Source organism: Sapajus apella, unplaced genomic scaffold, assembly GCF_009761245.1.
Source record: "Sapajus apella isolate SASKATOON/1434 unplaced genomic scaffold, GSC_monkey_1.0 scaffold41, whole genome shotgun sequence".
NCBI lineage: Eukaryota > Metazoa > Chordata > Mammalia > Primates > Cebidae > Sapajus > Sapajus apella.
Genome location: NW_022436981.1, coordinates 4,903,751 through 4,964,698, shown reverse-complemented (window position 1 = coordinate 4,964,698; position 60,948 = coordinate 4,903,751). Strand labels below are relative to the sequence as shown.

Sequence of the window (60,948 nt, the reverse complement as noted above, 5' to 3'; positions counted from 1 at the left end):
ATCTTTTCTTTTATTAAACTTCCAGAGCTGGCTTTTTGCTGATTGGGTATAGAAACTTAGTTGTTTTTGTTTTTCACTTGATCTATCTTGGAATTTCCTTGCCCCAGCTAGATTTTATCTCCTTAGGAACTATGAAAAGAAAGCGTATCAAAGATACTTCTTTAAAGTTCTCTGATACCTTCAGTTTGTTAATATGATAATGTACATAAATAGCATATAAAATATACTATTAAACTTAAAAGATCTGGGAAAGCTTTTGAACACCCCCACCCTTCAACACACACATGCACACCCATGCTTACACACAATACCAGATACAAAGAAGGTGCTAACTCAGTATTTATTAAATTTATTAAAGGCCTTCTCTTAGAATCACAGAGGAAAGCAAATGCTGTGAAGCATGGCTGCCTAGAAGAAACTTTATTTGAAATCTTTAACAAGATATTAAAAGAATAATGACACTACTGTGTCTAATGAAAAATGAGTGTTTGATTCTAACATATGAATTTCATTATACATATTTGATCTGAAATAGAAATGAAATTTTCTATATCTTATTCATTCTTTCATTGTTTTACTCATTAAATCTTTGTTGAGTGCCCACAATGTGCCAGCCATGTGTCTAGGCACTTGGGCTAGCATGGTCAATGAAGATGACATGTGCCTGCCCACATGGAGCTTACAGTCTATAGGAAAGACAGTCAATCAAACAAGTGATTTACAATGAAGTGTGATGAGTGTTGTCACAGGACACACTAGATACATTAAGAGCACATAGCAGGATAACAGAATTATGTGGGGCATAAACATGACAAGGGTTACACATGGGGCTGGGGGCCTTAGTCCTTGGAGGTCCTAACCAAAGCAAGGCTGATGTTAAAAAAAGCTGCCTTGAACTGCACTGACTATGGGAAAGGAGGCCCTGTATGGAGGCGGTACTTCTGCAGTCTGGCCAATGCCAGCAGGCAGGTCACTTCCTTGTCCTTTGGGAAAGGATGGTGATGATGGAGAAGATCAAGAAGATCACACCAGCCGTGCCTCCAATTGCCAGGCCCAGGATGCTGCTGTGCACCTTCATGGCCTGACAGTGTTCCCCCGTGTAGAAGAAAGCGTGTCCAGAGATGCACCTGAGAGAAAAGGATGTGAAAGGAGTGTGGGAACTACCCAGGCCTCAGGTTCCTCCTAGCAACCTGCATCACCACAGCAACAAAAATAGCAAATGCTCACTGAGCAGGTCTCCCTGGTGCCTGGTTTCATTTCAAATGCTGTATATGAATCAACTTATTTAACCCTGCAACAACCCTTCGAGGTGGAGGTCATTACTTGGACATTCTCATCATCTTCATCTTACAGGAAAGTTACAAAACTTGCTCAAGTTCACATTGTTAGTAAGCATTTCACACTTGAAATTTAATCCCAAGAGGTATGTCTCCAGATCCAGGATTCTCAGCCACCAAGGATTCAGGAGGAAGGTTTGAGACACTAAAGGAATACATTGCTTGACACTGGCTGAGAATGTAAGCTACAAAGGAGATTCCTGAGCTACAGTCTGACTTAGAGCATCAGTTATAGTTTGAAAACTTCTAGGTAATATCAAATAAAATGTTACTATAAGGTTATTGTACTGTCACTATCAGGAGGCTGCCCTGAAGTTCACATGAAATAATAGGGACATGGCACTTATCAAGGTATTTGACATATAAGGGCCAGCCCTTAGTTTTGTTCCTTAATGTTATCTAGTATAAAGATCAGCTGACAATCTTAGAACCAAAGCATATAAACGGCAGTGTCTCATCATACCTTTATAACAATTCCAGCCTTTGTTTCAAACATTCCTACTAGAAAGCCTACTCAGCAGAATTCTACAGGGCAGAGTGAAACAATCAGAAGTCAGCATCTTCTGGCCAGGTGCGGTGGCACATGCCTGTAATCCCAGCACTTTGGGAGGCCAAGGCAGGTGGATCACCTAAGGTCAGGAGTTCGAGACCAGCTTGGCCAACATGGCAAAAGTATCAAAAAAAATTAGCCAGGCATGGTGGCGGGTACCTGTAACCCCACCAACTCCAGAGGCTGAGGCAGGAGCATCGCCTGAACCTGGGAGGTGGAGGTTGCAGTGAGCCAAGATGGTGCCATTGCACTTCAGCCTGGGCAACAAGAGTGAAACTCCATCCCACACCAAGAAAAGGAAAAAGAAGTCAGTATTTTCTTTTACTAATCCTGAATGATTTTACCTTCCAAGGCCTCCTCTCCATCCTGGGAATTGACTTCTTAGAAATCAGTGAGTAATAGCAAGTTTATTCCATTTTTTTTCTGACCCAGTTCCCTCCAAACACAAGTTAGTGATATCCCCTAGTGTTACCTTAGAAAAACTTATTCTGCCAACTCTAAGCTGCAGGTTTCTAGGAGAGGAATAGTTTGGCCAAGTAGGGGCTGACATATAAGTGGCAACCCTGGCCTTCCTTAGCCTGAGAAGGATGATGCGCGTTAGGGGTACATATTGGAATCTGGCATCCAAGGGCCTGTCAGGCAAAGACATGCAGACCCATGGCTTTGGAGGCCATAAACAGGTGAGCCTTCCCTAATAAAAGGAACCAGAGGGCTTCCTGGAAGAGTGATTGATTCTATGGGTGGGGCAGGGAAAATAAAAGATGAGCCTAGAGTTTGCTATTGTGTTAGAAAGTCACGATGTGCTCATAAGGTCTGGTGTTGAAAAAGCACAGGAGTCAACCTGGAAGGGCTCCCAGAGGCCAAAGCTGGGACAACAGAAGCAACAGAATGAATAATGAAATTATTGTAACAGAGCCCACTGAAGAAAATACATGTTTATGATTCCTTAGTGATAGAAATAAATAATTGCATAAACAAATTAACGGGGTGAAGGGGCTATAATTCTTTACAGAACAATTCAAATGAATGAATGTGAAGGAAATAGGAAATTAACATTAGAAGATCCCAGTGGTGAGTATTGCAGGTAGGATGTGTCAATAGATGCTGAAATTAGTGTGAGAATTTGAGGAAAAGCAGGATGTCTCCATGATCTTGAAATATCTCTCCCAAGATATATATTAATTACAGAGGGAGAAATGGTAACTCTTCAGTGGTGAGGCCGGCAGATGTACTGCTGGCCAGACGATGAAGGTTTACATCACCAGTAATGACACGTATTGGCATCATGTACCTGCTCACATGATGCAGTGAGAAGGCATATCACATATTTACTAATCTGTAACCTTGATCTAATCACGAGAGAACAAGATAAACCCAAATTAATGAAAAATTTACCCCCAAAAAATCCCTGACCAGTAATCTTCAAAAGTGTCAAGGTAATGAAAGACAAGAAAGAACTGAGGAATTGTCCCAGATTGGAGGGGATTAGGACACAGAAGACACAAAAGCTAAATATAACGTGAGGTCCTGAACTGGATCCTAAAACAAAAAAGGACATTAGTGGGAAAACTGGGAAAAGGTGAATAAGGCCTGTAATTTACGCACTAGCATTGTGCCAATGTTCATTTCTTAGCTACACTAATTCTACTGTGTAATACGCTAACATTAGGGAAAGCTGAGTGGGTGAATGGTATAGAGAAAGTCTCTGTAGTATTTTTGCACCTGTAAGTCTAAAGTTATTTCAAAATAAAAGCTACAAAAAGAAAATAAAGTGGAAACTGAAAAGAACTAAGAACAAATATAAATTTTTGAGATTAGCAGAATCGTTCCTACATCTGCTACTGTTCAAATGGAACTGTTGCTTCTATCATCACCTACATCTTTTTATGAAGCAGTTTTTAGGGTTTTATACAAGCAAACATTATAAAAAGAACTATTAAATATAGCAAACTATGCTGCCAGACAGATGTAGATGCAAGCCCTAGCTTCAGTATTTTCCATCTGGGTACATTTTAGATAAATCACTTAATCTTCCTAAGCTTCAATTTCTTGATACACTAAATGGGGCCAAGGAGAGCCCTTACGTCACAGGTGGCAGTGAGAGTGAATTTAGATAATGCATGTAAGATGCTCAGGATGCATAGCAAGGGGTCAGAAATATCAGTTCTTATTACTATTATTGAAAATATAACTGTAATAATAGCACAGTGTAAATGACAGAGTATAGAATAATAATCTTTAGCAACATCTATAGTCAGTAAATATTTAACCTTCGTCCTGAGACCCACTGTTATGGAGTAGAAAGTCCGTAGGCTAAAAGCCATCTTGGATGTTATAGAAATTCCAGGAGTATCCAAGATGCTGTTGACAATGCCCCAAAGGAGGAAAAGGGATGAAAATCAAGAGACAAGGAGACCTGGGATGCCTCTGTCCTGGCAGCATAAGCCCATGAATCCAGGGCACACCTTCGTAGAGTCAAGGAAAACTGCACCCAGTTGACCATTTTAGGTAGCTTTTATCCTGCTCTGAAAACAGCACCCTTTACCAGGGGTAAGCATGTACACCACCCAGGTCGCTGGCTTGCCTGTCTCCCCAGCCACAGAACCTACCTGCAGCTCGCCATCCCCTTCTCATTCACACAGATGCCGTCATTTTGGCAAGGGTTTGGATCACATGGGTCTCTGAAGTACTGTGGCCAGTCGTGGTCCTCCAGGGGGCCCATGTTTTCCACAGACCGCTTCTGTCGGCTGGGCTGCCCCTGGCTCAGGCTGACAGGTAGGGCTTCTTCTATCACGGCCTTTCCCGAACCTTCTTTGGAGAACTGCTGTTCCTGGCCTTGGAGAATGAGGCCTTGGGGGCTCAGCCTTTTGCCTTTAATGGGAACTTCAGTCTGCTCGAGGTGGGTGATATCTATAGGAAATAGAGAGTCATAAGGAAGATCCAGGATTAGTAACTGACTACAGTTAACTCCCACTTCTGGTGAAAGTTCCCCAGCCTGCTTCTATCTCCTGTGGGCATCACCCTTAGTGACATAGAAAAGTGGCTTTTTTAAAATTTTAATATAATCAAGTCATATTTTTATTTATTGAATTTGCAGAATGCTGTGTAAAGTTAGCACGGACAGACTGATGGAAACGAAACTGAAATCAGTGAACTGTTACCTTTGATAAAATTATCAAAAAGATGACACTAAAATTTCAGTTTCTTTCAAGGACAGTTAAAAAAGATGTGAGTCCTTGGCCAGTTGAATAAAAGGAATTTTTTTTACAACACATTTTTGTGACCTCATCCCCACCCTCCATGAGTGCTTTGAAATCAGGATAAAATCAGTACAGCACCAAGAGCATAGGATTATTTACTCACGAAGACCAACAAAAGTACCTTCAAAGTCCACAAACATGATGAGGTCATCATTTTTCAGGAAACTCCTCCTTTTTAGCATTTGGTGTGAGATGAAACCACTCCAGCCCCAGGGGATGCTTCTAAAGCAATTACAGTCGGTATGATAGGTTCCCACCTTGGACGGCCTGTCCCAGATGACAGTGTCATTTATCGCTGCAAAGTTGTAGGTAACATAAAATCACATTATCTCTTTATATTTCACTTTCCAGTTTGTCTTTAATGAGGATATAGAGCTTTGTTCATCAGAAAAAAAAAAGTGTTGGAAAAAAATTAGGCTATTTTCTCTTTCCAGGAGAATTGCAATTCAGATTTGAAAGATGGGAGAGGCAGAGAATCACAGCTCTCAGTGATCAGTTGTCTGCTACTGAGTGACTTCCTTAATGAAGAAAGAGGGACAGCTATGGCTTCTTTCTTCTGAGGCCTAAGTTTTCTCTTTTGTAAAGAAAAAAACAGTTTGCTCATTTCTTTACTGATGTAAGTTTATTTCATGGACATAGTGGCATTCAGTACTATTTTAGGAGTAAGTACATTAGCTCTGCACAGAGCCTAGCAAGTTCCAGGTATCTGATGAATGATTAGCAGTATCTGCCTCCTCAATCACAATGAGCTCAGTGAGGCAGGGACCAGCTGATTCACTTGTATTCTAAGTACCTAGCACAGAATTTGGCACATGGTAAGCCCTGAATAGATGTTTGATGAGTGAATTTAGGAAAGGGAAGGAGGATATGATGGCATTGAACATCTTAACTTGGAACTCCAACACGACTATGTTAATGATATTCCCAAGGGGACCATGTGAGGGGAACGTTACTCTCTCTTGGACCACAGAATCACATCTGTGGGCCTTTCTGGGTTGGGGGCAGTTCTTATTTATGCTGACACCACCCACCTGGAGATGTGTGCAGCTTGGAGGTAGTGAACACCATGCTTGAGGACATCCTATTCCTGACGTCGGGCTCCTGGTCGAGGATGGTCATTATCACCTGTCTGTTTTCTACCGGCCACTCCAGGATAGCATCATTCTCCCCACTGCACAGGTGAAAAGAAAGCCCCAAGTAGCCAGAGCTGTCAGAGCTTGCTCTGCCATGGGGGTATAAAGTTAACCCAAAACCATATCCCTCTGAATTGTAGAATCGAGGGCTCTGCAGGTTGTCTCCTAGGCTGGTGTTCTCAAGAACTTGGGAGAAATTCCGGACTGTCCAGACCCCTGTGGGGCAGGGGGTTTCAGTCAGAGTGATGTCATCCAGGTAAATTCCCCCAGTTGAGTTCTGAGGGTCGCCTTTTGTGCCCTGGAAAAGGTAGCGAAACTTCCGTTCTTCTTTGAGCACCACATGGGCAATTTTCCAATTATGGTCATCATCTCCTGAGGACAGAGAATAATGTTGGTGAGAATTGTGGCCAACACATAATGAGTACTTATTATGAGTTTGGCACAGTGCCGTGTGCTTCCCATAAATGATCTCATTAAATCCTCACAACAGCCCTATAAAATAGGTACTATTGTAAACCAGTTAAGTAACTTTTTCAGAGTTACATATCTAATAAAGAAAAATAGTTTTATAAAATACTATTATTTATTTAAAATTCATATTCAAATCTTAACCATGAATTTGTTTTCCACTATCAGTATAATTCTACAGGTACTGCATTTCCTCCTCAGTTTTCTCGTTCAACTGCAACCCCTAATGTTAGCACCGAAAGCCCAAGTGTTAGGCTGAATCATATAAAATAGCCATTTTGTAAGCCAAATGTCAGAAAATAGTAACTCCATATGGTCCAACCTGTGACTCGTTGCCAGAGAGCCAGAAGGAATGCTGAAGAGCAGATAATAACCTGTAGGACAAACTGGATCTTCCCTACCTGAAACTGACTCCCTCTCCGACATCTAGACATTTTCCACTCCTTATATTATCTGAAAGTCCAACATGTAGGGGAGCTAAGTAATCCAAAGAGAGTAATTCACATTCTAATAAGGATTAGGTCTACTTGCTTTTTCTCTGAGCATGAGCTAAAAGTGGGACTTTTGAATTAAGGGCTGAGGAAAGATGCTGAGGAAAGATGCTGAGAAAGTTGCTCTAGAACATGGGATCCTGGGCTGAACAGCATAAAAAGCCAGACAGGAGCTTGGGGGTACTGGAGAGAGGAAACTGCGAAAGCTGATCAATTCAGAATTCCCTCCAAGAGATGCCTCTACACTGATATTTTGCACAGGATATTCCCTAGGGTTGGGCTTGAAGAGGAGAGGAAAAATGCTTCCAAGTGGAAGTCATGTTGGCTAAACTGAGTTCCTACAGATGAGTGTCTTTTTTCCTTTTTCTGTGTCCTTTAACCAGAAATCTACTTACAGAACTATACTTTCCTTGAAATGGAAAACACTTTTCATCTCCATTTGTTTTCAGGCCATTCTCTCTAAGGACAACTTCAAGGGACAAGTCTAACAATGTTCTGTTTCCTAGGGTGGAGCTGATTATGGCCTGTGTGGCTAGGTTACACGGGAACACAGGAGAGAGGTGGAGAAGGCACATGGCTACCTCTGTAACCTACAAATCTAAGTAGCTGCCATCTCCGGGGGAGAGCACTGCAGCCAAGTGAAAGACACATGGACTTGAAGGGTAATAGGTGCCAGAAAGTCTAGGAATAAGAACAGATATACAGAATTTGAACTATTTATCAAGCAGGGTTACAGATGATGGGAATTCTGTCAAGAAAATAGGATTCTGTTCTTGCTAATGAGTACCTGCTTTGTTTTTTCTTAATATAGGATGCCAAAGTGAGGTTGAGATGTGGGAATTTGGTACTGGAAAGAAGACCCAAGAGGCTATACTATATATTCAGAGATTCATCTATGAAATTATTAAGCAAGTTTTGTTTACATGCTTCCACAAGGCTGCCCTAAATTAGTCAAGCAATAATGCTACTAAGATTGTTTGAGACAAATTTAATTCCTGTTAGTTCAGAATTGTCATCTATAGGGAAGTCCTGGCCTCAGTAAAAACGTGTGTGTGTGCATGTGCATATACATACACATAGTTGTATGCAAACATTTTTCATGTAAGTTTGTATATAAACATTATGTATGTATATAACATATATACAGATGTGCATATGGACACATTTTGTATGTAAGTGTTTTGGTCAAAATACACATTTTGCAAAAGTTAAAAACTATTCAAATTGGTTGCAATTATCTTAAGTTGAATGTCACATAAATAACACTAAATGATATTCAATTAACCTTTTTGAAAAACTTCATTATCAAAAGAGTATCAGAATTGACTTCTTTAAAAATCCATTCATACCGTGCTACCAGGGAATTTACACAGACATACTCTGAATTCAGTGAAACACAAAGCACAGCAGTGTAAAAAACTAAATTAAGCATGGGATGTTTGCTTTGTTGATTTTATGCTTAGAAGGATAACACTTTTAGCTTTAGACAAAAGTGAGTGATAATAGGTCCCATCAATATTATTGAAACTCTAACTCATTTTCTTATTAAATATTTACAATCCTTGGTAACATAACACATCCTCAAGTCTTAAAGGGCATCTAGCTGTCATCCTTTCATCATATAAACTGTGATAAATTTCAGTCCAAAAAGTGAACCCCTCAGAACTGTTATTTGTAGAGCTTCCAGTCAGTCCACAAAGTGGCTTGGATATAGGCAATTTGGGCACCTGTTCTTGCAAATGACCTCTAAGGAAGCTTTCTTCTTGAAAAGCAGCAGGTATATAAAAAATAATTCCTTTCTCTGGACTCATTCCAACTGAGAAATTAAACGCTAAGATAGGCAGGCGGATGCTAGGATAATCTGGCTATAAATCAAGATCTAGGGTTATAAACAAAGTATTTGTTTTCCTTTGTTGTGGTGGTGGTTCATTCGTAACTAGAAAAAGGGAGACAAGCTTCCCTACTTTTCAACAAAAAATTTCTCTATCTATAATCATTTACATGCGGGGCTTCTTATATAAATATAAAAAGTGACACTTAGGAACACATAAGTGTTATAGAAAGATAATAAATACAAATGACTTATTTCCCACCAGCTTCACAAGCAGGGTTCAAATTACTTTAGCATGTTAAATAATGGCATCACTTGGTTTTCTGAAACAGATGCAAAACCCCGTTGTCAACTATTTTTTTTCTTTTGAGACAGAGTCTTATTCTGTCACCAGGCTGGAGTACAGTAGTGCAATCTTGGCTCACTGCAACCTCCGCCTCCTAAGTTCAAGTGATTCTCCTGTCTCAGCCTCCCAAATAACTGGGACTACATGTGCATGCCACCATACCCAGGTAATTTTTGGATTTTTAATAGAGATGGGGTTTCACTATGTTGACCAGGATGATCTTGAACTCCTGACCTCGCGATCTGCCCCTCCTCGGCCTCCCAAAGTGTTGGGATTACAGGTGTGAGCTGGTCAACTATTTAACTACTCTCTCTCCAGCAGCATCAGTTCCCACATGTCTTTTACCTTCTGATCTTCACTCCTCAATCACCCATTTTCTCAGCCTTAACCTTTGCTTTCTTTAAAATTCTAGTGAAGACTGGATTTCTATATTCTGATTGGCTTCTTACAAAAGTATATTTCAGCCCTACCTAAACCCAAGATATGCTTCTAATTTCTGCGTAGTTAAAACATGCCATATATTATGTTACGCTCTGAGAAGAGAAGGAAGTGGGTGGAGGAAAAGGAGGAAGAGAGAAAGAAGGAGGAGTAGGAGCCAAGAGGGAAGGAGGAGAAGAAGCAGGATCCCAGGTTTTAAGCCACACCATTCCTTGTGTGAATATCTCTAAGTACCTTGAAAAGTCTGCACCTTGACCAGCTTGCGAACGTTGCCTGTGCTGTCATCCCTTCTGACCCAGACAATGAGTCTGTCTGAAGGGCTTCCTGTCATTTTATAGAAAAATTGCAGACATTGCTGCTTCCTCTTTGGGTAAAGAATCCGAGACTCCAGTAGGGCTGCCTCTTCTGCTGACCCCGAGCTGGTGCTGAACTGCATGAAGTAGCCGGCACCTATGGAGAGAGCACCCAAACATCACATCTTTGACTTCCCACATCCCAGGGTGTGGGAAATAGTGAAATAGTAAACCACAGCCATTGTCCAGGCAACAAAAGCTAGAACTTTTCTGAGGAAAGTAAAAAGAAGGGCATTCATCAACAAATATTGTGTCTCAATGGACGTAGTCACCGGTAAAGCTTGCTCTTCACAGTTTGATAGCCTTTGTTCCAAGATTGTGAAATGTATACCTCTGACTTAAAGAAACACAGGCTTCAAGCAACGTTTGATTGTTTGATGGAATTTGGTGTCTGTGAGATGAATTCTATTTTCTTCATTGACTTCATTCTTTAAATTAGAGATTCAACCCAAGGAAAAGAGTTGGGATGGTTTCCTCATTGTATAAGACACCGTGGAATTCAAAGGCTTAGGATTTGGTTTTAAACATTGACAATGATAAGGGTTCAGTTTCCCCTGTTGCTAGTCTGATAACTGGGTGTATTATCGGCGGCAAAAATAATCTTTACTATATTATCAGAAGGGCTATTCAGGACACATTAGAGACTAAATGGGAATTTCTCCTAAATGTAAAGGAAGGCATTAGAAGAACGCTGAAGAGGGTGAAAAGTGTCTACATTAGTGCCAGAGATGGGATTTACCTGACTCAGATATCTCAAAACTCTTTCCCCTAAAAACAACTAAGCCAGCTAAACAAATGTACCATTTGGTAAACCACATGTTTGTCCAAGTTGAGCACAATGAAAAACTCTTGCACATAAAGAGGTTCTTTAAATGGTGTTCCAGCAGTCAACCCCATGTAAAGATACTTCATTCAAAACATTTCACAAGATAAAAATAAAATGAGTGTACAGTATAGTGCTGGGCACTGCAGCAATGCTCCATAATGCTCCCAGCTTCATCCTGCCTCAACTGAGGCACTTGCCTTTCATATCAGCAGCAAGCAATGATGCTTTAAATAAGCTTCCCACCAAGCTTAAAATATCACAATGGCTTTAATGCTAAATCAGGGCAAATTATATTCCCTTGTGTTTTCTTCTCAATATCTGAACTTGCCTGAAACCTCTGAATTATAATTACGTATTGAATATCTGGGTTAGGAAAAAAAAAAAAGAGCACACAAGGCTAAAAATGTTTCTAGGTAATCCTTCCTTAGGAATTCCTGCTTAGGTGCACTAGGAAGTATGAATTGAGAGTCAAAAAATTCAAGCCCAGAACTCAGGAGGCCTGAATTATCCCCAGCTCTGCCAATACCTAGATGTTTATTCATTTCTCTGAGTTTTGAATGAGAGGAATCCTCCCAAGGGATCCTTTGAGCTCTTCATGTCTACGCATCCACCTGAATTATGGGAGAGCTCTCTACCAGCAAGACGTATTCCATTAAATGACTCCTGTGGAAGAAACATAATGCTTCTCAAGTTAATATGACACAGCTTTTCCAGATCTTTCTTCTGGGGTATGGTCCTTTCCTCTTACTAGGTGCTAGAACAGTCTTTCAGCAGATTCCTCTCACAATAAAGATCACCTTTGTGTTTAGCTGGTCATTGCACATTAACCTAGCAGCAAGCCACAGAATAGGTTGGATTAGAAGCTACAATGGAAATTTAGAGAAAACTTCAGGCTTGGTTCAACCTTTGGACACTTGGAATGATATGTTTGATAATCTGATATGTGACAGAAACTTTTACCCTCTGCCAAAGGTAGAGGAAAAGTGTCAGTGGCTTATCACCTCTGACATTCCCTGTGGTGGCATGGTATCTGGTTGACAGGCTGTGACCCTTCTGGGAAGGGAATCTCACCAACTCTCAGACAGTTATGTACTAAATGACTTTGCAATAGTTTAGTCCTTATAAAGCTGTAATAATCTGTAACTTCACCAGCTTCCAAATATAGTTAAGATGATTCAATGGTGGGCACAGAATACAAGAATGCTAAAAGAGAAAAACAAAATAAATGGAACGTCTGGAGAGAAAGGAAAATGGGAAAATGGAGGGTGAAGCTGCTGGTCTGCAGGTGGGGGCTTTGTATGCATTATTCTTCCATTGTCACTGTAAAGTAGGCATCAGTATCTTGATATTTACAGAGGTTTGTGAAAGCCAAGACTTTTTTAAAAAGCACACAAATGACAACAGCTTTCTGTGGTCACCTGAGTAAGTGGTGAAGCCATATTTCAAAACAGGCCTGTCTTTTTCACTACAAAAATGGTATATAGGAACTATCTGAAGCTGTGCTATCCAATACCAAACCTATATGGCTACTGAACGCTTGAATTGTGGCCAGTGCAAACTGAGAGGTACTGTAGGAGTAAAATGTGTGTCAAGTTCAAAATACTTAGCATGAAAAATGTGAAGCATCTCATAGTAACTTTTATATTGATTACATGTTGAAATGCTACTATTTGGATATATTGAGTTACAAAGTACATTATTGAAATTAATTTCACCTGTTTTCTTTGACCTTTTTCATGTAGGTATTAAAAGTCCAATGTGTTACCTGTTGTGCCACAGAGCGAGAGTCATGTGGACATTAGAAAATTCCATATTACATATGTGGCTCACATTATATATTTCTATAGGAGGGTGTGGTGCTAGAGACATTGATTGCCCTTATTTACAAATTTTTATCTTTTTTTTCAGAAGTTTTATCTTATCAACCATCTATCAATATCAGTTGTGCTTAAATGCATCTTTCTCTTGCATACCCAAAGCCTGGATGCTTTTTATTGAGTTAATAATTAAGATATGAGAAATGTTCTTTGTCCTTGTTCAGATTTTCAAGTTTGATAACCAACATTCTGATTGAGGCAAAACATGGTGGCTGGCAGAACCTAGCTGAACCTGGTGAACCACATCAGTGTGTTTGCTTTCCACTTTCACTGACCTGTGCATTGTCCCACCACGGTGTGATCCACTTCTCCAGCCTGAGCACTGTCCTTATGGACCCAGTCAGTGTCATCTCTGGTGCCCTGAATCATCCCACAGATGTTTGCCTTCTCAAAAGTACAGTGGTCCAAAAGAGTGTGAGTTGTGGCTAGAAATGATATGTTTATCATGGTTAAAAATGAAATACATTTCATTCCAAATAGCTAATGTCTTAAGCCACTAAAACCTCATTGTTCAAATACAACAGGATCGCAAGCCTGTTATCTTGACTTTTTCTCAAATGCAAATCTGACTGTCATCAGATGTTAGTACCTGCTAATATAGACACAGCCCTAACCTACCTCACAGATTCAAGATTTAAAAAAAAAAGTATAATCATTCTCTGCTATGTAAATACTAACCATAAACAAGGTACCTCTAACACTTGGCTTTTTACTTAGCAGGTCTTTTGTATATACTTATTGAACAGAATCAAACATTTTATTTCTGAAGGCTAGTGGGACCACCTTTAGAAAACATCCCACCCAAGAAGATTAGATTACTCTAGGAATAACTAACACAGGTAAAGAATTTTACAGGATACAGAATGCTTTCAAGTCCATTACCTATCTTGACCTTTACATAATAATGCATCCTTCAAAGGAAGCAAAAGAAACTAGACAATAACAGCTCCTTACATTTGTCCAGTACTTTGACTTTACAGAACACAACTACATAATTGGTTTTTTATAACCATCCAGTAAGGTTTGTGTTACAGTTTTTTTTGTTTGTTTGTTTTTTGTCTAGAGGTAGACCAACAAAAGTCATACAGTTTGTTCTTACTCTTTTAGCTAGAACATTAAAGAAGAGTAAAGGAAATCTCTAAGGCTGAGAGAATCTCTGTTGAGGCCAGTTTGCCCAGTTCCTAGAAACTGAGGTACTCACTGCAATTGTACATTCGGTTCAGCCTCTCTAAATCAATGTCACTGAAATCCAGTCGCTGTCCAATAATGGAGTTAAACTCAGGGATCTTGGCTGTGATGGTGGGAACACTTGCATTCTTGTTAAATGAGAAAGGCGCGTAGTGCATCAGAGACTCATAATCATAGGGTGTATTGAGGTCTGTTATGAAGCTGTCATTATAGGTGTTAAAGTTGTGCTGGTAACCTGTTAGGGAGAGAAAGAATCCACAGGTCCTGCTCAGTCATGTTATTTTCCCCATGCTGCTCTCTTTGACTACTTAGAGACCCTCCAAAAGAGGAAAATAATCAGTTCTATTTAAATATGTGTACTTAAATAAATCTATTTAAATATACATTATATTTTATAAGCAATATGATGTAAAATTAATATGCATAATTGATTAAAATTAGCTAATATCATATTATTTATATGTATAATATTGTAATAACTACAAAATACGTATTATAAAATGTAAATATATAAATATTAGAAATTACTAAATATGTGTACATGTTTATGCCAAAGATACATTATATATATAAATGTGTGTGTGTATCTGTGTGTGCATATGTGTGTGTATGTGTTCTCTTTTCAGAAAGAGAAGTTAAAACAGCAAAGCTGAGGAAGGTATTCCAAATGACAGGAAAAAAATTTTGAATTTAGGAAAATGTTCACAAATTGATTATGTTCAAGACACTTCATTCTAATAGCTGAGTACCTCATCCCCTAGGTCTGCCCAGAGCTGTAACTGCAGCTCTTCATGGGTTAGGAGAAGGAAATCTGAGGGGCAGAGGTAAAGGTAAGCAGCTGAAAGCAAGACAGGGGATTCTGTCAATCAAGGCTCACATCCTTCTCTTCCAGAAATAGCCTCCTGGAGAACAAAAATAAAATAGGAAGAAAAAAAACATATTTTCCTATTAAAAGAGGAAAGGTAAATATTTTTCTGACATTAGTGAAAGTGAGATAAGATGTGCTGCAATGTAAAAAGCTGAACAAAATAACTGATCAGAGGGTCTTTGAATTGACTGATAACCATCGGGAATTCACTGTTTGGGCTGCATTAATGGAAAGGCTTGCAGGTTTTTAATTTTCTTCTTGGAATGACAGAAAAGCTGAATGAGAATGCGGCTAACTCTGCCAGTCATAACTTCCCATCCTCATATCTTTCTCCTTCTCTAGCTCCTCATCCAGTTACTTTTTGTTGTTGTTGTTTGCTTGTTTTGTTTTGAGGTGGAGGTTTTGCTCTGTTACCCAGGCTGGAGTGCAATAGCACAATCTCAGCTCACTGTAACCTCCACCTCCTGGGTTCAAATGATTCTCCTGCCTCGGCCTCCCAAAGTGTGGGGATTACAGACATGAGCCACCGCGCCTGGCCTCATCCAGTTACTTTGAAAAATTAGAGAGGAGAAAATGTAACTGCCTCATACAGAGCTACATGCAGGGTTGCAGAAGTGTGGTGTGGCTAGGTGGCGCTCGAGCAGGTGCTTGAGGGAGTCTCTGAATGCTTTTGAAAAAGCTAAGGAGCAAGACCTTGTTTGAGCAATATCTTGCCTTAACTGTAAATTCTGAAAGCTGATGTTTTATTCTCCCAACTGATGGGGATTATGTTGGGGACTACTTGAGAGAGATTAAAGCATTTTTGAAGGTGGGACAGGTCTAAAAGAAACAATAGCTTTAACAGGGAAGGGGAAAGTTAATCCCCCCAGAATACTTGGTCTTAGGGTGTCACTCGAAGCAATGGAATTGTAAAGAGCATCAAGAGTCTGGGATCTCCTGATAACTCTCAGTGGCACCTGAAGCAAAGCACTTTCAAATCACTGGATGTGTTTTACTTAATTTTCCATAAAATCCTCTGGTTAGAGGCTGGGTGTGATAGCTCATGCCTCTAATCCCAGCACTTTTTGAGGGTGAGGTGGGTGGATCATTTGAGGCAAGGAATTTGAGACCAGCCTTGCTCACATTGTGAAACTCCATCTCTACCAAAAAACACAAAAATTAGCCAGGCCTGGTGGTGGACGCCAGTAACCCCAGCTATTCAGGAAGCTGAGGCATGAGAATTATTTGAACCCGGGAGGTGGAGATTGCAGTGAGCTGAGATTGTAGCACTGCACTCCGGCCTGGGTGGCAGAGCAAGACTCTATCTCAAAACAGAAACAACAAAATCCCATCAGGTTAGAACAGATTATTTTAATCAGCATTACTTAAGGATTCTTATGAGAATGTTTTGAAACAAATATTTTGAATAATTTTAAAAAATGTATTCAATGTATTTTTGTTGGGCGTAGTAGCTACTGGGAGCTGTGCTCAGTAGGTAGTGGCCCCCAACAGTGAATAAGATAGGCAGTCACAGCTGAGAGCTGAAAAGGGGCTGTAATCCAGGGCATGGGATCCTGTAAACCAGGGGTCAGTCAACAAACCTGTTCTATAGTAGATAGAAAGTATGTTCTCCATTGTAACTACTCAACTCTGCCATTGCACACAAAAACAGCCATTGACAATACTTAAACAAATGGGTATGATTGTGTTCCCATAACGCTTTCTTTACAAAAGCTAGTAGATACGGCCCATGGACTATCATTTGTTCATCCCTGCTAGACCTCAAAAGTTGAGTTTTTTCCCTAGCATAAGGAAACAAATTTCAAAAACACAATTTTGATTCAAGAACTGGAGATGCACATTGGAAGAGAATTGCATTGCCAGTGTCTTCTCAAGTTAAACAGAAGGCTTATCATTAACCAAAGTTAAATCAATAAAACTCATAAATTACCCTGATAAATTATACTGCCTGTGTTGCTAATCTTATTGGAGTTGATGTCTCTTTTGAGAACAGTTCTCCCGTGATTGCAGGCATTTTAGATATATGGAATTGTACCTGATGAAAACATAGATAGGAGATGAGCAAATATGCAACCTATGCTCAAACCAGAGCTGAGCAAGTCTGCATTTGACCCTGGCAAACGTGTTGGCTCACTCTGATAAAGGAAACTGCACTTGGCCTAAAACCATTTTAAAAGCACTAACTATTGTCTTCTATAAGACCTGGAAATAGGAATGCTTTCTGCTTTCTTACAAAATTTTCAGAAAAGCCAAGTGTATGTACAGGAAGGTAAGAAATTGAGGCTGAGAGGCAAATATAGACAAAGTCTAATAGCACCCTGAGTTGTGCAATCAGAGATTCAGTCCTTTGACCTGTTACTCCATTTCCTTCTTCCTTCTACAAACACACAGCTATAATACAACTACCACTGAGTAGAGACAGGTACATTAAGGCTGAGCTATTATTTCATCTGTGGGTGAATATGCTCCAAAACTTTTCTAGATTAGCCTGGGAGGCAAAGAAGAATGCTATCTGACCTTTGGTTCAGTGGGTGGTGGTAAGATGGTGGGAGTATGTGGGTAGGCTCAAACCTGATGACCTATTAAAGTGTTATAAGTTACAGTTTTCTTCCTTAGTACACCAATCCACATTCACAGAATTACCAGAATATGAGAGACTAGGAAGCCATGGGTTGAGAAACCCCACAAGTAATTTCGATTAGCCAGCTCTACCCTGACCTCATGTGAAAATCATTGACCATCTTACTCCCAAATGAACTATTATAGTACTGACAGAAAATTTTGAGGATTCATATTTAATTTTAAAGCTTGGCCAGTTCTTTCAAGCCCCTAAAAGTAAAATTATTATAGATATACTACGATATATTAATCAGCATATAAAACTGGGATCTAAATAAAACAGATACTTACACAAGGCTATTATTTATTTTATAAAAGCCATGCATAGAAACATTTAAGGTATTTTAAATACATTAAAGTTTCACTAATCTCTCACTTCCAAAAACAATGTTTTTCCATTCCCTACACTAATTTCTACTTAAAAACTAGTTACCTTCAGAAACATAGCATTGACTTTTTTTTTTTCTAGAACATCAGAAAACTGCTCAATAAATGTTTTAGTGTGCTCAAAAGCACTCTACATCATTGTCTCAATCAATTAAGGAAAGTAAGGGCCGGGTACGGTGGCTCATGCTTGACATCCCAGTACTTTGGGAGGCCAAGGCAGGTGGGTAACCTGAGGTCAGGAGTTCAAGACCAGCTTTATCAACATGGCAAAACCCTGTCTCTACTAAAAAAATACAAAATTAGCTGGGGGTGGTGAGGCACACCTATAGTCCCAGTTGAGGCAGGAGAATCGCTTGAACCTGAGAGGCAAAGGTTGCAGTGAGCCGAGATCGTGCCATTGCACTCCAGCCTGGGCAACAAGAATGAAACTCCATCTCAAAACAAAACAAACAACCTAAAGAACAATGAAATAGTTAGAATAATATAACTGCATAATATGTAAGACAAAACTGTTATCTTTTGCATAGTATGAGGTGAAGACAGAAGAAGCAAGTTGCTTAGAAGTGAGGAAGAAAAAACATTAACCTTTAATTAATCAGAACCTAGGTAACTAGCCAGAATTAACGTAATTGGGGTATTTCAGATGAAAGCATCCATTTTTGTTTTTGTTTTTAAACACTTTTCATTGATTTGGTAAAGCAACTGAAAAAATACTTCCTGTAGTCATGGAATAATCAGCTAACCCTGAAAAAGCCTTCTAGAGGCACAGGAGACTTCACATCCAGAAAACTGACTTTAATATCTGGATTCACTTTACTCATTAAGACAGGAAAGTAAACAGTTTTAGATGGAGTTTTAATGAAAACACTGATATAAAGCAAAGCTTCTGGTTAACTTTCAGTTGACCTCTACAGTGAGTTACCACGATTCCCCGAGATCCTTATCTGCGGTGAATTATGGTCAGATCAGCACAGTCCACATAAAGGGCCAACAAATCATAACCTCTTCATAGTCTGTGTTTCCACTAAAGAGGCTGAAGCTCCTGTCCTCACAGATTTGGCCTGGTCATCCCAGCTTGGTCTTAGCCAGTGATAAATGTGACAACTATCTCCACCCAATCACACCTGGAAGAATTTCGTCCCACCAGATGTTCACATAATCATCGCGGTCAGTCCTTGACTGCTCGTGGTAAAATCCCAAAGCATGCAGGATCTCGTGTTCTATGATGGCCTTATAATCACATCCCTGGCCAATGGAAAGATTCTGTCCCACGTGTTGGTCACCAACTTCAGACCAGCACCTACAAAGAGGAGAAGAGGAAAAATATCTTCTAGAGAATTGTTTAAGTGGCCATCATTCACAGCACTTCAAAACACAAATTAAGAGGAAATTAGTTTTGATTTTAAAAATAAATTACCAACTGCATTCTCATATGCTGATAGTCCAAAGGTGGCAGATGGTTAAATAAGGAACATTCCCTAGAGGGAAGACTATGCAGGCTTTAAAAGTGAAGATAGGTCAGGAGGCTGAGGCAGGAGAATTGCCTGAACCCAGGAGGCGGAGGTTGCGGTGAGCCGAGATTGTGCCATTGCACCCCAGCCTGGGTAACAAGAGCGAAACTCCGACTCAAAAAAAAAAAAAAAAGTGAAGATATGATACATTATAAAAATGGCACATACTCAGAAGCAAATCAATCCTATTGTAATAATTCATCAAGGTAGAAAGCAGTAAGAACTGGCATTCTTCCTCACCTCCACAAATTCACAGGGCACTCCAAAGAATAACACTATTGCCTTTATCTAAAAACTGTTGTCTGAGGGAAAACTGGTTGATTTAACTTTTTTCCTTTTCTTTTCTTTTTTGAGATGGGGTCTCACTTTATCACTCAGGTTGCTGTACAGTGGCACAGCCACAGCTCATGGCAGCCTCAACCTTCCTGACTCTGGTGATCCTCCCACCTCAGCCTCCTGAGGGGCTGGGACTTGGGACTACAGGCATGCACCACCACACCCAGCTAGTGTTTTTATTTTTTTAAATTTAGATAATTTATTTAGAAAGTAGAAAATAAAAAGTATGATTCTAACATCTATTTAGAATATGAACAAAATTAGAAACAGTTAAACTACAGAAAAAAAGGCAGAGATACTGAAGTTGGTTTAATGACTATCCAATACAAACAGGCAAAACCCAAGTTACTCTCATGCAAAGAAGCATTAAGCAAGAGAATATGGGAATGTTTGCAGAATGCACCATAGCAAATATTTTTCAAATTTACATGAGAAACTGTACATAAATGAAAAAATAAATTAGGTAATTTGCAAGAAGTGTTTTACAGGTTATAATAGGTTATAACTTAGTTTATTATGAATAAAATTTGTAGCACATAATACATTTTTACATCAGAGATTCAGTGTTAAATGAATCAGACATGATAAAGCGTAACTATAGTATACCTCCAAAGGCTAACAGATTTGATTTTTACTCAAAGATGAATCTTATTTATTTTCTAATAACTTCATTAAGGTATAATTTACAAACTATAAAAGTCTTTCATTTTAAGTATACAATTCAATAACTTTTAGTAAATTTACAGTGTTATGCAAATGCAACCATGATCAACTTACCTCTTTGATAGTGACATTTTATTACCAAATCAGTTTATTCTGCAAAATGTCCACAATCCAAAGAAAGCATTTATTATTGATCATATATATATATATATATATATATATATATTTATATATTTCTTTTTACATCCCTCCCGCAACAGAAAGATATAAGTTGCAAAAATACCATACATGCCACCTCACTGTGAACTTTTGACCTTGTCTATCTGAAAGAGCCCTAGTTAGCCTCCAACTTCAGGGGACCAGTGCCCTGAAAGGTTAGGGGCAATTTGGGCCAGTTCCTTTGCAAAACCTCTTCCTCTCTTTTCCCCTCTCTTAAATTATTTGTAACAGAGGCACCTCCTGGCCATAGGTAATGGGGCTGCCCAGGTTCAGCACTTTTACAAAGAATGTCTCCCAAAGCTGACCTATCCCTTAATCAGGTACTTGGGACACAGTTAAAAACACAAAAGATGCCAGGAGAACTTCACTGGGAAAGGGAGAACGTTTAGAAAGTGATCATATTGATTTTGCTTTGTTTTTAAGGAGTTTCTCTGTGAAAAAAAAAAAAAAAAGATGCCAACGTGGTAGTTGAAGAATGGAAATAAAAGTGTTAAGAAAATTGTTTCTCTGAAATTTTCAATGAAAAATGAAAGGTTTTTGGCACTGTTTTGAAGGTCAGAGATTGCCAAGGGACAAAATGAAATAGTTAAAAGCAGAAGGCCTCTAAAATGTGTGGTCTTTCCAAGGCCTGAGATATACTTTAAATGTTTCCCCTTTATAGAAAGACAAACTGTCCAACTACGATTGATTATCTCCATTTATATGACCTGCAAAAACCTCAAGCAATAAAACACATGCTGAAAGATAAGTTTACTCTCCTGCCTTATCACCAAAGTTATTCTTTCAGCAATATTCTCAGCCTCAGCAAATGAAGTTACTATTTGCCAGTCATGCAAATCAGAAATCTCAGACATTTTTGACTCCTCTCCCTTCCTAACTCCTCCCACGAACCAATCTGATAAGGTTAGGTTCTAATAAGCCTACTTTTTCACATATTTCAGAAATCCATTCCTTCTTCTTTATAACACCTGCCTCTTCCTTGGTGTAAGTCCCTTACATTTTCCCCTGGAAAATTGGAGCATCTGTTAATTGATCTCTTGCCACCAGTCTTGCTCTATTTTAAATTTTTATCCATGCTGATCAAGTAATCTTTCTACAATGGAAAATTGAGCATAGAATGAACCTTGTACCCAACAAGAAATTCTCTCACACATGGCTGTTCATCACCAGGCTCCTGCTCACCTTCCTGGTCCTGCTCATTATCTGCTCCTGACATGCAAAGCCCCAGGCGCACTGAACTTAGGGAGTTCTCCAAGTAACCAGGTTCAGGTTCATGTTTGCTCTCTTCTCCCCCTCTCCCTCTTCTTCCCTTTGATCCTCTCCTCCCTTTCTTCTTCCTTCTTCTCCTCCCTCACCCTCACTGTCTCTCCCTCTTCCTGGCCCCAATTTGTCCTCCCTTCTTCTAACACTCATCTCAACTCTCTCTGATGCTTCATCCCACACTTTCTCAGAGGTCCCATTCCTGTAGTGCTGCAACCCACGACATTCGCTGTCATGTATTAAGACAAGGTACTCATATTTCCATCACCCTCACCCGCCAACTGTAAGCCTGCTGAGTGCTATGACCATATTGCATATCTTGTTGCACCTATAGTCTAGCACACTTCCTGGAATGTAGTAGGTGTACAGTGTTGCTTTGTTTTGTTTTATAAAAGAATGAGCTACAGTAATAACTACTCAGGTAAGTAAGGTATTTAATTTGTATCTAAGTAGTTGTCAGTATTTTGCTTTTATTTAACTGCCATTTTTTGCATTTTTTTCTAAGAGGCTAAATGATGTGCTGACTTCCATTTTCATCATACTATCCATCCATGATTATCAAAACCTCATGGTCAGGATTTGGGATTAACATGGGGAATAGGAGGCAGGACTAGCTTGCAGCTCTCTGGAGAGAGCAGTGTGTGGAGGTCAATTATTAAGCCAATCAAGGAGGCACCAGAGAAAGGTAAAGTCCAACTTAAAGAAATCAGAAACATCACGAGGATATGAAAGGAAAATTATTCACTGAAATAGACAGCATAAATAAAAAAAAAACAGTAACAACTTCTGGAAATCAAGACACACTTGGAGAAATGCAAAATGTGCTGGAAAGTCTCAGCAATAGAATTGAACAAGAAGAAAGAACCTCAAAGCTCAAATATAAAGCTTTTGAATTAACCCAATCCATCAAAGACAAAGAAAAAAGAATTTTAAAAAAATGAACAAAGCCTCAAAAAAGTTTGGGACTATGTTAAATATCCAAACCTAAGAATAATTGGTGTTCCAGAAGAAAAAGATAAATCAAAATATTTGGAAAACATACTTGAGGGAATAACCGAGGAAAACTTCCCCAGCCTTGGTAGAGATCTAGAAATACAAGAAGCTCAAAGAATACCTGGGAAATTCATCTCAAAAAGATCATCATCTAGGCACATACTTATCAGGTCATCTAAAATCAAGACAAAGGAAAGACTCTTTTGGAGTCGTGAGGCAAACACATCAGGTAACCTATAAAAGAAAACCTATCAGATTAACAGAAGATTTCTCAGTGGAAACCCTACATGCTAGAAGGCATTGGAGTCCTATTTTTAACCCCTTTAAACAAAACAATTATCAGCCAAGAATTTTGAATCCAGTGAAACTAAGCATCATAAATGAAGGAAAGATACAGTCTTTTCCAAACAAATGCCGAAAGACGTCATCACGACCAAGCCAACGCTACAAAAACTGCTAAAAGGAGGTCTAAATCTTGAAACAAGTCTTCAAAATACACCAAAATAGAGCCCATAAAACATAAATCTTACAGAACTTATGTAACAATAACACAGTGAAAAAAACTCAAGGTATTCAAGCAACAAATTGCACAATGTATAGAATAGAACCTCATATCTCAATAACATTGAATGTAAATGCCCTAAATACTCCACTTAGAATATACAGAATGGCAGAATGAATAAGAATTCACCAATCAAGTTTCTGCTGTCTTCAGAATTGTCTATTTGTACTCTTTCAGACTTTTGATGTAGGCATTTAATGCTAGGAACTTTCCTCTTAGCACCATTTTCGCTTTTGCTGTATCCCCGAGGTTTGAAAGGGTATGCCACTAATATCATTCAGTTCAAAGAATTTTTAAATTTCCATCTTGATTTCATGGTTGACCCAATAATTACTCGGGAGCAGGTTATTTAATTTCCACATACTTACATGGTTTTGAGCGCTCACCTAACACATAAGGACTCACATAAACTTAAGGTAAAGGGGTGGAAAAATATATTCCATGTAAATGGACACCAAAAGCAAGCAAGAGTAACTATTCTTATATCAGACAAAACAAACTTTAAAGCAACGGCAGTTTAACAAGACAAAGAGGAACATTATAAAATGATAAAAAAGACTAGTCAAACAGGAAAATATCACAATTCTAAAAATATATTCACCTAATGCCAGAGCCCCCAAATTTATAAAGCAATTGCTATTAGACCTAAGAAATGAAATAGATGGCAACACAGTAACAGTGGGAGACTTTAATACTGCACTTACAGCACAAGACATGTCATCAAGACAGAAAGCCAACAAAGAAACAATGGACTTAAACTATACCTTTCAACAAATGGACTTAGCAGATATTGACAGAACATTCTATGTAGGAAATTTATGAGCCCCACACATAGGATGCCAGAATATAGGAATTTATGACCCTTACGTTGGGCACCAAAATATAGGGAGCCAACCCTACATTACCCATGGTACCCCATTTGGTGGCGACAAAGGAATGAGAGAAAGACAGATTAAGAGAAAAAGTGGGACCAGGGGACCATCACTTTATTACTTTGGAAGTGACAGAGAAGGCCCCCAGCTCTGATTGTCCACACTATTTATTGATTACAATTTACTTTGATTTACAGGGTAGGGATGGAGTAATGGTGGGCAGAGGGTGATGGTGGAGTGAATTAGTGAGCTGGAACTGAATTAGTGAGACGGAACTGGTATATCATTCTAGGGATTGGTTAACAGTGGCAGTCTGGGAGTTTCACAAAACAAGAACATGTGGTTGTCTTTACCTTCTTATCTATGTACAGTTCATGGAACGCGGGCCTTACAAGGAGCCTACAAGTTTGGCTACGTTATAGTGCTATGAAGGGGTTTTAGTCCTTGAGCACAATATTTATGGTAACAGAGCAGAGGTTACCCTGTATCGGAACATAAGGCATAAAAAGGCCTTCCTCCTTAGAGGCCTCCTGCAGCCCTCTGCAGTTTGTTGTTCCTTGCTTACATGTTACTTGTAACCAATTTATGTAGGCACTTTGTAAGTTCTTTCTCCTTTGCAGCTTTTCCCAACAATTCTACCCAATAATGGCAGGATATACATTATAGTCATCAGCACATGGAACATTCTCCAAGCTAGACCATATGACAGACCGCAAAACAAGTCTCAGTAAATTTAAGAAAATCAAAATTATATCAAGTACACTTTCAGATCACAGTGGAATAGAATTGCAAATTACTCCAAAAGGAACCCTCAAAATCAGGCAAACACATGGAAATTAAATAACCTGCTACTGAATGATCATTGGGTCAACAATGAAATCAAGATGGAAATTAAAAAAAAATTTGGACTGAATGGGAATAGTGATATAACCTATCAAAACATCCAGGATACAGCACAAGCAATGCTAAGAGGAAAGTTTATAGCATTAAATGATACCAAAAAGTCAGAAAGAGCACAAATATATAATCTAATGTTACACCTCACAGAACAGGAGAAACAAGAACAATCCAAACCCAAACCTAGCAGAAGAAAAGAAGTAACAAAAATCAGAGCAGAACTAAATGAAATTGAAACAAAAAGGAAAATACAAAAAAAAAATGAAACAAAAACCTGGTTCTTTGAAAAGATAAATAAAATTGATAGACCATTAGCAAGATTAACCAAGAAGAGAGAAGTTCCCAATAAGCTCAATTAGACATGAAACAGGAGCTATTACAACTACTACAAAGAAATACAAAAGATTATTCAAGAGTACTTTGAACACCTTTATGTGTATAAAATAGAAAACCTAGAAGAGATGGATAAATTCCTGGAAATACACAACCCTTCTAGATTAAACCAGGAATATATAGAATCTCTGAACAGACCAATAACAAGTAGTGAGATTGAAACGGCAGTTTAAAAATTGCCAACAAAAAATGTCTGGGACCAGACAGATTCACAGCTGAATTCTACAAGACATTCAAAGAAGAATCAGTACCAATCCTATTGACACTATTCCAAAGATAAAGAAAGAGGAAATTCTCCCTAAATCATTCTATGAAGCCAGCATCACCCTAATACCAAAACCAGGGAAGGACATAACAAACAAAGAAAAGTACAGACCAGTATCCATGATGAACATACATGCAAAAATCCTCAACAATATGCTGGTGAACTGAATCCAACAGCATATCAAAAAGATAATTCACCATGATCAAATAGGTTTTATCCAGGGATGCAGGGATGGTTTTACATACACAAGTCAATAAATGTGATATATCACATAAAGAGAATTAAAAACAAAAATCACATTATCACCTCAATAGATACAGAAAAAGCAATTGACAAAGTCCAGCATCCCTTTATGATTAAAACCCTCAGCAAAATTGGCACAGAAGGGACATACTTTAAGGTAATAAAAGCCATTTGTAACAAACCCACAGTCAACATTATAGTGAATGACAAACGTTGAAAGCATTTCCCGTGAGAACTGGAACAAGACAAAGATGCTCACTCTCACTCTCACTACTTCTATTCAACATAGTACTGGAAGTCCTAGCCAGAACAATTAGACAAGATAAAGAAATAAAGGGTATCCAAATCAGTAAACAGTAAGCCAAACTGTCACTGTTTGCTGATGATATGATTGTATACCTAAAAAACCCTAAACACTCATGCAAAAAGCTTCTAGAACTGGTAAATAAATTCAGCAAAATTTCAGAATCCAAAGCTGAGGTACACAAATCAGTAGCTCTGCTAAACACCAACAGTGTCAAGTTGAGAATCAAATCAAGAACTTAACCCCTTTCACAAGAGCTGCAAACAAACAAACAAACAAAAAAAACTTAGGAATATACCTAGCAAAAGACTGAAAGACCTCTACAAGGAAAACTACATAACACTGCTGAAAGAAATAATAGATGACACAAACAAATGGAAACATATCCATCTGAAGCTCATGGATGGGTAGAATCAATATTGTGAAAATGACCACAATTGCCAAAAGCAGTCTACAAATTTAATACAATTCTCATGAAAATACCACCATCATTCTTCACAGATCTAGAAAAACAATCCTAAAATTCATATGGAACCAAAAAAGAACCCACATGACCAAAGTAAAACTAAGCAAAAATCACAAATCTGGAGTCAACACATTACGCAACTTCAAAATATACTATAAGACCATAGTCACCAAAATAGGAGAGTACTGGTATAAAAATAGACATGTAGACCAATGAAACAGAATAGAGAACTCAGAAATAAACCCAAATACCTACAACCAACTGATCTTCAACAAAGCAAACAAAAACATAAAGTGGGGAAACAGCATCCTATTCAACAAACGGTGCTGGGAAAATTGGCAAGCCACATGTAGAAGAATGAAACTGGATCCTCCTCTCTTACACTATACAGAAATCAACTCAAGATGGATCAAAGATTTAAATCTAATACCTGAACCCATAAAGATTCTAGAAGGTAAAATCAGAAAAATCCATCTAGACATTGACTTAGGTGAAGACGTCATGACCAAGAACCTGAAAGCAAATGCAACAAAAACAAAGATAAATGAATGGGACTTCATTAAAAAGCTTCTGCACAGCAAAAGAAATAACCAGCAGAATTAACATTATGATATATATATATATGTATATATATATGCTAGTGTGGATGCAGTGAAAAGGGAACATTTTTACACTGTGGGTGGGAATGAAAACTAGTACAATGACTATGGAAAGCAGTGTGGAGATTCCTTAAACAACTAAAAGTAGATCTACCGTTTGATCCAGCAATCCCACTACTAGGTATCTATCCAGAGGAAAAGAAGTCATTATATGAAAAAGATATTTGTGCACACATGTTTATAGGAGTACAATTTGCAATTGGAAAGATATGGAACCAGCCCAAATGCGAATCAATCAAGTGGATAAAGAAAATATTATGTTCATATATAATATATTATGTACATATGTATGTGTGTGTGTGTGTGTGTGTGTATTGCCTTTGCGTCCTCATAGCTTAGCTCCCACATATGAGTGAGAAGGTACAATGTTTATTTTTCCATGTCTGAATTATTTCACTTAGAATAATGGTCTCCAACTCAATCCAGGTTGCTGTGAATGCCATTATTTGGTTCCTTCATACAGACACACACACACACACACACACACACACACACACCCCATGTAATACTACTCAGCCATAAAAAAGAAGGAAATAATGGCATTCACAGCAACCTGGATGGAGTTGGAGACCATTATTCTAAGTGAAATAATTCAGGAATGGAAAAACAAACATTGTATATTCTCACTCATATGTGGAAGCTAAGCTATGAGGTCACAAAGACAAAAGAATAATACATTGGACTTTGGTGACTCAGGTGGAAGGATGGGGTAAGGCAAGGAATAAAAGACTGCACTTTGGGTACAGTGTACACTTCTCTGGTGATGGGTGCCATCAAAATCTCAGAAATGACCACTGAGGAACATATTCATGTAACCAAAAATAAATAAAGCACACATGGTCATAACTAGACAACCACTGCAAGTGGAGCTGAAGACACAAACAGATAGTGTCACAGCAGATGGTGGCTTTGCTTCCCAGTCTATTGGTTGACATAAACACCATCAAAGAAAAATGGCTTCTTTCTTGATACACCATTCAGTTCTTAGAAATAAATCACTATGAAGAACAAATTGATATCTAGAACTTTTCAAAGAAGTCTAGCAACAGAGTACTACAATTTAGAACAGTACTCTTTAAAGGATAAAGTTTATACTTCAATAAACCTAACTTTTAAAAAAAGTACTCTAATTTAAAATATGACCTAAATATAAAAATAGTATTGAAATGGATTTCCCTGAAGCCCAGACATATCCAAATAATTCATTTTGTGAGGAGTATGTTAAAAATGTTATATAACTTAAAAATTCACAGTGAATGATTTGATTTTGCTTTTAGTTTCTTTTCAATTTCTTCTTTTCACCTTTGAAAGAGATGTGCCACTTTTTATAAACCAAAGTATTCATGATTTTCGCTCTGTAAAAATTTCATACTAACCCATCGAACTGTTGAAATATGATGTATGAGCTCTCTCCTTCATAGGGCTTGAAATCCACACAGGACTTAAGGCGGAACATTTCAAAGGCATACAGAATGGCTCCTTTAGCATTCAGCCCTGAGAAATCAGTAAAAATATCAATGAACATTATTTAGACATTGGATAATATCTACAACTTATAGTTCAGAGAAAACCGTGCTACCACATGAAATCCGCGGGTGCATTATAGATTTTTTGGTAATAAATAGATTTCCTAGTAACTAAAACTGCAAAATTGGTCGTGGACATGTGTAAAATTAGTTGTGGACATAAACATTAAGTGCATACTTTAAATGCCCAATGCAAATATGTCTACAAAATAAGAATACACGCATGTGTATATGGCTAAATAAGATAATGAAATAACTTCCACTCTTTTTCTCTTTCGCTTTCTCCCACTGAAGCAGAGATTTGGAGTGCATTGCCTCAGGAGAGTCACATGGCAGAGCAGAAAACAGAGTGGTTTGTGAGTAGCTCTGGCTTTAGTTGATTAGATAAAGTACTTTAGAGTGAGGCAGTGAGAATAGTGTTCTTTACCCCTATCTAAAAAGATATTCCGTCTTTCTAGAGGAGAAGAGCAGAGCTTAGAGAGATTTGTGGGTTCTGAAAGTGTAAGAAGCACATGTGGTATTTTACTCTGCTTCCAAGCAAGATGCCTGAGAGATGGCAAGACTAGACAGCTTATACTGCACAAAGCCTTAGAAAAGATTTCTGTATCCCAAGCTCAGTACCCAAGCAGCAGTGGACTTGAAGGGGCAGGAAAAATAGATGCTGATTAGTAACCTGTGGGGACCGATGATCAAAGATCAAATGCCTTTCCTTTCACCTAACATGCATGCACTTTGGCTCCATAAGACAAAGATGGGGTAGAGAAGAAAGATACTCCAGGGGAAATGAGATCATGTTTTATTTTGTGTGCATTTTTTCCCACCAATCAACTCATTAAAGATTAGAATCTAAGTTAAAAATTAAGACAAGTTATATAAAATTAAATTATATTTCTTGTACATTTGAATTTAGTACTTTCTCTCAAGGAGTTTATAATGATTGGCCAGGAAATTACATCATATTTTTCTGGCCTTTATTTCATTTAATAAACTATCAAATTGGAGATTTCACAGCCTAGGTGTCATAATATCATATCAAGATCATTAAAGAAACAGTCACTGGAATAGTCAATAAACTGATTGTGGAAACAACACAGATAATAACAAGAGCACTCATTACATCTTCTGGGAGATTTTCATGCACTTTTACCTATTCTTACTTAGTTACATCTGTAATATGATGACCTGTACCCAAGATAGCTGTGGTGTCACAAAAATGTAAGAAAAAAAGGTGATTACACTGAAGTCAAGCTTCCTAGAAGGCTATGTGGCTTTTTTTATCCTCAATCCAAATGATGGGATTCCTGAGACTGGTTAATTTTTAAATCATACTTCTTCTTCCTTCTCCACACCTGAATAAATTGTAAAGAGGGAACTAAGAACCTATGTAATAATTTTGTAAAAACTGCCATAACATCATTGGGATGAATGGAAATAGAGTCCATTTAAAGTCTTCCTCTTGTCCATGAAGGCAACCCTGAGTGCCCCTCCTCATTTGATTTTCTTATTTATTTATTTATTTTCTCTCTCTTTCTTTCTTTTCTTTCTTTCTTTCTTTTTTCCTTCTTTCCTTCCTTCCTTCCTTCCTTCCTTCCTTCCTTCCTTCCTTCCTTCCTTCCTGCCTTCCTTCCTTCCTTCCTTCCTTCCTTCCTTCCTGCCTTCCTTCCTTCCTTCCTTCCTTCTTTCTTTCCTTCTCTCTCTCTCTCCTTTTCTTTTCTGTTAGGAACAAGAATTACAAAAAGACAAAAAATGTACCACGAGGTACAATGTTTATGGATTATAGGACTCAATATTTTTAAGATATTAGTTTTCTACAAATTTATACACAGAATCAACACATTTCTATCAAAATTCCAGCAGGCTTTTTAGAGAAATTGATTATAAAATATACACAAAAATGCAAAAGATCTGGAGTAGGCTAAACTGTCTTGAAATTGGAGAACAAAGCTGGAGCACTCACTTCAAGGTTAACTATAAAGCTGGAACAATGAACGTAGTGATTTTGACATGATGGTAGATAAGTAGAATAAGATAAAAAAATAGGGATACGAGATCAAGAAACAAAGAGTCTTGGCAAACTTGGCAAACAAGAGTCTTGCAAAGAGTACTCAATGAGGAAAGCAAAGTTTTAAGCAAATGATGCTAGAACAACTGGGCTAATAAATACCAATCAATCAATCTCAATCTCTTCATCCTGTTATACACAAAATTAGTTTGCAATCAATTATAGACAAAAATTGAAACCATACAACTTCAAAAACTATTGGAAAAATATCTTTGTGACTTGGTTTAAGTACAGATTTCTTAGAATATAAAAACACAAACCATGTTAAAAAAATTGATAAATCACACTTTATTGGCATTTAAAGCTTTCATGTTTCAAAATTCACTGCTTGAAAAACAAAAACAAATAAGTAAGTAGCAGACTAACAGAAAATATTTATAAAATATATATCTGACAAAGGGCTTTAGCCATAGTATATAAAATCTTACAAATAATAAAAAGACAAACGATATAATTTTTACAAATTGTGAAGGAGTTGGACAACCTTTCATAAAAGAAGATAAAGAAATAGCCCATAGCATTCTAAAATGTGCTAAATGTCACTAATCATTACAGAAATGCAAATTAAAATCATAGGGAGCTACCATTTTACAACTGCTAAAATGGCTATAATTAATAAGATTAATACTGTCAATGTAAGGATGTGGAGCAAATGAAATGCTCATATATTTTTCAGGAGGAATGTACAATGGCGTAGCCACTTTGGAAAACTGTTTGGCATTTTCTTACATAGTTATTCATATGATCAAGCAATTATGTGCCTAGGCATTTTACCAAAGATAAATAAGAAATGTATTCACATAAACTTGTAAAGAGTGATCATAAAAATTTTCTTCTTACTAGCCCTAACAGGAAAATGGACAATAATTTGCAGTATATCAATATAAAGAAATATTACTGAGTAGTGAAAAAAAGGAATTAACTGTTGATCCACAACAATATGGAAGAACTTAAAAAGCATAAGTCAAGGAAGCCAGACACCTAGTATTTATAAAATAAATACTGTGGTATATGAGCTCATGTATCTGTTGTAAATCAGGCAGAACCATGGGGAAGAAATAGAATGGTGGTTCCCTCTTAGGGAGTAGAGATGGGAACTGCCTAGAAAGGAACTTTATGGAATGATGCAAGTGTGGATTATATAGGTATATGTGTTTGTCAAAAGCCTTATATATTGATTTGTGTATTTCACTCCATGTAATTTTAACTTGAGTAAAAAAAATTCTATAGAAATATTGAACTCTAGTTAGAAAGTTTGCTTTCACAATGGTCTAAGTCTGGGCATCTGAACTTTAACACTAAAGATGACCTTCACGTGGTGTTGCTTGAGAGATACTGCTGTATCCTTACTACCTTTATCTTATGTTTGTGTCAAATTACTCTCAATTATAATTTCTTACCTACCTTGCAACTATAGAGACCTTACTACTTAAGCTGTGGTTTGTGTGGACCAACAGCATCAACACCACTGGGGACCGCTGGATATGCAACATTTCACGCACCAAACCTGACCTACTCTGTAGGTTAACAAGATCCTCCTATGAGTCCTATGCACATTAAAGTCTAAGAAGCACTGCCTTACACCTCCCAGAGACATGGTGAGGTTACTTAAAATATCAGATGAAGGCACATTGCCTGGCACATAATAGAGTGGTGCAGATGTGACAACCAGGATAAGAAAAAATTGTAATAGGAAAGAACCCCTTTTAAAAAGCTGATGTTTCTTAAACCATGTGCCATTAGGTATTGGTGTTCCATGAATTTGCAAGGCAAACACTGGATAAAATAACTCAATTTTCCAACTAATAACTGAGAACAAGAGCATTTGTTTATATCTAGCTGTTCTCCAAAAAAGGGATACAAAGCAGCATGATAAGGAGGATGGAAAATACTGAAACATAATCTACATCTCCTAAGAGGAGAAGCTGCCTAACAGCCCAACAAGATTAGGCAACCTTGTCCTGGCTTCCCCTCTTCACTCTAATCTTGTTCATCTGTCTAAGCAGGAGTGGCCTTGCAGGCATTGAGTCACCATGGCTGCTCAGCTGTCCATCAACTGCTTGAGGATCAGCCAGTGACTACATGTGGCTTCTAATATTTATTTATTTCTACCAGTTGTTAGTTCTATACTCAATCTTAGCTAAAAGGTGAAGTTATTCCACCAGTTATTTCTAACAATGAGTAAAATGTAACGTATTCAGATCTTTTTCTTAAGAGAGAGAAAAGAGTAGACATTATTAACACCAAGAAAAAAGGATTGTGAACATGTGAAATACAGACTTTTTCATTTCTCATTGTGGCATGTTTCTCTTGTAACAAAAAGAGAAGAAATCGATATGCTAAAAATAGTGTACTCACACTACATTTAGATTTACCTAAACATAGTACAAACTTTTCGTTGTGCTGATGTAAAGTATGTTTCATTGGGTTTTTGCTCTTTTGTATTGTTCCTGGTTATATTAATACTTTAATGTGTGTTGCATTTTAAAAGTTATTTTTGGATAATGTATATCTCAGACTGGTTAAGCAGCACTGGTTTTCATGTAATGTCATATCTCTCTCCCCATGAGATAAAGATTCATCAGGACTTGAAAACCCTCTGGTTTTCCTTGTGTTTACTCCCAATGTGAAACCCATGAATAGGTTGAGAGGGGAGAGCAAGTTAAACTGAAACCCCCTATTTAAGAACAATTAATATTACCCAAATTATCAGCCAAAATGTAAGGAATGGGGAACGTCCACCTGCTGTTTTGGTCTCTCAGGCCATTTCTGGAGTTCTGTGAAAACAAAGGTAAAAATGGATGGGAAGCCCAGTCCTCAAGGTCACCTTAATCCACCTCCTTCACTAAACTCTCACACAGCAAATAGTCTATCATGCAATTCAAACAGTTTAGTGGCAATTTGTCTTCTGATTATGAAAGCAATAGAAGTTCTTGAGAGATAATTTGGAAAAATCAGAGAAATTATTAAGAACAAAATTAAGGGGGCATGAAATCTCAAAAAACTGCGATAGCTGCTACAGATGTGTTGGTGCATTATCTTCCCTCTCATTCTTGATTTATTAGGAAAATTTGATAGATAACCCATTTAATTATTTTAGACTTTTTTGTGCTGTTTGCTTATTTTCCCTCTGTTTTTGTCCTTACCAACTAAAGTGGAACTCCTCACTGGAACAGATTATAGATGAGATTTCTCTTATCTCCTCCACAGTGCCCATCCCACGGCTGGCCACAGAGCAGAGGCTCACACCCAGTCATACTGCCTCTCCTGAGGAATTTATTGCATCATTGAAAGGTACTCACCTGCAAGAGGATGTCCCCTTGAAAGAGGTCCAAGCCTGCAGCTGGAAGTTAAAAAATTTTTTTAAAAGAATATTTGAGTGAACATTATTAAAAGGCATCTTTCATAATAAAATTTTTGCCATTATAAGTCTTTGAATATTAATCTTTATGTGGCAAAACTCTTTTTGAAACAATGCAAAAATTCCAATTGAGCAAATGTGAATGACTAATGAGTATCACATCTTGTCACAGCCTCTGTTTTCAATTTTGGAACAAGAAATCTTGTCTAAGAATCTTAGAAGTAAGAAATAAGTTAGAAGGGATTTTACTGATCACCAACTATAAAAAAGGGATTAGAGGCAGTGCTGATAAGGAGGATGAAAAATATTGAGAGAATGGCTGGGTATGGTGGCTCACACCTGTAATCCCAGCACTTTGGGAGGCTGAGACAGGTGGATCATCTGAGGTCAGCGTCGGGATTCACTCTGGGTGGCTGGCAAAATATTAGGGAAATTTTGGAAAAATCTATAAGATTATAGTCTCAAATCTTTTGGAAGGCCAAAAGGTTTTAATTAAACAGATTAAAGACAGCCAATTCTTACATTAAAACTTTAAGTCATAGGGTAAAGTTTAGAATAATAGAAGCTTCTACAGTTAAGTCTGTTTACCCCATATTCCTTTGTCTCTGTTTACTCATGTAAACTTTGTGCTGGATGGTCCTCTCAGAGGGAGTTCGAAGGGAAATTACCCATTAATAGTATTTATTCTAGGCCCTGGAACCAAGAACTTTCATCATTAGTAAAACCACTCTTTTAACCATGTTAATTATCCACAAGCATGTTGACTTAGAACTTCTATTATTAAACCTATACTAAATAAATGCAAGGAGGAACAAAGAGTCATGGTTGGTTAGCTACAATCACCCTCTAAAAACAGTTGACAACCATCCCAAGCCCACTCACATCACTGTACTGGATGTGAGAGTGTATTTCATTCATCCATTGCTAAGTCAGGGTCTATAAAACAAATCTCTGCATGTAGTAATCGAGGTCTCAACTAGTAACCCCAGCGTAACGCTCATCACAGCTGGCGCCTGAACAGAGACACTGACATGACTGACACCACAGCCAGTGCCCCACTGTGAGGAGACTTGACAACGTCATAGCAGGTGCCCAAACAGGGAGAAAACCTTTATGATCATTGCTGCAAAAAAGGAAAGCAGCGGACCCCTAGAAAACCAGAAGGAAGGAAACCATGCAGTCAAGTCAAGTAGTCAGTAAGTCATTGGTACCCACTGGAGGTTGCCAAGTTCGGGGAGGGATTGTTTCAGGCTAGGGATTCATCATGGGACAGCAGTTATCAGCACAACAGAAGCAGTACCAGGCCCAGCTGAAGGAATTAATGCAAACTGTTGTTTCCTAAAGCCCCTGGTTCCCAGCAGAGGGCTCACTAGATGTAAAGCTAGGGGAACAAGTGGGAAGAAATTATGCACAAAGACAACCAATGAATAGGAAAAAAGACAAAGGAGACACCACAGCTATAGGTCCTTGTCTTAAACAAGCAGCTTTGGAGGGTGAACTCTTAGCCTGCCTGGTAATTAAAAACGGCAAGGTAATCAAATACATGAACCCATTTCTTTTAGCACTTATAAAGAGCTAAGAAAACATATAAAGGAAAATGGAGCTGCTAGCCCATTTACGAAAGGAATGATTGAGGTTTTAGCACACAACTTCCGAATAACCCCATGAGATTGGTCAATGCTAGCTAAAACCACTTTGGGGCCCCACCAAGGCCTCCTCTGAAGAGCAAAGTACAAGTTGTGTGAACAACAAGCCAAAAGAAATCAGGCTGCAGGGCAAGATACAACAGCCGCTATGCTCCAGGGGAAGGGTCCCCATGCCGAGGTATCATAACAGCTAGATTTTGATCCCTAGGCCTATAATCAACTATCGTCATGTGCCCTCAGGGCCTAGGACTGAATTCTCCAAAGTGGACCTCAGCTCTTTTGTAAATGTTCATCAGGGGCCTCAGGAGTCATTTGTTGAATTTATTGATTAGTTAACCCAGGCAATTAAAAAGCAAATTAGTCATGACCAGGTCGTGGATATTTTATTGTTGCAATTGGCTTATAAAAACACTAATGTAGATTGCCAGCAAGCAATGTAGGCAGTCAGAGGAAAGGCAGCCACAATCGGGGAACTTATAAAAGCATGCCAGCTAGTAGAAACAGAGACATAGAAAGCCAAAATATTGGCTATGGTATTAAGGCCTCCTAGAATGAAAAGGGAGAGGAACTCTAATTGTTTTCTATGGGGAAAGCCAGTTATATGAAAAGAGACTGCCCAAAGAATAGAGACCAAGGTTAATCAAGGAAAGAATTTCCTTTTATATGTCCCCTATGTAGAAAGGGGAAGCATTAGGCAAATCAATACTATCTAAATTTAATAAAAACGGCAACCCCATAGGTAATCAAACAGGAAACTTCATCAGGGGCCAGCCTCAGGCCCCGCTTCAAACTAAGGCAATGCCAGCAGCTTTCCTCAGCCAAATGGAAAGCCCACGGTCCTCTCTTTCAAAGCAGCCACCACCAGGAGTGCAGAGCTAAACTTACTCTGCCCAAACAAATTAGTCTTAAAAGAAGGAGATGACCCCAAAAGAGTTGCTACAGGGAGGTCAGGAGTTTGAGACCAGCCTGGCCAATGTGGTAAAATCGCGTCTCCACTTAAAGTACAAAAATTAGCTGAACGTGGTGGTGTGTGCCTGTAGTCCCAGCTACTCAAAAGGCTGAGGCACGAGAATTGCTTGAACCCAGGAGGCAGAGGTTGCAGTGAGCTGAGATCACACCACTGCACTCTAGCCTGGGTGACAGAGCCAGACTCCATCTGAGGAAATAAAAAAGAAAAAGAAAAATGAGGGAAATGGAGAGAGAAATAGAGTCCAGAGGTATGAAGTGATATGCTATGTAATCCAGCGGCGAAGTGAGCATCAAAACTCCTGCCTTCCCATTCAGGGCTCTTTCTGCCACTGTACCGTTCTGCCTCTTGTCCCAAGGTAAGTGAGAGTGTTTTGCTCTTTCCTATGAAAAAAATGATGATACCCTCCAAAACCAAGCTCAAGGTGCTTTCCACATCCTAAGGAAGGCCAGGAGAATGTGGAAAGATCCATTCAAAACCATATCTCCTAATATCTGTTCTCAGGTGCTTAGCAGAATATACTCTCCCACTGCTGGTATTGCTTAATCCTGGTCTCACTGTGTTTCAGTAAGCAAGATTCTTAAAAGGGAAGATCTTTGTGAGAAAATTTCTCAAGCATTAAAAGATCATCACTTGTCATAACTCTCACATGACAAGCAACATTTTCTGTAAAATGCAGCAACTTCAGACAGAATCGCTGGATTGTACTTCATTCTGAGACTAGCTCTGACTTACAAGCTGGGAAACCAAGGCAGAGATTAATCACCACAGTCTCACAAGCCAACAGAGGCCCCATTTGCCAAAGCCTATGGCTCCTTCAGGAACCGGCTCCATTTCTGCATAGGACACCAAGGGCATGTTAGGTATTAGCAGGCATCATGATTTCACTTGCTAATGGTTAATTAGGGCTATTCCCGCATCACTGCCTTCCTTATGCACACATTTCCTAGAGTGCTTAACCTCCTTAACTCTGACCTATTCCTGTGGTAGCAGTACAATTAAACAACCACAAACAGTACTGACATCACTGCCTCACTGTCAGTAGGACCCAAATTTGAATCATCTTTGAAATAGAGGGACTGTTCTGGTTCATCTATTTTATTGAGGTTTGTCCTGAGCAAAAATCTGTATTTCCTGACACCTGGCCTGGATTATAATGGGATTGAGGGAGCTCTTCCAGAGTGAAGTGAACAAGCCCACTCAGACTTTGGCCCCAGTAGTTGGTCAGAATGGATGGGATCGCTGGGGACAGGGAGAACTTCCCAAAGAAATGTACATCCAGTGAAAGCACGCCTCAATCTATTCATTACCCAACGTGTTCATGTAGTACACACTTATTAAATGCCTAATGTGTCTCAAGCATTTTTCTAGATGCTGGGGATATAGCAGAGAATAAAACAAAGTCCTTAAGAGGACATGGTACTCTTGATTGGGGGAAGAGGAAGACATACAAATAAACAAATAACTGTAAAGTATGACAAATGGCGAAAAGTACAATAAAAAAGAAACATATGAAAGGTAAGGTGGGAAAGAGTGCTGAGGTGAGATAGGTTTGCTATTTTATTAAAGAGTGATCAGAGAAGGCCTCCCAAAGGAGGTGGCATTTTAGCAGAAATATGTTGAAGTGAGAGAATGAAAGAAGAGTAGTGGAGTTAGAGGCAATGGCAGATAGAAAGGTCCTGTGGCAGAAAAGCCTTGATGTCTTAGGGCAGTGGTCCTAAACTTTAGCATCAGAGTCCCCTGAAGGGCTTGATCAAACAGCTTGATGAGTCCCTACCCTTGAACTTCTGGCTCATTAAGTCTGGGGCGGAGCCTGAGAATGTTCATTCCTAACAAGTTTCCTGATGATGCCAATGCTGCTGGCTGGGGGACAACACATTGAAAACCACTTTTGTGGATGAGTAGCTGTGCAGTCAGGATGGCTGGAGAGCTCAAGTAGGATGGGGAAGAGTAGTCACAAATGAGGTCGGAGAAGCCGCTGGGGCAGATTGACTCACACTCTAATGTGCATTGAAACCACTATGGGTCTGTCAAAATGGTGATGCTAATTTGGTTGGTCTGGGGTGGATCCCCAAATGATGCATTTCTAAGAGAAAGTTCTTGAATGACACATGTCACTTTGGCTTGTGGACCACAGTTTGGGAATCAAGGCTCTAGGGCCTTTACTTTGTGTTGGAGAAGTCATGAGAAGGTTGGAGCAGAGAAATGACAATCTAAAGGATACTAAAAGGAGAGCTCCATGTTGTGCAGAATAGTCTGTAGGGAGCAAAGACAGAAAGGGAAGCACAGTTATGAGGCCCCTCAAAGGACCAAGACAGACATGAGGTGGCTGACCAAAGTGGGGGCGGTAAAAGTGCTGAAAAGTCTCAACTGTGATATGATTTAAAAGTAGATCCAGGTGGGGTAGGGTGGCTCACACTGGTAATACCAGCACTTTGGGAGGCCGAGGTGGGCAGATCACGAGGTCATGAGTTCAAGACTAGCCTAGCCAACATGGAGAAATCCCATCTCTACCAAAAATACAGAGGTTATCCTGGCATGGTAGTGGGACCTGTAATCCCAGCTATTAGGAAGACTGAGGCAGGAGAATCACTTGAACCTGGGAGGCGGAGATTGCAGTGAGCTAAGAGCACCACTGCACTCTAGCCTGGGCAACAGAGCAAGACTCCATCTGAGAAAAAAAAAAGTAATTCTGATCTAATAGCATTTTCTGACAGATTGTGCATAAGGCGTGTGAGAAAGACAAGGGTTAGGGGCAACTCTAAGATTCTGAGCCTAAAATTTAGAAGGAGTGAGTTGCATTTAGCAGGTCTTGGGGCGGAGGAAAAGAAACGTTAAGTCAACTTTGTGAGGTGAAAAGAAGATGGAGAAACGGTGGTAATTTTCTCCAAATGATTTTCCCAATAGATTATGGTGTTAGAATATGGCCATATGGCTAACCCAATCAATCTGGTGGCTTGGTCGAAATGGCTTAAAAGGGAAATATACATGGTGATGAGATTTCTTCACTGGGGTCAAGGTTCAGAGGTGGTGGTGGGCCTAAAGAATACAAAATGGCAAAGAAGTGAAGAATGAATTTTTATTAGATAAATAAGGATGATATTAGAAAAAACCCTAATTCTAATTCCAGCCCTGTTGTAAAATACAGCAGATTCTCTGAACTGTTTACACAATGACTGACTCTAAAGAGAGATATTTTCGTGCCTTGCTCTGAAGTCTTGGGACCCATTTCTGCTTTCACCCATTTACCTTCCTAAACTATTTCTACTCTGCCTATGCAGCCATTCTCCAGCTATTCCAATTAAATATCAACTAACTGGCTTGTCTGTGAGTGAGACAAAGCCAGAAACATTGACCATTAGGCATGAGTATTTTAGTTTTGTAGTCTTCAGGTGGCACTGAGCTATTAAGGTATGGGCTGCAAGATCTGGAAGGGAGCCCCATCACTGCCACCTAGGATCTTGAGCAAGTCACTATAATCATGAGAAGCCACCTGTCTCTTTCCAAAAAATGAAAACAGCACTTACCCCACAACAAGACTGGACAAATCAATATGCAATTGGATATAAAGGCTTTTTGTAAACTGAAGGTAAATGTGATCATGAATACCTCTGCTTCCACAAATCCTGACCAAAGACCCCAGGAATTCAGAGGCTTTTCTCTCATTCCAGAAGCAGGACAACAGAGAGAAAAGATAGATGATGACTCAGCTTCTTTCTCCTCTCAATAGTGAGTGAGACTGATGAATTTCTTCAATAAATATGTTATGAACAAGTATCTAAGTGGAGATTTCTTTACACTTACCTCTAAGTCTCAACCAAAGAGTTGTTAAGGAATATGATGGGTCAGCGGAGGGGTTGAGTTTTGTTTCCCCACTGAATATAACCAGAGGCTTATTCTTGTATTTTTCTTTAACAATCAGAATAATTATCTATTTGCTTTTTTTTCCAAATACAAATTTGAAAAATAAAATTTTTAAAAGAGAAACTTGTTATGTGTTTCTGGATCCATTGAGGTTTCCCTAGCTCTCCTGGAAAGTCTGGCCTAACTATCTTCTCTTTCCACGTTTTTATCTTTCAGAAAATGCAACTTCTCACAAAGCACCAATAAATATTTCTCCCCAAAAGAATCACAATACAGTATTATGAAGAAAAGTGGTTTTCAGTATTCCCATCATTGGGTTTTAAGTAATTTCAAGACTTTAATAATGCAAAAATTGAACTCACCTAAATTGATTTCTGAAATGTCCTTCTGTTCACCAAAATCTGCATCGTGTACTGATAAAAGTGAGAAAACAATTATTATTAGTCTTGCTAAATGAAAAAAGTTCAAAAACACTCTCTGTGCATTTGAGCTAATTCTTACCATTTTCTTTAGGAAGATAATTAATCTGCAAAAAATAAATATACAGAAAATGGGTAATGTATACTAGAATTAATATTTCTAAATATCCAAAAAACAGGACTCTACTTACCGATACAGCTGCTATGTGGGCAAAAAACAAGGTAAAAGAGAGAAAGCAAGTGGATCTAGTCCAAGCCATAGCTGCGATGAGCTGATTTTAGTAAAGACAGCTTGCCATAAATGCTGTTTAGACTTTACCCGGATTTGTCATATTAGAAACTTTGACCCTTCCATATGTACTGTACAGATTACAAAATGTAGTCAAAGATAACATCGTTGACTCTTTTGAGGACAGATAATAAGTTGACCTTAAATGCTTAGGCTCCAAAGACTGGGGAAAAGTTTGAAAAATTAATACTGAAATGAGCATATAAGAACTAATAACATTCCTATAGGGCATCCATAGTCATTCTTATAATATAACAGATAGAAAATCCTCTTAACAATAAAAATAATTTATAAAATGATTAAGTATTTAATTCTAATAAAATATAAATTCAAAAAAATTTTTTAAATTGTGCTTTAGGTTCTGGGGTACATGTGCGGATCATGCAGGATTGTTGCATAGGTACATATATGGCAAGGTTGTTTGCTGCCTTCATCCCCCCATCACCTATATCTAGTATTTCTCCCCTCATTATCCCTCCCCACCCTCCCCACCCCTGATGTCCCTCTCCTAGCCCCCACCTGCTGACCACAGTGAGTGATGCTCCCCTCCCTGTGTCCACGTGTTCTAATTGTTCAACACCTGCCTATGAGTGATAACATACTGTGTTTGGTTTTCTGTTCTGTGTCAGTTTGCTGAGAATGATGGTTTCCAGATTCATCCATGTCCCTGTGAAGGACACGAATTCATTTTTTATGGCTGTGTAGTATTCCATGGTTTATATGTGCCACATTTTCTTAATCCAGTCTATTGATGATGGACATTTGGGTTGGTTCCAGGTCTCCGCTATTGTAAACAGTGCCACAATGAACATATGTGTGCATGTGTCTCTATAACAAAACAATTTATAATTCTTTGGGTATATACCCAGTAATGGAATTGCTGGGTCAAATGGAATTTCTATTTCTAGGTCCTTGAGGAATTACCACAATGTCTTCCACAATGATTGAACTAATTTACACTCCCACCAACAGTGTAAAACTGTTCCTATTTCTCCACATCCTCTCCAGCATCTGTTGTCTCCAGATTTTTTAATGATCGCCATTCTAACTGGAGTGAGATGGTATCTCAATGTAGTTTTGACCTGCATTTCTCTAATGCCCAGTGATGATGAGCATTTTTTCATATGTTTTTTGGCTTCATGTATGTCTTCTTTTGTAAAGTATCTGTTCATATCCTTCGCCCACTTTTGAATGGGCTTGTTTTTCTCTTGTAAATCTGTTTCAGTTCTTTGTAAATTTTGGATATCAGCCCTTTGTCAGATGGGTAAACTGCAAAAATTTTTTCCCATTCTGTTGGTTGCTGATTCACTCTAATGACTGTTTCTTTTGCTGTGCAGAAGCTGTGGAGTTTGATTAGGTCTCATTTGTCTATTTTGGCTTTTGTTGTCAATGCTTTTGGTGTTTTGGTCATGAGGTCCTTGCCTATGCCTACGTCCTGAATGGTTTGCCTAGATTTTCTTCTATGGTTTTTATGGTGTTAGGTCTTATGTTTAAGTCTTTAATCCATCTGGAGTAATTTTAGTGTAAGGTATCATATGGGGTCCAGTTTCTGCTTTCTGCACATGGCTAGCCAGTTTTCCCAACACCATTTATTAAACAGGGAATCCTTTCCCCATTGCTTGTTTCTGTCAGGTTTGTCAAAGATCGGATGGTTGTAGATATGTTGTGTTGCCTCCAAGGCCTCTGTTCTGTTCCATTGGTCTATATCTCTGTTTTGGTACCAGTACCATGCTGTTTTGATTACTGCCAAAATTGAAAGAGCTAGAGAGGCAAGATCAAAAAAACTCAAAACCTAGCAGGAGATAAGAAATAACTAAGATCAGAGCAGAACTGAAGGAGATAGAGACACAAAAAACCCTTCAAAAAATCAATAAATCCAGGAGCTGGTTTTTTGAAAAGATCAACAAAATAGACAGACCACTAGCCAGATTAATAAAAAATAAAAGAGAATAATAAAATAGATGCAATAAAAAACGATAAAGGGGATATCACCACAGATTCCACAGATATTCAAACCATCATCAGAGATTATTACAAAAAATTCTATGCACATAAACTAGTAAATGGAAGAAATGGATAAATTCCTGGACACTTGCATCCTCCCAAGCCTAAACCAGGAAGAAGTCGAAACCCTGAATAGACCAATAACAAGGTCTGAAGTTGAGGCAGCAATTAAGAGCCTATCACCCAAAAAAAGCCCAGGTCCAGATGGATTCACAGCTGAATTCTACCAGACATACAAAGAGGAGCTGGTGCCTTTCCTTCTGAAACTATTCCAAATAATCCAAAAAGAGGGAATCCTTCCCAAATCATTTTATGAGACCAACATCATCCTGATACCAAAATCCAGCACAGACTCAGCAAGAAAAGAAAACTTCAGGCCATTATCCATGATGAACATAGATGCAAAAGTCTTCAAAAAATACTGACAAGCCGATTGCAACAGCACATCAAAAAGCTTATCCACCATGATCAAGCAGGCTTCATCCCAGGGATGCAAGGCTGGTTCAACATACGCAAATCTATAAACGTAATTCACCACATAAACAGAACCAAAGACAAAAACCACATGATTATCTCAATAGATGCAGAGAAGGCCTTTGACAAAATTCAACAGTCCTTTATGCTAAAAACCTCAATAAACTAGGTATTGACAGAACGTATCTCAAAATAATTAAAGCTATTTATGACAAACCAACAGCCAATATCATACTGAATGGGCAAAAACTGGAAGCATTACCTTTGAAATCTGGCACTAGACAAGGATGCCTGCTCTCACCACTCCTATTCAATATAGTACTGGAAGTTCTAGCCAGAGAATTCAGGCAAGAAAAAGAAATAAAGGGTATTGAAATAGGAAAGGAGGAAGTCAAATTGTCTCTATTTGCAGACGACATGATTGTATATCCAGAAGACCCCATCGTCTCAGCCCAAAATCTCCTGAAACTGATAAGCAACTTCAGCAAAGTCTCAGGATACAAAATCAATGTGCAAAAAATCACAAGCATTCCTATACACCAATAACAGACTTAAAGAGAGCCAAATCAAGAATGAACTGCCATTCACAATTGCTACAAAGAGAATAAAATACCTAGGAATACAACTAACAAGGGACATAAAGGACCTCTTCAAGGAGAACTACAAGCCACTTTTCAACGAAATAAGAGAGGACACAAACAGATGGAGAAACATTCCATGTTCATGGTTAGGAAGAATCAATATCATGAAAATGGCCATACTGCCCAAAGTAATTTACAGATTCAATGATATCCCCATCAAGCTACCAATGACCTTCTTCGCAGAACTGGAAAAAACCACCTTAAACTTCATATTGAACCAAAAGAGAGCCTGCATAGCCAAGTCAATTCTAAGCAAAAAGAATAAAGCAGGAGGCATCACACTACCAGACTTCAAACTATACTACAAGGCTACAGGATCTTCATTTTTAATAAAGACACTTGTGACTCTGATGCAGGTAGTCTGTGGAATATACTTCAATGAACAGAACACTGTGGAATTTGCATCAGTCCGATGCTTCTACTCTCATTGTGGTTATTAGATAGCTTTCCTCTGATTCCCTTTTTATAAGAAAATCGAAAGATCATAGAATCTCCAGCTTCCTAGTGGGGAATATATCAGATGTTAAGAATTAGAGAGATCATCAACACAGAAATCCACTTCAGGGGTTGTCTCCAGGAAACAACCCCTCTGGGGTGTGGTCTGAGGACCTGCACTTTTAACAAGTTTGTGGGTTATTTCTATACGGAAAATGTGAGACCTGGCGACCCTGTCAGGCAACTGTGTTTTGAAATGTGTACAAACACCAATACCAATGATTGGAGAGGCAAGGGGGACTTCTTACTTAGCTGGGCACTGAGGACCCTAATAAACTACTCTTTAGGGTCAATGGGTTTGGTTTCAGCATTTTCCCTTTTATGGAACCCAAAGAGCACATTGTTATCGTTCTCTCATGACATAAGGAAGAATCAGACGAGTAGTATACTTCGTTTTCCCAACTCTCTTTCTACTTATCGAACACTCATAAGCTGAAGTCAACTCAGCTGTGAGCTACAAGGTTGTCCCCTGATTTCAGGAAAAGTCTCCAGTCTCTGCTTATTACAGGGATTATCACTGCTCACGAGGCCTAGTTGGACTGTGAGTCTGGGAGAAAAAACTTAACATGTGGGAGTTGTGGAGTAAAGGGAAAACACAATTGAGTTGGACTTTTCTCTGAAAGGAAGCGTGATTCCTATGAAGAAGTGTTTTCTACTGCTTCTGAAATAAGGGTACAAGGAAACAAGCTTAAACAGCAAAAGGGACACTTGATTGTTAGCTATGAAGGCCTTCCTGGTCATCTGAGGATTCTTGGTTCCTAATATACTTTAAGGAGGGAGACAATGTTAGTCAAAGAAAATAGTGCCATAGCGGCAGGCTGGGTGTAACGCAGGCACGGACAGAAAAAACTCTTCAGAAGGGGTGGTATTGGAGAAAGAATGGGTGGGGCTTGGTTTGGGGATTTTCCTTGTTTGTCCTATAAATAATTCAGCTTTGAGGTCTTTTAATAGAAACAAGATGATAATAAGTTACACATGAAACTTGATCCAGACAGCGGGAGGTTTAGCCATTTAAGAAAATAAATAGCATTTGTAATCCTATTTCTCTTTGAAAATGGCAAAATTGTTTTTGGTATGGTGAACTCTTTTATGCAAGTGGACAACAGCTCTGTTTAGGGCCAATAGCAATATCTGCCACTTTAACAGGAATCTCAGTTGAAGTAACAAGGGGAAGGTGATGGGACACTTTTGGAAATTCTCAGAGTAATTGGTCAAAGTTGATAGACTGGAAGAGGAGGCTTCCTGAATTGGTAGCAGGTGAGACTATACTCATATTCCAAATCATATCTTAAAATATAAGTTTACCTTCTAATTGCCAATGGTGGGAGTAAGAAGACTGCAATGGTAGCCACTTTCTAAAACAATGTCACATATTACACTAATGAGGACAGCTTTGCACAAACATGCCAGCAAGAGTGTCAGTCACCGATGACCTGTGAGTAGATTCATTATATTTCTTTACATGCCAGGAAAAGAAGAAAGCTATTAATAGCTACACCTTGGTTTTTCAGTTGAATTTCTAGGAACAGGAATTTGCCAACCCCTTTCTAAGTTCCAAAGCTTGAATGGCATTGCTTCTTATTGAAATAATAGCAATTATTATAATACCCAGAGGAGTTATTAGGTGTTTATTATATGGCAGGCCCTGTGTAAAGTGTTTTGCATAAGCTATCTCATTTAATCCTCATTAATAATCATAAGATAAGAATTGTTTCTCTCAATTTATGAAAGACTGAGCTTAGTCTAATGCCCAGAACTGAAAAATGTCAAAATAGAGAAATTAGTTAACAATGTATTTCTTTTCATAGGCCAGTCTCCATTCTCAGTTGATTAGCTAGATCAGCGTATGGATACACGTGTTTACTCATTTATGCATTCATTCATGAAATTTTTACTAAATGCCTCCTCTGTGCCAAACATTGTATTAGTCACTGGGGAAATAGTCATGGCCCAGACAGACACTGTCACTGCCCTCATAGAGCTTAGATAAAGATGGGGGAGGCAAGTGCCCACCAGCATTTTAGTAGACCCAAAGTAAATGTGGATTAACAGGTAAATAGATGAATAAGTTATGATACAGTCATAGATTCTCATAAAATCCTACTAGAATAAAATAAACAATAGCATAGTTACTGTCACCATGGACTACTACACAGAAATAAAAAGAATTGAACTACAAATATAGCTAATAGCATGAATATATCTCAGAAAGTGTTATACTAAGGGGCCAGACACAAGATCATATCCTCATGATTTTACAAACATAAAAATACAAGAAAAGGCGAAGCTATAACAATAGAATCCAGATCAGTGGTTGCCAGTGGCTGGAGGTTGGGAGTGGAAGGAGATTTGACTACAAAGACGAGAGGAAACTTTGGGGGTGATGGAAATGTTGGTGGTTAAATATTGTAAAAGTTTGTCACAACTCATGGAATTGTACATTTAAAATTGGCAAATTTTCTTGTATGTAAGTTACATGTTAATAAAGTTGGCTTTTAAAAAAATTAGGGACCCTGGGAGCCATATCCCACCTCATCATTATTGTTCCCTCACTGAGGACTATGCTTTCACGAGTCTCAGAGTCCTAGAGTCGATTTGTTTTGATGGATTTCATATCCTTTCGGTTTTGATCTCCCTGTAAGAAGGGCAGCCTTGGAGGCTGAGCCAGGGCCTTGTGGTCCCAGGTCAGCATGTTTTAGGGAAGACCCAACCCTTGGCTCTGGATTTGGCCCATCAAGTGGCTAAGTGATGGGAACAAGATCTTTGGAAGCTTTTTGCCAATAACCACACATCCCTAAACAAACAACAAATCTATGTCCCCTGTATGTGGATGAGAAACAGATGCTGGGGGTGATCCGAGCAGAGTCTGCTCATGGAACAAAATGAACAACGATGGTTAGCTTTGTGGTTAGAAAGCTCCTTGATTCTCAAGCAAGGATATATCTCCTTAGTGCTGGCTGTTTTCCTAAAGAAGCAAAAATGTGTTCTCTATTCTGAAGGCAATTCTTCTCCCACCAATCAATTTTTATTCTATTTATGTTAGAGCTCAATATGCCCCTGATTTCAAAACTGTTCACACTGTTCACACTGTAAAGAAACATGAGTAGCACAGATAAATCCATCTTGACATACCCAGTGAGTATTTGATCAGGTCACCAACATGTACTTGGGCCCATACTGAATGCTGAGGGGGAAACTAAGAAGAATATTGCACTTTTCTTATTCTCAAGGCCTTTAAATTTAATTTTTCCTGAGAGTTCACTCTCTTCATTTACTGAGTCAGTGGGAAAAAATGTTATGGCATTAAATCATGTCCATTATGAAATTAAATTTTTCTTTAATTAAAAAATATAAAAAGAAAAATTACTACGAATGCCACTGTTGACTTATGGTCTGATTCCTTCCAGTTTTTTATTATTTATATAGACATATTTTATAATAATATAAAATTTATCCTCTTAAATTTTGACCATTAGGGCTTTCAAAGAGTCATTGAGTTGGAGTGTCACCCATTTTTCCTAAATTATCCTTCTTGGGAGCATTAATCAGTGCTGAATTTTCCCACCAGCAGATGTTGGTCAAAGCAGAGTGCCACCAAAAGTATTGTGGGTCACCAGATATCTCAGCTTTTTAAAAAGTAATACTTATTAAGTTATTCTATATTTACAGTTAATAGTTAATACAAGAAAATTGAAAAAAAAAAAAAAAAGCAGCAGGAAAATGCTAATTTTAATCTCAAAGTAAGCACTGCCAGCATCTCGGCATGTGTTCTGGATGTTTCCTCCACTCCTACTTTTCTTTGTAAAAATATTAATGACATTACACTTATAGTCTGGCTCGTAAATATTTCTCCATGTCGACAGATATTCTTTAACGGCATGCTTTTCAGCAGTGACCTATCATTCCATTAAATGTATATGCTGAATTTAAGTAACCAAGCCTGTGCTGTGAATGTAGGGGTTATTTCCGGTTGATTTCACTTGTCACAGGCAATGCTACAGGAAATATCCTTGCATTTGTAATCTTAAATTATTGCCTTAGAACAAATTCCAAGAAGTGGAATTGCTGAGTCAAATGTATTTAGTTTTGTTTTGTTTTTTAAAAAAAGGGAATATAATTACAGAAGATCCCCAATTACCCCACTCTCTGAAAGCACCTTACAGAAAAGTGAAGGCAATTTGAGCTCCTTCAGCCAAAGATCCTAAAAATTCAGGAATTAACTCCTCAAGAGAGAAACAAAGTGATTGTTCTATGGTTTGGTGGCTTACAAAAGGCAACACAAAAATGAGAAATATTAGGACTAATAACGTGGAGAAAGCAAATTCTACTCTTCCATTCCGTTATAGATGCTGTGTTACAAGTAATAACTCGTTTAGCAAGAATGCCAAAATATGTTTCCTGTAGTATACCCCTCAAATGGAATTATAGTTATAAATTCAAGAAACAGGACCTGTCTCTTAAGGGGCAAAAGAAATCAATTCTGTTATCTGTAATCTACTACCAGAAAACAAGTCAGGAATTTAGCACCATAATATTACTTAATCTTCACTGAGGCTCTTTGACATTTGTTAGGGAGTGAATGTTTATGTCCACCCATCCTCCCAACATCCATATGTTGGAGTACTAACCCTAGTGTGGCTGTGTTTGGAGATAGAGCCTCTAAGAAAGTAATCAAAATTAAGTGAGGTCAAAAAGGTGGGTCTGTGATCAGAGAGACTATGTCCTTAAAAGAAGAAATGACTGAGAACATGTTCTTCTCCCTCTCCCTGCCCCCACACACAGAGGAAATGTCACACAAAAAGAGAGCCCTGGCTGGGCGTGGTGGCTCACGCCTGTAATCCCAGCACTTTGGGAAATCGAGGTGGTCAGGAGATCGAGACCATTCTGGCTAACATGGTGAAAGCCCGTCTCTACTAAAATACAAAACATTAGCTGGGCGTGGTGGCACGCGCCTATTGTCCCAGTTACTCAGGAGGCTGAGGCAGAAGAATTGCTTGAACGAGGAAGGCAGAGTTTGCAGTGAGCTGAGTTCACGCTACTGCACTCATTCCAGCCTGGGTGACAGAGCAAGACTCTGTCTCAAAAAAAAAAAAAAAAAGGGCCCTCACTAGAAACCACATTTGCCAATACCTTTTGGGTGTCTCAGCCTCTAAACCTGTAAGAAAATACAATTTATGTTGTTTAAGCCACTCAGCCTGTGATAGTTTGTTTTGGCAGTCTGAGAAGACTAATACAACATAGATATTATCATTTACATTCTAGATGAGAAAACTTTGACTGAGAAAAGCTAGCAGTTTACAGCAGATCACACAGTAAGGATTTGACAGCTTTTGAACTCACCTCTGTCTGAAGGGCACAGCCCATGTTCTATCTGCTTTATCTTCTTGACTCTACAAGAAGGAAAAAAGGTGGTGCCTACCTTTCAGGTGTGATTTGGAGACACTCTAGCCAACTGTTCTAGGTCCTAAGACATGTTCATTGTTATCTGCCTCTGTCCTTGAAATTCCACCATTAAAGAATCTGTGCCCAGTGTTCCAAGGTTTTCTCTCTCTTCTTGAACTTTTCTCTGAAATTCTGAAAACTCCAAAAAAGAATAATATTTTAAACCAAGGAATCTGACATACAGTCCCCTCCCCAAGGGTACAGGCCACCTGAAGGTTTCAGAACGTTACTTTTGTCTAATAATTTAGATGGTAAATAAGGAGATGAACTTGGTCTACTCAGTTGCCCATCAACACAATTATGCTGCAAACAAATGTCAAGCAAGAAGACTAAAATAAAAAGTAATCATAATTAAAACTAAATGCAATTATTATATAGTTTAGAGCTACTTAGTGCTATTATAATTACATCTTAAAACATGTATTATGAAGGTTTACTGACAAAAAGATGATAGAGAAGAATAAAGCCTCCATTATACCCTTTTTTTGTTTATTTGTTTCTGATTTTGATTTTTCAAGTCTTAGCAACACATGCAAGCCAATCGGGCAAGAACTTTCTCTAATTCCTTCGCTATCAGTTAAATATTCTTGCAGACACACTCCCACACATCCTCTGCTTCCAGTACATGCAAGGTTTCAGATTATGTGGGCCAATCCTCCTAAAAAAATGTACACAACACAGCTAGTAACTTTTTGGCCACAATTTATTAATTCAAGCCTGTTCCTGCTCTCATATTTCCCACCTCAATTGCCATCCACTCAGTTGCTCCAAATCAGAAACTTGGGAGCCATTCTTCCCTCTTCCCTTCACAGCAACCAGTTTCAATAGGTTCTGTGGATTCACTATCATCTAAACTCTCTAAGCCATCTGCTTCACAGTCTTCCTGATACCCCCACCTCATTGCAGAGCAAGGTCAGTGTCATCACCCCCTTCTATCAGCGCATTGCCTCATCACTAGCCTCCCCCACCAATTCACTTTTACGTAGGGTGAGAAATTTCAAAAACGTCTAAGGGACAAAGGACCATAAGGTATTATTAAAAGTATTAATTTTTAAAATTAATTAAATGTATTAAATAAATTTTAATAAAATAATTTAAAATTTATTAAATTAAAATTTAAAATTAATTTTAAATGTATTTAAAAAGGTACTGAAATATTTGCCATACTGCATGTTTATATTTATCTTGAGTAATATACCTTCAGATATTTTATGCATACTCAGCATGGTAAGGCTATTCTCATTAAAGCTCTTAAATCCTTAGCAGGATCTCAGATTGTTGATGTTTTATGATTTAAGGATAAGTCACTTAATTTCTTTGAACTTTGGTTGCTGTGTCCGTCAAATGTGACACCTTGGTGATATAGTTCTCAAATTCTGAGGCTCTCGGTTGTCTTGAGTAGACTTGTCTACTAAGATTTTAAATTTGCTCTTATAATTCATTTCTAAGTGTTCAGTGCATACATTGGTGAATGAATGCCGCTGTACTTGACTGTTTTATCTAAACTTTTTGATGAATGTCTGCCTTTCTTATATATTAAATATTCCACAAGAGGGCGCCCACTTTCTGGCAAATTGCATATTATAGCCATAGGCCTCAAATTTTAGGGAAATCCTGGGGAGCAATTTAAACAGTAGTTTAAAATTGTAGCCTGTGTAAATAGCACATATAACTTACTTAAATATTTCAAAAGATAATTCTTAGTACAAATTTAAGTTTTTAAAAGAGTATTTCCACAAATGGGGTGAATTGGTGATTTTTCAATGATATTGAAATGATGAAAGACATGAAATTTGTATGCATATAGACTCGGGGTTCTATTAGACTTTCTAGAGAACCTTCAATTCTTTAACTTCCTACTTAATAGCTATGCTTTCTAATTACATCTGAATATGTATTTATGGACGATGATTTAAAGTACATAAAAATGACTTGAAACATTATATAAATATAAGCTATTGGTTTTAGGCAAGAGTTTATTGCTGAAAAACCAGGACTCAGGTTGTGTCTTAATTATCTTAATTATCATTAGATATTTATAGTAGGAAAAGGTAAAACAAAATTATGAAAGATCCAGTTTTTCATCTTGAAATGTGTCTATTTGAAATTCCCATCAAGTAGATGAAAGGCAACCACATAAATAGCATGTCTGCACTCACCAGCATCAAACTTTTTATGCTACATAGTGGCTTTATCAAAATAAAGCCACTGAGTCAGACATTTAAAAATAATAATTTTGGGTAGAATTATTCACAAAAACAACAAAGCACTCTGGAGAGCAAATAAGCAGTTTTGAGGAACAATTCCATTACCCATTGAGAAAACTTGATCCATGGGTCCACATTTATAAACTTAAGAAAACTATAATGTAGTCTGATGATGGAGATGATGGTGATGGGGAAGGGGGTGGGGCAAAGTTGATGGGAATAAAGGAAGGGAAGGAAATGAAGTTGGGAGATTGGTGGGGGATGGGGAAGGAGGAACAAGGGACCCTGCAGGCAGGAGGACATTAGGTCAGGACAGCAGACACAAGAGAGCAGCTTTAAGGCTCACTGGACACTAGAATAACTCAAAACATCACGTAAAAGGCAGAGCAGCCACCCAGGAGGCTAGCCAGGGCATCAGAAGACATGAGAGGTGATATCTATGTAGTGACGTCTATGTATGAGGTTATAAAATTAGTAGGAGTGTAGGTTTCTCTTTCAGTATGGGTTTGGATGACTTTGAGAAAGTTAATTAATGATTCTGAGCTTCCATCTTGTCAACTTTTTTTTCTTTCCTAATCTTTTATTTTGCATTTATTATTATTATTATTTCAATAGTTTTGGGGGAACAGGTGGTATTTTGTTATATGGATAAGTTCTTTAGTAGTGGTTTCTGAGATTTTGGTGCACCCTTCACTCAAGCAGTGTACACTGAACCCAATGTGTAGTGTTTTATCCCTCACTCCACTCCCATCCTTCCCCCTAGAGCTTATTATATCATTCTTACACTTTTGTGTCTTCATAACTTAGCTCCACTTTCGAGTGAGAACGTTCAATACTTGGTTTTCCATTCCTGAGTTACTACAATTAGAATAATGGTCTCCAACTCCATCCAAGTTGCTGTGAATGCCATTATTTTTTTCCTATTTATCGCTGAGTAGTAGTATATGGTGTGTGTGTGTATATATATATAATACAATATATGTGTGTGTGTGCATATATATATATTATACAGTATATATGTGTGTGTGCATAAATATATATATATATTTTATATATATATATACTACAGGTTCTTTATCCACTTGGTGGTTGATGAAAATTTGGACTGTTTCCATATTTTTGTAATTGTGAATTGTGCTGCTATAAACATGCATGTGCAAGTGTTGTTTTCATATATTGACTTCTTTTCCTCTGGGTAGATACCCAGCAGTGTAAATGGTAGATCTACTTTGAGTTCTTTAAGGAATATCCACACTGTTTCATAGTTGTACTAGTTTACATTCCCACCAGCATGGAAAAGTGTTCCCTTTTCACCACATCCATGGCAACATCTATTATTATTTTTTATTTTTTAAGTATGGCTATTCTTTCAGAAGTAAGGTAGCATCACATTGTGGTTTTGATTTGCATTTTCCTGATAATTAGTGTGTTGAGCATTTTTTCATAGGTCTGTTGGCCATTTGTATATCTTCTTTTGAGAATTGTCTATTCATATCCTTAGCCCACTTTTTAATGGGATTGTTTTTTTCTTGCTGCTTTGTTTGAGCAGCTCTTCAACTTTACAATGAGGATAATAATACTTACCTCTCAGTGTTATAATGATTTAATAAAATAAAACATACAGCTGCACGTGGTAAATACTATCACACAAAAACAGTACCTCTACCATCACCAACATCATTATCCTCCTCTCCTTCTCTTTATCTTTATTTTTATCTGTATTGTCACACATTATTTCTGCTTTAAGGCTTGATGATGTGGTAAATCCTTCAGTGAATGTACCTGGCTAACATGCCTCTGGGGCTTTCTATACTTGGCAATTAAATTTAAAAAAAAAAAAAAGCTCTTACTAAGTTTAACATACATCTATATGGTGACCAAGCAACTCCATTCCTAGGTGTTTACGAGAGATAAATGAAAGTATTCATAAATAAAAAAGACACATACTAAAAGTTTATTGCAGTTTTAATTGTAATTATCTCAAACTGGAAGCTATCCAAATGTCCATCAAATGGTGAATTAATAAACAAATTATGATACATTCATCCAGAGAATAAACTACTGACATAATCAATAACACATAAATCTCAAAATCATTATGTTGAGTAAAAGAAGCAAGACACAAGTAATGCATACTAATGATTTCTTTATAAAAAAATTGAAGAAAACACTAAACAAATCTATGCTGACAGAAATCAGAACAGAAGTTGCAGGCCAGAGGAAGAGGGAGCAAAGGAGCAAGAGGGACAAGACTGGAAAGAATTGACTAGACAGGGACATCATGGAATGTAGAATGAGGAATGTTTTCATCCTGCATAGGGTGTGGTTTTTATGAGTGTACACATTCAATGGTTCACTTATGCTGTGTGCATTTGACATATGTCAATTATATTCCAATAGCATATCAGTTCTTTGGAAACGTAAGAGAAAATAAACAAGTCTGTGAGATTTAAGTAGCAAGAAAGAGCTCACAAAGTGAAACTGATCTACCAAGATACAGTGAAAGGCAACACATACAGAGATAGCTTCCACGGAAAAAAGACAGAAACCTTCAATGATGAATGAAGTAAGAGCAGATTTCCGGAAGTTGCTGAATCCATATCTTATGAGAAAAATAGGGGCTGCCCCCCAGCAAATTTTCCCTGTGCAGAAGCTGAATCGTCATCAAGCATGATCAGTGTCTGTGAAAGGGGTTGATGGGGCATATTCTGCACATTTACTGCACATCCTACTCAACCTGTAACTGAGTCCTCTGCCAGGCCTTAACAGTATATCTACAACATGGCCACTTCTCACCACCTTCACTGCAGCTCAAGCCACCATCCCCTCTAGCCTGGTTATGGCAATAGCTTCGCTTTCTGGTCTCCCTGCTTCTAACTGTAAGTGCCTGGCCGGGAGCTTGGACACGCCCATCCCTCTCCATGCCTGAAAACTAGGTCACCACTCCGCGATGGGCACCAAGCCCACCGTTGAAAAACCCTCCCAAAATTTAAAAGAAGCCCCGTCAAAACCTACCCAATAGCATTTTGCCCCGTCCAGGTCCCACTCCCCTTGGGCAGCCCGCTGACCAGAAATCCCGCCTACCTACCAATAGCAGCTTGCCCCGACCATGGCCTGTTCCCTCTTAACCAGTCACGACACCCTCACTTGCTATAAAACCCCCACGCCTTGGGAAGACAGGCTGGGCTTCTCTGGCCCCTCTTTCCCGGACCAAGGAACCAGACGAAGAAACCTCACCCTGGAGCTGAATAAATTGACATTTAATTTTCTTATGCTAGTCTCAGCTTCCTCATTTTAAACTCAGCAATAACCCTTACACTACCCTGGCCTATTTTCAGCACAACCTACTCTTGGCACAGTAACCAGAGAAACCTGGTTAAGATTCTCCAGTAGTTTTCCATGATCTTTAGAACAAAATGCCTGATCATTATTGCCTTGGCCTACAAGGTCTGCCTGAACTTGCTGCTGCTGTCCACCTCTCCAACTATATCTCATTCCCTGAGGCACTTCCCAGTCCTTTGTGATCCACCCTTAGCAGGTTCTTACTGTAGCTTGGATATCCTAAACTGGTGTCAGATATAGAGTTTTGTACTTGCTATGCTCTTCCCCTGGAATGATCCTCTTTCACAGCTTCTGGTTTTTACTTCATTTACGTTACTGTTCTTATGGCCTCTCCCTAGAGATGCCTTCTCTGAAAATCCTTTTAAAATAGTACCCCCAGTTAGCACCTTTCTCATTAACTCATGTGATTGTTAATTTTATGTGTCAACTTAACTGAGCCATAGAGGCACCCAGATATTTAGTCAAACATTATTCTGGGTGTTTCTGTCCAGGTGTTTTGGGATGAGATGAATGTTTAACTACGTAGGCTGAGTAAAGCAGATTGTCCTCCCTAATATAGGTGGACAATCAGCTGAAGGTCTGAATAGAAAAAAAAAAACTGACCCTCCCTAGAATAAGAGAGTCTTCTTCTGCCTAATGGCTTTACAACTGGAACACTGGCTTTTCCTGATTGTACAGCAGTCTGCCAGCCTACAGGCTCAAACTGGGACATCAGCTTTGCAAGTTTTGGACTTGCTCCCTCTCCATAATCATGTGAGGCAAAGCCCCCTAATGAATAAGTAAATCCTATTGATTCGGTTTCTCTGGAGAACCCTAATACAACATGCTTTATTTTCCCACAGTGCTTACCACCATCTGACACACTCTATATTTCCTCATTTATTTGTTTATAGCCTGACCCCTCATGTAAGTCATAAAGGCAGGAACTTTGTCTTATTTTCTGCTATAGGTAAGCACCTAGCACATAGTAGGTGCTCAGGATATAATCGTTGAATGAATTCTACTTGTAAAGCTTATTCTACTTGAAAGTCTACTTAAGATTACTTAAAAGGCTTTCTCTTACAACACCAGACATCTAGAGTAGTGGTTTTCTACTTTGGTTACACGTGAGAATCAATAAGAAGCTTTTATATATTTTTCTTTATGCTTTTAAAACGTGATTATGAGAAGCTTCACCAGGCAGCCAAAGGAGTCCATAGTACACAAACGCTAAGAATTTACCTTGCTCATGAACATGGTGGGAATTATATCTTCATCTTCACTCACAGTGCTTAACACACTGCAGCTGTGCAGTGAGTCGTTCCTGAGCAGAGTGTGAGATGGGGAGGCTGTGATGGGTCTCTGCCTTCCAATAGCTCACACTGCTGAGCACCTGTTGCCAGGCACTGTGTAAAATGCTGTAGAAACCTTGTCACTTCATTCTCACATTAACAATCCCTTGAGGAGGGTATTATTATTTTCCCCAATCACAGATGAGAAGTTTAGAGAAGTTAGGCAGTGTACCCAAGTTCCTCTTTGATAAGTCTGACTTGGGAATCCAAGCCTTTACCTACCGTGCTGTGCTGCCTCCCTGTGCCATCTCTTACCTGGGTTACTCCAGAAGTCTTCTAGTTGGTCACCCTGCCTGCATTTTTTCCCTGTTCCAATATGTTTGCAATGCCACTATGTCACAACAAACTTTACCTAAAGCCCTCCAAAGGCTTCTCGTTGCCCTCAAACTACCATCAAACTGCCATGCCCTGGGCATCTGTGACCCGGCTTCATCTGCTCCCTAGGGTCACTAGAGCCATTGCTTCCCCTCCCTGTCCCAGCTCACACACACACAGACACACACACATACGTGCACATGCACACACACACACACACACACACACACACACACACACATGCATACACACACTATACTCCAGCATTGCCAAACTTGCTTTGGTCTCTCAAACTTGGCACTAATTCTCTTAGGTCTGGGCCTTCCTAAAGCAGCTCCTTGGCCTAGTGTGTGCTCTCTCCTCCTCTTCTCCTGCTTAACCCCAGCGTACCTTTTAGTTTTCTCTTCAGATACCACCTTCTCCAGGAGACGTCCCCGGAATTCTTCAGCCTAACATTATGAGCTCCAGGTAAGGGCTCCTGAGATCCCTGGACCTCCTCTTTCACATTCCACCCCCTTTACTGTTTTTAGTGGGCTAAATTTTTGCCTTCCCAGCTAGACGGGATCTAGCCTATATTGTCCACTTTAGGGTGAGGACCCAGCACCTACAACAGTGCCTGGCACATGATGTGTGCCTAATGCATATTTGTTACAGAATTGAATAGATGAGTCATTGAGATACCTACTCTTAAGAACTCATCTATTCATTTGCATGAAATGTCCAGAAAAGGTAAATCTATAGAGACTAAAAGACTAGTGACTGCCAGGGCATGTGAGTGAAAGTGGGGAGTGATTGCTAATGGGCAAGAGAGATCTCTTTAGGGTGTTGAAAATCTAAAATTGGCTTGTGGTGGTGATTGCACAACCATGTATCTAGTAAACATCATTGAATTATACACTTAAAATGAGAGTCTTTTGTGGCATGTAAATGAATCTTCAATAGAACTGTTTTAAAAAGGAACTCAGCTAGCCTTTGCTGGCTCCTTGCCAACCAGTTCCAGAGCTTGCTCTGATGGCAGGAAAGCCATCCCGAAATCTTACGTAGCTTAACATTTTTAGAAAAGCAATAAGGGCCAGACCCCAATTTTCACTAGACAACCTTGACTTCTCAGTAGAAAGTATTTTGCTATCTTAGATTCTTCAGGGTCTGCAGTCATCAAGTTTCATGGAAACTGATCAGGAGGTTCAGAGTCACAAGGCCAGGGAAATTCCAGTTCTGAACATTAAAAAATAAACCTTTGTGGATGAGTTTACTTGGAGACTAGCACAATGTGCTTGGGTGTTAGATAAGGCCAGAGAAGCGTCTGAGTGTGAGCAGGCCAGAGACAGGAAGCCAACTTAGAGAGCAGAAGCTGTTCTCTTTGATTTCTGAACCCCCACTGCAATGTTACTAGACAGCCATATGGTTCCTAGTGGGTGGAAGATCTCTGATTTCTCTTCTGCAAATGTTGCAAGAATGTAGAGTTCCCTAGCCCAATAAGAGGAACATGCATGGCCACAGGCTGGCCTTGGAACTCCAGTTATATCCTGCAGGGGAGCTTCTTCTTTGCCTTGGTTTTATCAAATGACACGAGGCAAGAAATGGTTTTCTAAGAGCCTGCCACTGTACTTATAATGTTCCCACAAGCCTTGCCAGAGTGCCCAAAGAGAAAAGTTATAGTACCCCTAAGTCCATGATCCCTGGAGAGCTCGCAGCTGCTGCCCCAAAGTCCTTCGGTCTGATGGAATCTAGGACTACCCAAATTTTGAGAACAGAGTGACAAAACCAGCAGGGGAGAGAACTCCTGAGCTGTCTCTTACTGGGATTTGCTCTTTTGCATAGGAATTATTGGTGATGCCTTATTGCCATATAGTTGGTATATGTAATTTTATAAGATGGGGGGAACAATCCTCTGGAGGGAGTGTAGAACGGTGGACAGATTACTGGACTAGAACACAGAAAACCTGAATTCAAGTACTAATTCTACAACAAATCTGCCGTGTGAGCTTGGGGAAATCACTTTTCTTTTACTCTGAGCATCTGATTGCCCATCTGTAAAATGAGGGTTTTTGGTTAGATGAACTTTAAGGCCCTCTTGATTCCAATAATAAGAAGAGTAATAATTATAATCATGAGTTCCAGGTACATCATGTGTAATCCTAAGAGGCAGGCATAGCTATCACCATTTACACTTGAGAAAACTGAAGATATGGCAGACTAACCAAACTCCTCAAGTTCAAACTGCTCAGAAGTAGAATTGCTTGAACTTGCCCAGATCTGTCTACCCTAAAATAGATCCTGAACTCTGACTACACAGCAGAATGTGTGGGAATTGTTTCTCATTTCTTGGGCTTGTGGGCACCATAGACATTTCCAAAGGCCACTGGCTTCTACAGAAAAGCCTCTAGATATTTCTCCTAATATTACATTTAGAAAACTTTCAAACATAGAGAAAAATTAAAAGAATTTTACAGTACCATCCTAATACATACCTTTTACTAGCTCTTACTGCTTGCTTTCACATATAACTAATCACGTGCCATCCCACTATTCCTCCATCAATCTTATTTTTTGAGGACCCTTTAGTCTTGAAGAATTCTAAGAAAGCTGTCTCTCATTAAGCTTTCTCAGTTTTTTCTCCCTGGCCACATATTGTTTAATCTTCACAACCATCAATGAAGCCAGCATGAACCGGCCTTATGGAGGAAGAAACTTAGGCTCACAAAGGTCAGCAGCTTGCTCAAGCCACTGAGCTAGGAAGTGCTGGAACCTACCTGCCTCGGGCAAAAGCCTCTGCTCTTACCGCCATTCTCTGTTGTTCTCTGACAGCACTTTTCCAAAGCATAGGCATTATGCCTTCATTAACCAGCCATTCTTTACTTCCACTGGGGATTTTTTTTCCCTAGGTCATTAATATCTTTAAGGCAAAAGGGAACAAAATAAAAACAACTCAGGTTTTATTCACTCTA

At 38.7% G+C, this 60,948-nt stretch overlaps 1 protein-coding gene across 3 annotated transcripts; it reads right to left on the bottom strand.

Annotated features, from left to right (window-relative positions):
- Positions 1-321: 321 nt before the first annotated feature.
- MEP1A (meprin A subunit alpha) lies at positions 322-42,200 on the bottom strand. Of its 3 annotated transcripts, XM_032299614.1 has the most exons (15): positions 42,154-42,200; positions 41,652-41,970; positions 41,543-41,567; positions 41,404-41,454; positions 34,506-34,546; positions 33,905-33,980; positions 28,992-29,109; positions 19,097-19,272; positions 14,112-14,333; positions 13,186-13,335; positions 10,089-10,304; positions 6,179-6,652; positions 5,269-5,442; positions 4,497-4,797; positions 323-1,127 (listed from the first exon to the last, which is right to left on the bottom strand). In XM_032299614.1, the coding sequence occupies exons 2-15, from the start codon at positions 41,718-41,720 to the stop codon at positions 971-973; spliced, it is 2,250 nt and encodes a 749-aa protein (XP_032155505.1). In that variant the 5' UTR covers positions 41,721-41,970; positions 42,154-42,200; the 3' UTR covers positions 323-970. The 3 variants fall into 3 exon arrangements, with proteins under 3 accessions (XP_032155504.1, XP_032155506.1, XP_032155505.1); XM_032299613.1 differs by having other exon boundaries at positions 322-1,127; positions 41,543-41,970; XM_032299615.1 differs by lacking the exons at positions 41,404-41,454; positions 41,543-41,567; positions 41,652-41,970; positions 42,154-42,200 and having other exon boundaries at positions 322-1,127; positions 33,946-33,980; positions 34,506-34,532.
- Positions 42,201-60,948: the final 18,748 nt, after the last annotated feature.

Coding starts and splice junctions, on each gene's coding strand:
- MEP1A (XM_032299613.1), bottom strand. CDS start 41,720: ATGGCTTGGACTAGATCCACTTGCTTTCTCTCTTTTACCTTGTTTTTT. Junction 10,305..13,185: donor CGTGGTGGGACAATGCACAG/GTCAGTGAAAGT, acceptor CTCTCTCCATAG/GTGCCGGCTACTTCATGCAG. Junction 4,798..5,268: donor CATGTTTGTGGACTTTGAAG/GTACTTTTGTTG, acceptor TATTTCCTATAG/ATATCACCCACCTCGAGCAG.